The 63,200-nt window shown below is 41.2% G+C and overlaps 1 protein-coding gene across 1 annotated transcript; it reads right to left on the bottom strand.

Annotated features, from left to right (window-relative positions):
• Positions 1 to 16,250: 16,250 nt before the first annotated feature.
• Positions 16,251 to 26,453, bottom strand: tmem38b (transmembrane protein 38B). Its single transcript, XM_047570633.1, has 6 exons — positions 25,984 to 26,453; positions 21,155 to 21,311; positions 20,379 to 20,563; positions 20,168 to 20,255; positions 18,278 to 18,395; positions 16,251 to 17,216 (listed from the first exon to the last, which is right to left on the bottom strand). The coding sequence occupies exons 1-6, from the start codon at positions 26,105 to 26,107 to the stop codon at positions 16,929 to 16,931; spliced, it is 960 nt and encodes a 319-aa protein (XP_047426589.1). The 5' UTR covers positions 26,108 to 26,453; the 3' UTR covers positions 16,251 to 16,928.
• Between the last annotated feature and the right edge of the window lie 36,747 nt (positions 26,454 to 63,200).

Below are 63,200 nucleotides of genomic sequence, written 5' to 3' on the forward strand. Positions count from 1 at the left end.
CCTGTTCAGATGACAGCTGGGATAGGCTCCAGCAACCCCCGCCACCCTAGTGAGGACAAGCGGTAGTAGAAGATGAGATGAGTTTATTTTGTTATGTAGAATCCTTGTCTGCATTTCTCCACACAGTTAAACAACACTGGGTGTCAAAGCTATATGAGATTGATGCAGTTGTATTCTTGCAGGTAAATATTTTATTGGATTCAGTACGTGTGTGTGACCATCACCAGCCCTTTCTGGAAGCCAGTTTGTTATTGAGTGGAGTGACCTTGTGTGGCAGAGAGGACAGTGCAACACCTCAGTGAATAGAGGGGGAGGACAAAGAACAGAGAGGACGTGGAAGGATGGACAGAGGAAAGGGGGCATGTGGTGTTGGTAGGAACTGGTGAAGTGGAGAATCCTGTGCTTTCCAAGTCACTCAAGACTGAATGTGTCCAGAGGGTTTCTGTGTAGATCTCTGCAGAAAAGTGAGAGTCCATGAAGGTAAGGGTGTCCCACTAGAGGAGCTAAGTCACAAATGAGGCACATAGTGATAGAGTGAAAGAGCAGTCCAGTCCTTATCAGGCAGGACTCGTCAATTCTTCTTGATGTTACCCAACACCAGCTGGCAGATGACACCACACATGCATGTGGGCACTCCCTAAATATGAATGAGACCATCACCAAGGCCCATAGTCAGGTCTTGGCCCCAAAAACCACTACCCCAGTGCGGGAGCACAATACTCTGACCTACGGTAGACTGTTGTCAGAAATATAAAATATAAAATAAAAAAAGCATAATGGGAGAGGGGAATGTATACACAGTATATATACATTTTTCATAGGAAATATGGTCCAATGTGACAATGAAAAATTAGACTGGAATGTCCAATGAAAAATTGGACTGAAATGGATATACAAGGTTACTCATCAAATTCACAACATAATTTTCAAATGCACATGATATATAATATACACCCACCAGCCACTTTATTAGGTACACCTTGCTAGTAAAAGGTTGGACCCCCTTTTGCCTTCAGAACTGCCTTAATTCTTCTTGGCATACTTTGTGTTGGAAGCATTCCTCAGAGACATGACATAATATATCTAAATATCTAAAATATAGATAGCATGTGAAAATATCTATCTAATATCTAAAATCATCTATAATCTATAATAGCATCATGCAGTTGTTGCAGATTTGTCGGCTGCATCACCTCTACATGCCTTAATGCACTGAATTGCTGCCATGTGATTGGCTGATTAGCTATTTGTGTTAACAAGCAATTGAACAGGTGTACCTAATAAAGTGGCCAGTGAGTGTATAAACCTATATGTGTGCCTTGCATTTGAAAATATATTGCCAAAATGTCACAAAAAAGCTGCTAATCCAAACCTTCAGACCAAAGTCTTATGTCCCTACATATATAGCATATAGCAAAAAACCTTATTAGATTTGATAAATGTCAATTTGACCATGAAGGCCTGATTTCAAACAGTTCAGACGATGAGATGTTTCTCTGATACTTGAACTCTGGGAAGCAATCATGTGGGCTCTAATAGGACCTGCCATTAATTGGTTGTTTCTGAGGGCTGGTAAATCTAACGAACTCGTACTCTGCAGCAGTAACTCTTGGTCTCCGTTTCCTGGGGCAGGCCTCATTAGAGCCAGTTTCATCGCAGCATTTGATGGTTTTTGAGAGTGCACTGAAAATACCTTCGATATTTTTGACATTTTTTCCGGGAATGTCATCATGGGTTGCTGTTTTTCTTTACGTAGTGTCTTATAATACGGATTACTGACCATTCTTTAAGTTAGGAAACAGTCTTGTTTGTTGCCAGCAACAATTGTCAGCCTCTCAAACACATTACCTCCAGTATTTATGGGACTGATATACAGTGTATTAGTAGTCACAGGGGATTTACATTGACCAATCATGGATAATCATAGAGCTTAATTGTGGACTATGAGACTTTGAGAAGAAAACACATTTTCGAATTGTGATTTATGATTGAAATTAAGAGCAGCTGCATTTGCAGCCGTTTATAGGGCAAAGAATCATATATGTAAACTTTTATAGGGCAAAGAATCATATGTGTAAACTTCAGCACACATTTTAAATTGTGTCCCTGTGCCTCTCAGTTAAGTTTAGAAGCATGTGGTTTTCATTCAGCCAATCAGCGAAGATCAAGGCAACGCTCTCAGGTCAAATGAGAGTCAAATGTGGTTTGCAAGGCCCACCTCTGCATGAGGGCTGAGCATAACTCTTTTATTAGGTACCACAAAGAAGTGCCAGAGTGCCGTATAGCGGGTTAATGCAATAACTTAATGTCTTTTGGAATCAATTCCAAACATAGACCTCTGGTGATTTTGTGTACCAGCTGACCAAACAAGGTTTGAATCATACTTGAACGAAACCGGTTCTAGTTGGTTAAAAAAAAAAAAAAAAACCTGCCACCAAGCCGCATCCTGCAAACACCCACCAAAACCACATCCGTCTAAACAGGGGACAGTAGTTCTTCACTCTGTGGGGATTCTCACATGTAGAAAACTCACTAGAAATAGCAATGCTATTTGGCTCACCTTTAAAAACAGTGTGCTGCTGAGCTCTGGCAATTTCCTGATGAAATTGTGCACCTACATCACGCCAGCCCTTCTCCCAACACACACACATGCACACACTTCCCCAAGAAGAAATCGATGACCTTCTGTGGGAGGTGGAGAGATGCCACAATCCACTATACTGCCCACTAAATAAGCAGCCACTGGCAGATAATGTTAAATGAGGTAAGGAGGAGATAAACCATTTGGTTACAGCATTGTTCCTTTCCCACAGTAATGCAGGAAATGATTCAGACATGAAAGTGTTGCTAGTAGAAAAAATATAGTTCAAGACAACAGTGAGATTCGTAGATATTTCTAGCATCAAGACCACTCCCAAATCATCTTGGGAACGCAAACATTTGATCCTCTTTGCTACAACGTCTTTATACCATTTACAAAACTTTCAAACTAAATTTCTTCAGTTGCCAGATTTCCTCAGTCTTGCATGTGTTGGCTCTTCCTAATCCCCTCACATCTTTATTCATAGGGCTTTGATTAGGTGACTCCGCAACCTTCCATTCCTTCTTCTCTTTCCTTTCAGCCTTTCCTTTGTGGTGTGCTTCAGATCATCATTCTGTTGAAGGGTCCACTTCTGGTTCAACTTTCAGACAGATGGCCTCACATTCTGTTCAAGCAGTCTTTGATATGATGAAGAATTCATAGTTGGATCAATGACTGCAAGCTGCTCAGTCCCTAAGGCAGTGAAGATGCACCAAATCCTTGCATTTCCACCACGGTGCTTCACAGTTGGTTTAAGGTTCCTCCCCTGAAAAGCAGCCTTTAGGTCGTATCGAACATGTCAAACAACTCTATCTTTGACTGTTCACGGTCTGTTGTAAGGTGCAGTATTCGGCAAATTGGGTAATTTGACAGCTGTTTGAAATCTATACAAAATGTAAGTGATTTCCACTGGCATCCAACACCTTTACTCTCAGGCCTCAGGAAGCTCTTTAAATGTTGGTTTACGTGACACTACTCACTTCAAAGAGAAGAGCATAACGTAGATATCGGCTTCTGAGGTCCTAATCATTTGAAAATAATCTGGAGGCCTCCAATCCCTACTTAGGTGCTAAATGTAGGGATGTGCTACCCGTTTCCTTTTGTAATTTAGTCTAGTTTTAGTATCAACATGCTCACCTGTGCACAGTGACAATGTTGACAAACTGAAGTTTAAAAGACCTACAGCGCACCTTCCTCATCATAGTCACCGCGTTGACATGTGATAATTATCACTAAACACGTAAGCTGAGATTGAGGTTTTGCAAAAATTTTTTTAAACAACTATAGACCACTTCATGGCCTACGTCACTGTGGTGTCACAGCGTTAGCTGGAGGGAAACACTGTCAACCACTAAGTTGAAGTTTTATTGCATACCAGGCACTGCCAGCCACAGACAACCTAAAAGAAAGGAGACAATAATCAACCCTGGCGTTTGTAGGGCACACTTCATATCAAGCAAGATTAGTTTCAGCCTGGATAACATTATGGTTTAGACTAAATTGTTAAATTACGTTAAGGTAATCATTATTTGGAGGATTCTTGATACATGTTAATGCTAATGCTAACCGCTAGCTAACACAACGTTAGCAGAAGTTGCATACATATATTACCCTGCAGAGTGGTTCCTCTCACCTCCTGTAATATCTTTGTAGGAGAGGCTTCACTTGATAAAGACAGACCAGACTTTGTCCCCTCCGTGTCCTCCTACGGTCAAACTGTCCATCCAGTGAATGAGTGTGCAGGGATCAGTGAATGTAATCAAGTCAACTTTTTAAAATAAGACTCACAGTCTCGGGGGAATGGGTGTATCAGTACACACTCGTCCATTCTTGCCAAAACAGTCCGTTGAAATATTACAAGCTAGAGTGTTTGAGATGTTTTTCCTCCAGCTAAGTCCGCCCCTCAGAAGATGTCAATGTTTACAAGCTGTGAAGGGGTCTGTTGGACCAGTTAAAAGTTTGACGCCATAATGATTCTAGACAGGAAGTCAGGAAGGAAACACCAAAGGTCCACAGGGTGTGAACCTTAAATGTGGATGCAAGATCTGGTCACAATCCATACATTAAATATTGAGAGAGTCCATCTCCAGAGAGTCCATTATTGAGCTTTTGTACTGGATAAATAACACAATATCCCCATGCAGGCTGTACATGTTTACTGATGCCAGAAGAAACAGGATGACATTATATTTTTTTTTCTCCCAAAAATACTGTGATTTCACTTTTTACACCACAGAGATATTTTTGTAGCTCATTTTTTCCTTGCAGTACTCTTCCTATCTGCTCTACCCAGTAACACCATGTCTTGTGGTCTATGTCTGATAATGACACTGATGATGAAGTATTGAGGACCCTCAGTCTCCAGAGTTCTGAGCGGCTCACATCCTCTTTCCATCTCTCTCTGATATGATTGGTCGCTGAGTTAATTGTGGAGGTCACACATGGATGGGGAATTGAACTTCTTCCTTGGAGACCACAAAAACTAGATCAGTGAGAAGGAGACAGCATCATTAAAAGTAAACTGTGGCTACAATATTAAAGACTGATTGTGACCATTTCTTCGTACTTAGTGGGAGATCATAAAACGATGCAAAATGGATCATTAAATTAATGTACCAGTAATGTAAATATGGGACTTAAAACGCAGGTTGGAGTGGATTATAGATATTTATCATGGAAATCTGAAATCCAAACGAGCTGGGAACAATGATGTAAAACTATTGCTCTGATTTTATTTGATGAGGATATTTTGCCTGAAGTCAGTGAGATTTGCTATCTCAGCCTGATGGGAATTTGGCATTTGTTGATTATTCTTACAATATGTCCATCTAAATGAGAACAGCAAAAATAAATAAATAAATAAATAATGGTTCACATCTGCAAAGGACATGAAAACTCTACTTAAATAATTTTTTAAAATGTTACCTCATGAGCCGAGTTTTCTCTGTTGGAAAGTGATTCATGCTATATGTAAATATAATAATAAATAGTCTTACTTGGTTCTTTCTTAGTATAGAGGCATGAGGATTAAAGTAATTACATATTTAATCTTTAAAACTAGGGCTGCATGCAGGTGCCAAAACCTGCAGTTCCTCAAATGGCCACTAGAGGTGGAATTAGTCAGGAGGTGGAGTAAGACGGAGTCAAGACGGTGACGGCCTGTGCCACAACACCGAGCTTCAAAAACAGCTCTTTAGGAACATAATTAGACTCTTTCAGACTCAATTAAAGTTGCTGAGTTCAATTCTACTGGGTTCTGATGTTATGACAGATCTTATAGACAGACATCGAGGCATTTTACTGCATTGTACAATTCAGAAAGTCACAATTATAATGGTGTTTAAAACCAATTCTCAGTGAAATGTTCCCAGTTCCTTTGTGAATATTACTGTCATTGTCATTTTACAACACTGTTTAAGTATTCATTACGTGTCACTGTCTTCATTCTTATTTGATCATACCCAGAGTTACTGAGTTTAATCCATTTTTTTGCATGCATATCTGCCTCTATACTGATACCAGGGAGAGCAACAAGATGAAGAGACACAGGAGCAGAAATCTGTTCCCGAGATAGTCAAGATTAATGATTGAGTACAAGTGGGCGAAACTGAGAAATATACCACTGAGGAAAATACAACTATAAATACTGGCGCTTTAAAGATCTGGGATCAGGTCGGAGCCGTGCACATCCACATGAGGTTTTTCTCCTTTACCATAACCGCTCATTGTCTTTACAGTGGTTTTGTTTTGCTGCTTTAAGACTGTCTATGTAAGCCATTCTGAAGGTGAAACATAAAGGTTACGGCTCGTGACATTTGCCAAAGTGGTAATTATTCTATTCAAAGCACATTAGATATTTAATGAGCACTGGACAAGTGCTGTGTAAGTGCTGACCTTCATGGACATGGAAGGGAGTAGCTGTAAATCCGTTTTGCACTTCATGACATTGGTCTTAACCACCCGATCATTTTCTTGATTGTGAAAACGATGGAGGAGAAATGCTTCTCTGAGAGTGGCCTGATGATTCTATCTTTTCTACATTATTAGAGGACGCTACAGTTTAATCAAATCTACCATTTCTGTTTCTCTTCATGTAACTGTGAGAGTGAATAAATGTTTTAAGGAACTTGTAGAAACTGATTGGTGGTGCCTCATGCATTATACACTAGCCTGAGACAGAAGAATAGAAAGTTGGGGCCCACAAATTATAAGGACACACAGTGTACAAAAAAAATCAAAAATCCAGCCAAGACATTAAAGGCTTTTAACTTTGGTCTTTGGTATGTGTGTGTTATTGACAGTTTGAAGAAGCCCTTATGTTGTTAGAGAAGCCTTCACTCGTGCATAATGTAGGAGCCACAGATATAAGAAGGAAATATTTGGGCCCTTATAATATAAGTATACACAGTGTGTGAGCCTTTCTTTGGGTGATTAACGAACATCTCAGTACAGTTCCAGTTCCAGCTCAAGAGGTTAAAGCCGTTGGTCTTTGCTAGGTGTGCGCATCTGACTATTGGAAGAAGCTTTTCATGTTGTCTTCCCTCAAGAGTAAACACAAGCTGTGCAAGAGGACCAATTACAGTTCTTAAAGCCTCCGCATGGCATCTCCTGGCTGAGGAGCTTACTGAGCAGCCACTGCAGGTCATAAGCCCACAGTGCATGAGTATAAATGAGTGGGAGTTGTAATATGTGTTACTTTTCGTGTTGTTGCGAGGATGAAATGAGAAAATCCCTCATTGATTGCGCAGTAGGGAAATTTTGCAATGTTATGGCAGTAGAAGGGGGAAAACAGTAACACACAGGACTGGTACAACATAGAGAAGAATAAAAATATATTTAAGTAGGCGTAATACTGTAAGTAATAATAAGTTCAAAGACTAAGTAAAATTAGTATTGCGTATGTCTTCCTTGTGCTTCCAAATCAGGTTAAGACTCATCAGAGAATAGACTTCTGAGGACGTCTTAGCAACAGGATGTTGTTAGTGGGGGCCTTTGGGTCCTATGGGATGAGGGGAGGAGCCTCTGTGGATCATCCCACAGATACTTGATCAGTTTGGAATCTAGGGAATTTGGAGGCCAGGTCACCACCTTGTGCCTTTGGTCATGTTGTTCCTAAGCCGTTTTTTGTGTGTGTGTGTGCATGCGTCAGTCTCCATCCTACTGGTGATGGCTGCTGTCGTCAAGGAGTGTCATTACTATGGGGTAAAGGTGCCTGGTCAGGTCAAGGTGAGACGCCAAAAGTTCCCCAGCAGAACTTTGCGTTGTCAGAAGCTGGTCATAATGTTACGCATGATCAGTGTAAGTTCTCTGAGCAAACTCGAGTCAGAAAATGTTATAATGTTACTTTTGTGCCACATATCTTGACTATAAAGGCTACCAGGCCTCATCTGTGGGTGTTTTTGTTGGAGGTCTGAGGAGTGCAGATCTTTTAAAACCCATCTGACCAATAAAAACAATCACTTCCTTGTTACAGTATTTGTCTCTTCAGTTTGTTTCACTTGTACAGCACTTCTCTTCTGAAGATCAACGTCACTCGCTTGTAGGAAGGAAAACGTACGAAACCCCCCCAAAAAGAACGACACGTCACGGTTTGTTGTCTGTCTGTTTTGCCGCAGGCTTTCTCATGGTCAGACTCTTCCTTCTTGCATTCCTTTCCAGAGGCAGGTTGGTCTCATTGCCAGGGTAAGCTGGAGTAACAGATGGTTGCTGGAGCAAGTCTGGCCTTTCCCTCTCTCTCTTTCTCTCTCTCTTTCACTTCCTCCCTCTCTTTCTCTCTCCCTCTCTGTCTCTCTCCTCACAATAACCCCTCCGCTGTTCTCATGGTAACACTATCTGCCAAGTCTGAAGGATTGGATTTTTACAGGACACATGAGCTCAGCACTGTACCAGAGGTGGACACTGTGCTCCCACTATCGCTCTCCTTCCCTGCTGCACCTTCATCTTTCTCTCTGTCTGTCTTTTCTCAGCGCTTCCTCCTCCTTCGCAGGCCCAGGATCCCTTTGTCTCCTTTATCTGGCTCCTCCTCTCCTCGGCTCGTCTGTCGTCGCTGCCTGTTGAGTCAACGCTCCCTTCACTTCCTTCTCCTGGTTTTGTTTCATCATCTAGAAATCCCAACCATGACTGGGCTTTATCAGTTCGCATGTATGAATCTAGCTCCAATCTAATCTCCTGCATCTACTGGGCTTTTGTTCCTCTTGTCTTTGTTGCGCTGTATCTTTACTTCGGCTGTATCATGTTCTCCAGGGCTGTGCCGATAGTCTTATCACATGACTGATGGTTTCAACTGAAAAAAAGAAAAGAAAAAAGAAAAAAAAAGTGAGGACCATTGTGGTGTAACGTTCTTCCAGTGTGGCTTACTTTGCTCTTCGTAGGGGAGGAAGTCAAACACACACATACACGTGCGGAGACTCGTACTAACACACTTATTAAGGATGTTAGACTGAAATGGACACAGCATGGTGTGGGATAGACAGCCAGCTGTTCTTTGGGGGCAACTTAGATTTCTGAAACAGTGGCCATCTGTGGCACGCCGGTCGAGGGAGTGACCCAATCTGAATTCAAAACATCTTCAGAACAAATGCAAGGCCACACACACACACACACACACATAGACACTCACACACCAGCCCAACCCTTGCTCCATCAAAGGAGAAATTCAAATCACGAGACTTAAGAAGGGGAAGCGGGCTTTCTGTGCGTCTTGCCATGTTTCCACCCACAAGGTGAGCTTTCCTGGCTCTCTCTACCTCCTCTTTCTTCCTCTGACGGCATTGTAAATGGAATGAGTCTGGTTGCATTTCTGTATTACGGGGGGATAAAGTATCAGTCCTGGTAATCTTCCGTGGATTAATGGCTTCTTCTTTATCTGCTGCGGCTGCTCCGCTCAGATGTCTGGCCGGGCCAGGAGCCTCCTGCTGGAATACTAATGACAGACAGACAGACAGCTCCAGCTCTCCCTGTCCCCAGCCCCAACCCAGCCCACGAGAGATGTGTGTGTGTGTCTGGAAGTGTGAGTGAAAGGGAGCACATATGTGTGAAGTGCATATGCATGTAGATAGACAGCAGGGTATATGAGACTGCGGTTGTGTATACGTGTGTCTCCATGTGTGTGTGTGTGCATTTTTTGCCCCCCACCCCCCCTCCCTCCAGGACCCCGTCGCCTTCTTTGTGAGGTAGTCGCTGTCCTCCTTGTCCTGGCTGACACCTGCTTTGCATACAGGAGGGGCCAAGTGGAGAGCAGGGGAGGGGCAACGACGGTGAAATGAGGGTCCCCCAGGGTGTGCGAGACGGATATAGAGGGGGACAAGGGAGAGAGGGAAGAAGGGGAAGAGGGAGGAAGACAATAAACAGCAGATTAGGAGGAGAAAATGAAGCAAAAGTGATGAATTGACAGGAGAAGAGAGGAACAATGGGACCTATAAGCAGACCGCAGCAACTGGACCACACAGCGTCACCCTTTTCCTATGAGGTGGCACACTTATGGACAGCCGTGCGGTAGTAAATAAGCCGCTGTAGGGTGCAGTTATCCCATGGTAACTCCAATGCCATTCCCTCAACAAGGTCACATTTGCACCATACAGACCCTCGGCTAAGAATATCTAGTAGGTCCTTCTTGAAAGGGAAAATAACCAACAGTAAACGCCATCTGCTTCCTCGGTGAAAGAAGAAAAGAAGAGGAGGAGGAGGAGGAAAGAAAGAAAGAAAGAGGAGGGGGAGTGACTGAAGCACACCAGCTACACTGGCCATGCTCGTGTGGACAGAAATACAGTGGAGAACAAAAGAAGAATGTGCGCTCCAAGCTCTCCACTTTTTCCGTGGTGGAACAGGAACCAATGTGAGAGCAGAAGCACCAACAGAAAAAAAAATAAATCAAAATGGAAACTAAGAGGATATTCCAACCTCAGATACTCAAGAAACGTGGTTTTGCTACAACAAGTCTGCAAAATCAGCCAAATACCTGCAAAAAGAAAAGCATAAAACACAACTGTAAGGCACTACGAAAAATCTGAAAAGTGTCAGATTCATGGGCGTCTGTCGTTTCTCTGTTTCCCTTTGAAAACTGCATCTCGTTGTAAACGAACTTTCCGTCCACAAACTTGGATGGAACTTTGCATGTGTCCGTCCACAAAGCTGATTCCTTGATTTATTAGACCCCAGAGACCTCTCTTACAAAACACACGGACTAAGGTGTCATTCTCAGTGAAAAACAACTACGGTACCAGTGACAAGCCTTGGAATTTGATCCAAAACAATATGTATCATCTGATATTAGACTGAAGCTTAGGTATCGTGAAGAAACTTGATTAGAAGTGTCACGGAAAGGAATGCATCCAGAGAGGGAAACAGGCAGCATCGAATTGTTTTCAGCATTGTCAGACAAGGATGTGTCAGTATTATGAAAGACCGAATAACTCAGGTACCCCACACTAAAAAAAATGCTGTATATGTGAAGCATAATATTCCATGTACGTTTTTGATTATCTCTGTTGGCCTATTAGCTCTAGTTTTAAGGCTGTACCGAGTTTATGGTGCCATACTCATTTGTGCCAATGTGCCTTTTAATTTACTGTCTTTCAATTTAGTTGCTGCGCGATTTGCCAAGCATGATTTACCCCAAATCGATTGAGATTCTGTCTGAATCGGGCAGTAAATCAAACAAACAACACACACTGCTACACAAATGTTCTTTGGGGCCTCTTCACGCGGTACTCTATGCAAAAGTACGGTCAACTCTGAACAAATTTTCACAGTTGTTGAGTGTCTAAGTGAAACGAATCAACATAATAGGCTGACTTTTTTGGGGCGAAAGACTTTTGTTCTCCAATGTTTCTGGTTTTCATTCTCTAACACATGCACATGCAGCCGGCGTGCTAGTCACATTACAGCAGCTTCACTTTTTGGCATTCTCCTCGCAGCTGTTCTTTACAAGTCAGATCTTGAATAGTGGTCGACGTAGGCCGCTCTCGTTTGGGCGTTCAGCTCCATGAAGAGACCTCTCTGTTTGCTTGTGTGTGTGCGTCTTTGTGCGAGAACGCGAATCAGAGAAAAAGAGACATGTTATTCCTCCACGGTACCCCCAATTTTTGTGACGCTCCCTTCCCTTTTCTCTCCTCAAGTAAATGTTTTCCTCTTTATTTCTTTCTTGCCCTCTATCTGCCTTTTCCCTTCCTTCTTCCTATCAAAGCCTTTTCCTGTGTGGTCCCGAGCACTTCTCCCCTTACTTTCATCTCACTCGAACAGCTAATGAGTTTGATTGCATCACCCGCAGAGTCATTTGTCAGAACTTTGGATTAAGAAACACAGACTTTGATCATTAAAAAATAATAATAATAATAAAAAAATCCCAAAAGGAAGAAGTTGTCAGTGAAAAGTAATTAATGTCTTCTATGCTACCGTGCACTAGTTTTCATTTCATTATTTGATATGTCATGCGTGGCGAACATGAGCTCGGGAAGACAGTTGGCGCACGCGACCCCACTAGCGGTCATATGAGTATGTGGTAAGACGTTCAGCCTGTGACATTGTTTAGACAACACAGAGTCGGAGCAGGTGCACAGCCACAAGCCAGAGGACTGCAGCCAGTTTAACACTTTCACAGTCATTTTCATGGCGTCATAGGAGGTCTGGTATGGTACAGCGTCAATGAGGTTCACAGTTGTAAAACTGATTAAAAAATGTAGAAAAGAGGCAATAAATTTATTGAAATTATCAAAAAAAATGTGAGGAAATAACAACCACTATATTATGTCAAGTGTAGTTCAGTATAGTGTCTGGTCTGTCCAACAGTACAGTGATGCTCTTGGCATAGACTTAGAAGAGCAGGGTTTAGAGCTAGGATTTGTTTTTAGCCAGGCACAGTCCATACCTCCTCTACATGGAACAGGGTTAGGGTTAGGGTTAGGGTTACCCTCTGGCTACTGGTTCACTAGTTGGTTTAATCCATGCAGCAAGCCAAGATAGTATAGTTTACCCAACAGCTCATCAGGCAGGTTTGGTGTTCAAAGTTGTAGTAGTGTCTTTGGAATAAGAAATTCAGTGGTAGTCAATGGTAGTTTTTTGGCAACGGTCGTCAAAAACTGCAGCTCTGGGGGGCACTGATCCACGGAGGCCTCTCCCCTCAACTCATAGGACCTAAAGGCTTGCCAGACACCACAGGACACCATGTCCATTCTCTGATGAGTCAGAACAAGGCACAAGGAAGACCAACACAATAATAGGAAGTTGGTTTTAATATTGTGGCCAATTGGTGGATGTACATAAAAGCACAGGATGTCGTGACGAAAGCAGTATTCAGTATTTCATGGCTACTTAAGAGACAGGATTTTATCAGCTATTTTATATACTGCAGGAAAATAAACTTAACCCTTTGCAGTAGCATTTTTGTCTAATCAGATATACACTCGCATGTTTATTCCTTCAATTATCAGCAAAATCCAATGAAAAACAAAAGAAAATTGAAATTGAGCCCAGATGCCATTGAAGATGACAACACCTTGTTGATGACATTTCAACAGTTTGAATTTCACAGTAACTCAGATGACCGCTCATTTTCAACTGTGGTGAGAAGAAAATCAGTGCAGAATGCAACAACATATCCAGTCTGGAGGCAGCTAGGCGACAGTAGCAGAGCACACTGGGTTCCTTTCATTCCTGACAGCCAGGCGCATAATAAATCTGAGGCTGCAGTCCACCAAAAGTGGACAGTTGAAGATTGGATAAACATTGCCTGGTCTGAAGAATCCCAGTTTCTGCAGATGGTGGACGCAGAACCAACAGCATGAATGCCTGGACTTTGTGTCAACAACCTTGGCTGCAACTTTTTTTTGGCATACTTTGGGCACCTTAACACCAATCACTCATTTATTTTGAATGTCGCAGCCTGCAAGAACATCATTGCTGACCACATGGATCTCTTTATATCCACAGTTTAGTATTGTCTAATGTCTGCTCAGGACAGATTAAGGAAACATGAGATCAAATTTAATGTTCTTCTTGGCCACCCCAGTCAAATGAACTGAATCTACAGAACATCTTCATGAATGCGGTAAAACTTGTGTTTTGCAAACATACAACTGAGAAAATATGCAGAAACGATGTGATGCAGTCACGTCAAGGACTGGTTCCAACATCTTGTGGAGTCCCTGCCATGAAGAATTGAGGCAATACTGAAAGCAGAGTAAGGCCCCACCCAGCAATAGCATGGCAGTTGTAGTAAAGTCTTAATTTAAAATTTGGACCGTATATATAAATTGACAGCAGAGGTGTGAATGTGTGTGTGTGTGTGTGTCAAGAAAGAGAAGAAAACACAAAAACAAAGCCCCCTGGAGTCACTGCTGGTTGGAGGGTTGGAGTGTGAGTGCGTGTGGGTGCGTTTTTTTTTTTTTTTTTTTAGGTGTGCATGCATGTGTGTGCTTGTGACCCAAAGCTCTTTGTGCCTTTTTGATGGGCTCAGCCTTTGTTGCCACTCTGCATGTCACATGCACATGCACCGGCAAAAACACACACAAACACATGCCGCGCACACACATATAAATGCAAGTTGGATGGTTTTGTTACAATTGAAAGGGCATTTCTTTCATAATGTCTTTACTGTGAGGTGACCATTTACACCCATTTAAATTTAAAAATACACTCCACAATTCGAATCTGTACTAAAATCCCAGAAATCTCCACATTTTGTCGATTTAAGAAGACCCTCAGCTATGTTTTAAAACATACAGAAAGCAAATTTGAACTTGAACGGCAGCCCACTTTGGAGTTTTTAACCGCTAGCCATAATTTCAGCATTTTTTTCCTCAAAAATGTTCTCACAACGCAAGATGTCCCCACAAGACTAGCAACCTGTCTGCAGGGATGCCTCACAAATGCAGCTAAACCAGACCACACAACCTCACACATGCAGGCAGCCACCATTGGCTCTGCAGAGAGGGTCCCCTCCTGTCCCCATCCATTCTTGCCTGCAGCTGCTGGCCGCCCTGTCAGTTCCCAGGCATCAAGCCATCAGAGATGACGCCTCCTCACGCCACCAAGTGGTAATGACCTGTCCTGCAACCGTGTTTGCATTAACAGAAAACTGTTTATAGTTTCACCAATAAATTAAATAAATAAATAAATCCAGGCACACACACAAAAACAGTGAACAAATCAAAAAGGCACTCCAAATCCACTAGGTCCCAAACTGATCAAGTATCTGTGGGATATAAAGGAACAAGCCTGATCCACAGAGGCCCCTCCCATCAACCCATAGGGCCTGAAGGCCCCCACTCAGAATATTCTGTTACCAGACACCACAGGAAACCTATTCTCTGATGAGTCGCAACTGTTCTGGAGGCACAAGAGGAGACCTGCACGTTATTAGGCAGGTGGTCATAATGTTATGCCTGATCAGTGTGTAAGTGGTGATGGTAATAATAATAAAAAAATAAATAATGAATTAGTCACACACTCATGCTGTCTGTGTCAGACGTAGCCTGATGGCTTCCAAATATTTAGCCAAGCTGTCTTTCTGCTCTGTGTGTCTGTTGTGTGTTTGCTTGTGTGTCATGTGATATGATCCTGATATGTCCCTGATCTCTAAATAAAAGATATCCTGGAGGCTCAGGTTCAAGTGAAGTACAGGAGAGTTTGTGCTTACAGTATCCTTGCATTGTGTTCTGGTACATAAGCTGTGCAGTGCACCGAATCCTTTCTGCATCCGTAACCTTGTCACTCTGTGTCAGAGCTGAGTGGAAGAATGTGTGCATGTATTGTGCATGCAAGTGCATGTGCGAAGTTCGGCTCGTGTGCACGCATTTAAGGATTAATTTTGCAGGGCCCGGCACATGGAAAACAGGCCAGAAGTGAATGGGGATAAAAAAGGAGCTGAGGGGATGTGTAGGTGAAGAAGTGCACGGAGCAAAGGGGCCGGGGCGAAAGGAGCACGGGCTCGACGGTGGAGGGGCTGCTCAATTCAGCGGGTAATTGTGGTGGTGGTGGGGGTCACACAGGTCTGGACCTCATTAAGAGAATTGCCTGGGAACACTGAGGATCTGAGCTGTTGTCATGTCGCCTGCCTTCCTGTCATGAGAGGCGGCGTAAAGAAAACAGCAGCTCACCATTAGGAGTCAAACGGATCAACACGAGGCAGTTCCGGTGCAAACACTCGCCTGTACCTGACATGCATACGTCTGACATCTGTGGACTTGAGGCATTTCAAAGGCAGGTACATCATCTCGACCAGTATTGCTTTAGATCGTCTCCTTTTTTCCCCTCCTTGGCACCCAACCTCTGTTTTTAATTTGTATTCGCAGGGGAGTTCTTCGCCGTCTGAGGTTACATAGATGAGAATTGGTGGGGATTTGTGGGATCTCTCTCCAGCAGCTTTTTAAAGAGGGTGAGGTATCAATCAGGTGCTGATGTTACACTGATGCAATGTTTCAGCCTATAGAGGATGTTACTTCTGGATACAGAGCTGCTTTATATCAACTTAAAAGCAGTTAAAGCACTTATCAATAGTTCTTTGACACATGATACAGTGAATGAATAATGTTTGAGGCTGCAATTATGAGGAGGTTGCGTTCAGGAACATACTGTACAAACGTAAACTAATTATGTTTTACAATATGAAGTAGGGCAGCATAGATTTGTACCATTCCCTGAATTCTGTCTCATAAATTCAGAGGCTACTACATTTTTTTGAGTGCATTCAAACAGTTTTATTCTCATGCTTTCAAATGTCATTCAAAGCATTCAACAGAATATGACTATGTTCCATTTCAAAATATTTTACATTCAAGAGTGCAGGTATTCAGTATAAATAGAATAAAACATCTGAGTGTCGTAGAATATAGTTTTCTTTTTAAAAATGTATCTGTTTCAGAGTAAGAAATCAAGCATTTACACGAAGCAGAATATATACAGAAAGAATACATTCGCAGATCAGCAGGTGCACAGAACTGGTCCCAAAACCCAGGAATACAATTATGAATATCATTTTTTATAAATATATATTTATATCTATATATATTAAAAATTAAGCTACACTTTTGTACTGCTTGTTTGCAATCAACCCAAGGACGGTATGACGTTCAAATCCGACAGCAGAAATATTACAGTACTTTAAGGATGGGGGTGATTATCCCAGAATAATGTGCAGGCTTGTTTGGAGTCACCTATCGTTTTAGCTTCTTTTTCAGCAATCGGATTGACACTGCATTCTGTGAAATGCAAAAGTTTGATTAGAAGACACACGGGAATAAAAGAAAACGGAACAGAAAGACGTAGTAAACTCCTGACATGACTAATCTGAATCATAAGTGACTCCACAACCCTGCTTAGAGGTGAAAAGGCGCTGTGAGGCGGAGGCTGACTAGTCTGTCTTCTTGCACTGTGACGTCGCCGCGTCCTCCGACTCCTCTTTGGCTTTCAGCGAGCTGCTCTGTCCTTTGACGGGAGACGTCGGGGCGCGCTGCCGTGCTCCTCCGTTCTCACCAGACTCTTTGGTGGTGGTGGTGGTGGCGCCATTGTCGAAGCACGTCGTCTTCACCTCGCCAGTGAGCGCGGCGTAAGGAGAGTTGCCCGCGAAGAGGGTCTTGTAGATGGCTGACTCAACGGTGGCGAAGGGTGAGGTGGAGGAGCCCGTCAGCATCATCCTCGACTGAGGAAAGAGCATAGATGTGTCAAATGGTATATGTAAAGAGAATAAAAAGAGATTAAATTAGTCCATTTTAGCATCTTTCAGCTCATTGTTTTGTCTTTCTTTATCACTTTCCCCCCGTTCTGATTCCGCCACACCAAGCACCTGTTTTCACTAAATTAAATGCACCACACAGCAGACAGATAAAGTTAGCTACTAGCCAGTGAAAATAGTGGAGCATGTAGCGCTTTAGCAGTCAGTTATTTCCCTCAGGAGGACGGTGAGTATTGGATTTATATTAATCAGAATCACAAAACATCCAGCTAATGCTAACGTTTGCTCTGTATTTGTTGTGTGTGTAGTGTATGGAAGTAACTGTTTGTTTAGCGTGTTTGCCACCGCAGATTTAACATATCTCCACATGCTGAGGTCAACTCAGCACTGGAAACTAGAGTATGTGCTTAGTCTGCAGTCCTGCAGTCATTTTTCATAGAAAGCTGACCAGCCATGCGACGGTGGCCTAGTTTACATATAAAAGAACTTTATTTATCAGTGTTTACTGTTCATTAGGGGATGAGAGCTTAGCACGCACGGCATCAAGAAGGCGAAATAATAAACAGCAGGTCTGGACACAACTCTTCAATCTGACGAAATGGTTCGCCCTTAATTTGACGGATCAGAGTCGTAGGGAGCTAACAGAATGAGAGTTGAAAGGAGACGGGGGTAGATTTATCTGTGTCTCAGTCAAGAGCACAAGTTTCCCAGAGAAGAGAAAAGTGGATGATGCAAGCTGATGAAAATGATGCAAAAGCCTCAGCCCTACGGGTAATACCGAGCTAATGTGAGTCACCGCAGCTAAAACTTCAAAAAAAAAAAAAAAAAGCACAGGGAGAAAGGTCATTTAGAAGACAGGACGCCGTAGATGTGTAGGGAGCTGGGTGACACCAACTTATGATCCGATTCATAAATAAGAATAGTATTTAAAAAGCTGAAGTTGTTATTAAATTGATATGACGCGCCGTTTTTAATTGGGCATATATTCTGATCATAGTTTCAGGTTACACTCGGTAAGTCACACTGACCTTGTTGACAACGGTAAAGACGGTGTAGACGAGCATCAGGTGGTGCTTCTGGACGGGCAGGTAGTGAGTCTGCTGGAGAGCGAACAGCACCGCTCCGATCAGGGTGATCTTCGTGGGGCTGAACAGATACACAACGTTAAAAAAAAAAAAAGATCAATAATGAAAGTATTTGATTTTAAAAATCTATTAAAATGCCTCAAATTGTGAGGCTGATTACTTTATGCAGACATAAGAGAATGTCGTATTAAATGTACACAAAGAAAAAAGCAGGAGGCACATCATTATATGTAAGGTCATATCTAATGCAGTGTTAATAAAAGTAAATGTTTGACACCCAGACCTGTATATTAGAAAGAGTCTGGCCAACTAGGGAATGGATCGTCTGAGTTATCCCGCTATGCTGATTGGTTCTGAGCTGGTCACATGTTTCATGGGCGCCATGTTAGATACATCTAACCAACATTCACCCATAGAGAAGTGGCAATAACAGAGAATAAAGTTGAAGTTAAAATATGCTTCAATGCTCAGCCCTACGGCTCCAGCACAGGATCAAGAAGACACGGGGGAAACTTCACAGTGAACAAGAACGGAAAAAGTTATAGAAGCAGAAGATTAAAAGGAAGAACTGAATGTCAACTGATTTCTCCCTGTTATGTGAAGTAAAAGTCAATGTGTCTCTTTGACGTTTGTTAAGATTTTATATAACAAAAATAAAGTCACGCCATCATTATTGTGAACCTTGATCACAAAAACACTGTTTTACAAATGAACTAAGTTTAAAGTTAACCAGGCCTTATGCTAGCCTTATGCTAGATAGCTAGACAGCATTATGCTAGCTAGATATCTAGATTAAAGGTTTAGAAAAATAGCAGCTACCATCATATATACTGTGAAACCAATGTGTGCATGTAATTTATGTCCATGTAGACAGACAAATTTAATTGACACTTAACTTTGTTATTAAGTTATTATGGCTAGCATGCTAATGTTATGGTGCTAATGCTAATACTAAATAACAGTAAGACTAGTTTAATTTTCACTATTTCTGAGTAACTATGATTTGTCTGAGTAATTTCAAACTTTTAACAGCGATGGATGAACACGGGAGACTGAGGAGAAGATTAACACAGCTCCATGACTGATGAGGCGACTGGGCTACAAAACATTTTACAGGCTCATTTAAGATATTTAAAGTAAGTAGACTCTGGGATATTTAAGTGAGGGCCTTTAACATATTGACAGATGTTGGCAATAACATTTATAGGCCTGTTAATGGTGAAAATAAAAAATTTATTTCAACACAGCACATCCGCCCAGTGAGGTTACACTGTAGACTTTTCCCTCTGATGTATCTAAAATGGGGTCATGATTTGAGTTGACCAGACTCTCTCTAATATACGGCTCTGGTGACACCCATGTTGCCAGTGCATAATATCTAGTGTCTCCAGCGTTGGAATACTTTGGAAAATCTTTTCTTTTTTTCGTCAAGAGTGAAGTGAAATTACTGATACCACTTGTCTGTACTGAGTTAGCTTAGCTTAGCTTAGCTTAGCTTAGTTTAGCATAAAGGCCGAAGATAGGAGTTGACAACTTTTCAGGTCTGGTCCAAAATACAAATCTAGAGCTCAACAAACACAACACATATCATATTTCTGTAGCTGTTATTTTACATGGGGGTGACATGATGGTTTATTAGTTCTAGGGAGTGTGTACACCTGACTAAGCCATAGTCCAGCATGCCCTAAAACTGCAACTTAGCAACTAGCAATCCTGCAACAAGCAGGTTTTCCTCGGTACATAGCAACACCCTCATAACGGATAGAGATGTTGTGTTATGTGCAAAGAGGTGACACCAAAATCACTGAAATAATATTAACGAAGAAGTCTTACTAAGACATTCTGAGGAGCTCGTTGGTCTCTGGCTTCCAAACACCTCGAACAAGCTGCTCAAAATTACTTATCAGCCCACCTCCAGCACCTATAGAGGAAGAAAACACACACTCTAGTTAATATGCAGACAGTAACTAATACTACTTTATGGCTCTGGTTGCTTTAAAGTACAAAATCCATAAGCAATCCGTGCACATGATCACCTACTGACCTCTAGCCCAGCCAATGGCGATCATGACCAGCAGGCCGTCCTTGTATTTGGTTTGTGCCAGAGTGACCCCTCCGAGGACCTTCCACGTCCTGGTCACTTCCTTCATTCCTGACAGCACCAGCCTTAGGGGCAGCAGGGCAGCACAGCAGTACACCAGGTCCATGGGGCAATAAAACACAAGGTACCTGTAGACACATATGCCTCACGTGACTTGTGTGCACACATCAACATTTTCCACCTTTGTGTAAACTGCGTGGTCAGTGAACAAAGCCACTGATTATGGGGTATTACACCCTGCTTAGTACATGACTTCACCAGCAGAGGGCAGTGTTTCGTTTATATTTTATAATATGGGGTGTAATTATACTTGCCACCAGTAGATAGCACCAAAGGCTTCATACTTTGAGATGGGAATTCTACAACCTTTATTTCATTCACCACATTTCACGCTCCCTCTACAGCCAAGAAAGAAAGATAAAGGGTGCATTTATTTTCCTCTTAGCGAGCAACTTGCACTAATCCTAGCAATTGCTGCATGTCTTCTTCTCTTTTTCTTTACACTCTGTTGCCCATAAAGTTGGAATAAACTACTTTTTGACCTCTACTCATGAAATGATTGGGATTTATCCTTGAAGGATAAAGTGTATGTCTTTTCAAAACTTTATTGAGCCATCTCTTCCAAGCATATAACTGACTTGTATTAACAGGAATAAAAACAGGAATGTTATTTCAACTTTATGTGCATATTTACACTACGCATTCAGCGTCACATTTACCAGATGACTGAAGCAAGCAGAACACCGGTGCTGTTGGACAAAGGTGCTACTGGCGGCTCGGCGAGCATGATCCCTGACAGCACTGCTCCGCCGAAACAGAAGAGCATGGAGCTGAACCAACAGGCCAGGGGGCTGACTCTGGACACCTCGATAGCTCCTGCACAAGAACATAAGGATATGTATCAGCATGGTCCCTTGTATGCAGCACTTGTTCTATATTTTAACAATCTTGCATCATGTCTGCTCATGCGAGTCCGCAAAAGCCTGTGAACCCTCAGGCCTGGAAACTGCAATAAGTTACAACAAATAGACATGATTATTGTCGTAACTCTGTGGATGTGACTAAAGCGTAGTCTAGACTAGACTTGCAGAAACCAGTTCAACTTGAGCTGTTCAGCCGACCAGAGTGGAGATAGGGGAGTTTAATACTTTGGCCTCTCCCCTGCCTGCGGCATGTGCCTCCGAGCCTCTGTCTAAACATTAACTATCTTGAAGTTCATAAACAGACAGAAAGGTTTGTTAACGCCAATCAGAGCTGCAGTGTTTGCTGTTCAAAGTGCAGAGCAGAGCAAGAACATTTACAAGTAGAGTTGTCGAGATCAGTCCACTACAGATAATGATCAGAGGCTCTCTGTTTCCACGCCGTTTAAAACAAATACAGCATTCATTCTTCCATTTGAGCCACTTACACACTAACTACACAACATCAAGAGTCATGAGTTGTAAAGAAGTCAAGTAGCATGAGGGAGGCTCTGTATTCTTAGTTTTTGATGTCCTTGCTGTAGAATATATTCATCTAACGTACAACCTCAGACCGGTAGTTCTCACCACCTTGAGCCACTTGCCCCAAGTCACCGTGACTGCACACGGGACAAACTGGTAATCTGAGGATTACAGACAGATTATAGACTCCTGGAAAGAGATCGGTAAACCAGGTGGATTTATAGCTCTGTCTACCTCCTCTGAAGTCTCCCTTAAACTCAGTCCTCGTGGCTCAACTTTTAACATTCCTCCCACAATTCCCCTTTGCAGCCATTTGTGAGCTTTCCACATTAACATAAATTGCGGGGAAGAAAATGCTGAAGTCGAAGTAGGGCAGCAGTGCATTGCACTAGTTGCTAGCATGGCGATATGGTTATTTTGACAAGTGCTTTTCCTGCTTTGATATGTTAATGCACAGGACAAAGTGAATAAAGAAGATGTATGGAATAAATAAGTAAAAGAGCTGATCCATTCATATGTCTTCACTTAATATCTTACATTTTCACAGAAGATATTTAAGGGAGCATCATATATTATGTCAACCTTTAGTTAACGTGTTAAAGTCAAATATAATACATGCAATATTATAGGTAATCTATGGAAATAGAAGGCAGTGAGGAATATAATATCTTAATTAAAGCCATAGTCTGCTGGAAACTTTTCTTTGATGTTTCCTTGGTTCGACTTTAATTGCTCCTAATTGCACGGAACCCAGGTTACATCGATAACTTTAGTTATTTCCACCACACTTCCTGTACTCCTTCTGCTATCGCTACAGTTGCTATTTTCTCCAACTCTAACAAACAATCACTGATGGGTGACATAAACTGCATCGCTAATTGTGCACCAGAGCAGACGTACATTTATATTTAAAATGTCTGCACGATATTTTATGTCGTTGTAGCATCAAAATACACTTACAATTTCAAACTGAAAGTGTATAATGGCCAATTTCATAGCGTAATATAATCTATTCCCAGACTTTTATTTTACATGTGCAATATGAATCTGCAAAATAAGCTTCTAAAAAAAGAATTATAAAGGACTACTACACAGGAACTGTACTTCACTAAAGTACTAATAAATGTTCCACCTCTGAATGGTTTCAACTTGAAGTGAGACACACTGGAGATATGTGAAATATCTGTGTTAACACATTTCACACATTGGCAGTTTACCACGTGTCCTCGTGAAGTCTGGTGTAACCAACACCGAGTTAAAAAAAAAAGTGGTCGCAACAGTAACAGAGGAAGTTTGAAAAAGAGAATGGAAAGAAATATGTCAGATAAGGAAAAGAGGCTAAACTATGTTCCCAGTCTGGCACCACGACTGTCATTTGAATCCTCTTCCCTTGTTATATCCTCTGCGAGGCCTAAATGCTCAAGTGTTGCTGCTTTTGTTGTTCGCGTTGCTGCAGTTCACAAGTGCAGCACGTTGCTTACACAGTAAACACCGTCGCTCAGTCATCACCTTTAGTTCCAGGGCAAAACAAACTCCTGCAGTGAAAGCGTCTGATCCGGACACCGACCAGCGGAGAACACACCGGGGGTTTGGAGACGTACGTTTCAGGCTGATTAATTCTTTATACATGAATGATTATATCTGCAAACTAAAGACAAAAATACAAAAAACACACACACAAAAAAAGCTTGGACACGCTGGGCTACGCCTTTGGCTCATAAACATCCTGTCTCCTGGTTTTGCATTTGAATGAGACACATTTAAAATTCAAATTCACAGCTGTAACTTGTCATACTTTCATTTTCCCCCTCTTAAGCGGTCTGTCTACACTGGAGAGACAGTAATTTGTCTTTTCTCCTCATTTTCCCCAAGAATTAAAGCCAACAGAAATCAAAAACAGTAGTCATGAAGATTAGCTTTGAATGTGAAATGATTTAAAGTTACATCTGAGGCCAGCTGTGAATGATCTCAGATGATGCATACTGTATGTACTGTAGGTAAAAACTACTTGACAACACAGCACAAGTGTTAAAACTGTTTAACCAGTCCAACTTTGCAGGAGAAATAAACATATTTACAGGCTGACACAAAATCCTTTAGGTCTCTGTACCTCAACTCTTCTCACACTTCATCTTTTTTCCATTTTTCTATTAGTCGGGATCGGTTACGTTCAGCGAGGTGCTGCCAAGGATGGGTGTGGATCTGGATATTAGAAAGCGGACACTTTGCACGCCGATTATTCTATTCTTTCTTCCTCCTCTGCAGGAAGGGTAAATGCATATCGCCCACGGAGCACTAGATAACAATCATCTCTAGTTATTTTTAGTTTGAAGAAATGACAACTGACATATAACTGCTGCTCCTCGTCCTCCATGTCCCTGTCCTTCTGTCTCCTTTACAACCCATTAACAGCAGCATTTACAAATGCTCTTAAAATAACCCCACAATGTGATAAACACGTGGCGAGAGCCGACTGATGCTCTTTAAAGCGCTTGGCACAGAACTTGTTTGTGCGTCGAATGCATAATTAAACGAAATGCCGCATACGTCTTCCACCGTGGAAGTTCAGTCAAGATTTTCTCCTGCTGAAGTTTGTCAAAGCCGCCGAAGAGCAAGAGGGAAGGACTAAACACAGGAAAGAGGACGGAGAGGGAGGGTTGAATGGTTTACGACATTCCTTTCCTTTTTGGGGAAAAGACAAAGCGCACTTGACGTCTTCAGTGTTTTGTGTCTTTGACTGGTGGAAAGATTTAAACCTTAAACCTTTCATTCACGATTACCCCGAGCAACTTGCAGTTAAGCTGGTGTTCAAACTGTCTTTGATGAAAAACGCATGCTGATACAAACAAAACATCTTTTTCCTCTCGCTTGTTCTTGGTCTGTATTTGGACTCTCTGTCCGCTACTTCCACCTCTGACGGAAGGAAAGATACACAAAGGGTTAAAAGGTCAGAGCAGCTCGGATGCTTTGAAAGGCAAGTTTGAAAATAGATCGTAGGTTTACAGCAGCGGGACTACAATAGGCCGTGTGTGTGTGTGTTCCTTATGTTTGTACGTGTGTGGAAAGCCAAGTCCCTCTGCAGTTAAAGTCCACCTGTTCCTATAATCTGTGACATAACCTGGCTCAGGGCCCGACTCCGGTCTGAGCTGTTACAATGGGCTGTGGCCCAGTCCAACACTGTGCTGTGTGTTTCAAAGTTTCTTATATGTATGCAAGTCAAGTCAAGAGGACAAACCCACATTACAGCTAAAGTGTTATCAGCTAATGAGAACGATAAGGGCTGAACTAAAACTTTTAATCTGTGGGACACTGTACATTTCCTTTCCCTTAGTCTGGCTGCTGTAGGCCTAACCAACCTGCCTGGTGTTAATTGTTATTTATTCCGATCTGGATGTTGCATAATTCTCAGACCTCATATACCTACATACTGTGCCAGACTGCTGAGCTGTAACATGACTACTATTGTCACTGGCATAGTTTTATGCCCCGTTGCTCTTGTTTATTCTTAGAGCAACAATTTTGCAGGGCACGCTCTACAGCCAAGGAATACTTGAATACAATGCTGCTTCAAAAGTCAAAACCGTTTTCATTATTAACATGCAAATTATTTTTAAAGGAAATGATTGACATCCGAATTAATTAAATAAATTAATGATAACTACTTATTATAACTGCACAGAGACAATTGTGGTGTCTTTAAATCTTGAAAATGACAGAAAATAGACTAATAGACTAATAGTGATGGACTGACTAGTGTATTTTCTATGCAACGTGGAGGAAAAATTGGCAAAACAACAAAAAAATACTTATTAATAATAATACTTATTAAGCTAATTGTAGTGTTACAAGATAAATGGCTCTAGTTTAAATGGATATATGAGTACTGTAATTCTGAAACAGTGGTAAAAAAGATATTTTCTCTGTGTGCAACATCCATTGTGGCTGCGTGGCGTTCAGGACATGTAACACAACTGCAGGACATTTACCACAGGCCAAGTTTCATCAACTTAAAACTTCAGCAAAACTATCCAGCTAATCTAAAAAAAAAAACTGTCGCCTCTTCCCCTGCGACTAAACTCACGCTGCACTCGAACTTTCCGTCTTACCTGGCTGCTCCCTCAGAGCCATGACTGACACGATGTAGTGCGCCATGTCAAAATAAGGAAACATGGACAAGTTCGCCAGTCCGAGGGACAGCTCCTCCAGATGCAGCAACCCGAACAAATCCATTATTTTAGTTTCCGAAACAGTTCAGGGAAGAGTGGGCTCGTAGTTCATGTCACATAGGAGTCCTATGTGGAGTTGAGGGAAGAAAAAAAAAAGGCACAGGTCCAACTCAGAGCATCAGGGTTCCTCCACCTTCTGTCAAGTATCAAATGAGCCAGTCCTGACAGCTGTGTGTTTTGAGGAAATGCTGCTGCAGGGGTTGCTCTCAGTTGGACATTTGACACTTCAGGGTCGCCGGGCAACGGACCTGTGCGGTACAGAGGTTGGTCATCATCACCGCCGTTGGCGTTGCCCCATCAACGACGCTGTCAACGTCGCATAAGCGGAGTTCCTGGTCCGTGCTCCGCCATGCCAGTGATGTGGCGGGCGGAGCCAGAGCCGCCTCGCGATTGGAGGAAGGCGAGCACGGTCAGCCAATCACGAGGCGGAATGTGGCTGCGTGAGGTGATGGGGACGGGGTTTGTAAAAAGCAAACAGAACTCTCATAAACCAGGGGTGTCCAAGTCATTTTAGTTCAGGAGGGCCACACACACACAGCCCTGTTTCATCTTAAAAGGGGGGCAGTAACACAACAGCGTATTAACCAACCGCTCTTAACGTTTCCCTTTGTTTTAGCGTTAAGAAGGACATTATGAAAGCGTTTGCGTTTAACAGACTATTACAAATGATGTTAATGAACAACCAGACATTCATTAAGAAAAAGAATTCTTGCTAAAACAGTGTGCAACCTAGGAATAGCAGTTACTTTTATTGGAAAGACTGCCGTTAATGTATTCAGTGTAATTTTTGCTAATTCATCCCACGGGCCAGATTGGATTCAATGGTGGGCCGTATATTTAGGTGGTACAACCCACAGGGGAGACCTTGATCCCATTGGTCCCATAATTAGATTATAGCTAAAGCACAATAAAATAAGTTAATTAAATGTATCATATCTGGGTCATTCCTAAAATCCGGTGCTATTTAAGTGACATAGCATAACATGGCATGTTTTGGGTAAAAATGGGCTAATGCTTATTTCTAAAAGCTTGGCTTACGTGGTTAACTACCCTCTACCATAGAATACAATGATATGTATGCAGGACTAGTTCAATGTAATTTCATTAATGAAATGGGGTTTTCACTGATTTGAGGTCCACCCTGTTACGCCCTGTTTGCTTCCATTAATGAAATGTGTTTTTCACTGATATGAGATCCACCCTGTTACTCCCCTGTCCACCCTGTTACTTGTGTGTTTTTTTGTTTTGTTTTGTTTTTGTTTTTTGATAATAATTAAATAAAAAGTACATTTTTGATGAAGTAAACCAGGCTGAAATGACCCATATTACACCATGTTGTAAAATTATTGAAGCATATTGAACAAATGTGAATTAATTAATAACATATTTTTGGTTTTCTTTTAATAAGTAGGCTGTATATATCGATCAGCCACAACATAAAAACCACTGAGAAGTGAACTAACATTGACTATCTTGTGACAATACAGTGTTCTGCTGGGAAACATTTGGACCTGGTATTCTTGTGGATGTTACTTAGCCATGTAGCACCCACCTAGACCAGACCAGATATCCCCCACCCCACAGCACAGCAATGACACTCCTCTGTCTGCTGCCAGACTGCAGCGTGACACAGACACACATACAAAAACAGCACAAAGTGTTGACCTGGCCTCCAAATTCACTAGATACCAAACTGATCAAGTATCTGTGGGATGCACTGATACAGGCCTAATGCACAATATCATACAGCCTAATATGACTAGGCTATATGACAAATATCCTAATAAAATGCAAAATATGATCCAAACTCCATTTGTTTTCTGTTTCAGGATATTGTACCTACATATAAAGTGTGAACTACTGTAGATAGTAGTTTCATTTGATGATTTCCATAGTTTTTTTTTTCTTTTGTGTCTTTTGTCTTTTGTTTAATCCTTGTGTTCCTTACATATCTTTCTGAATTTAAACAGTCATATTTGGGATGTTTGCAGCCCTGCTAAAATCTAAGAAAACTGTAGATTTGCTCGTTTGTTTGTCTTGCGCTAAAAATTTCCATTCTTACATTGAAAATATTTAGAATATAGTACTATACTATATTTCCCATTCCATTTATTAGGTTTATAATGAGATGTTGTCTAAATATTTTAATCACTAGCTTGTTTATTTGTTTGCCAGTCAACATGTAGAGTTGACATAAGAATATGTCTGGACCAAAGTGGGCCAGTTGTCATATAGGGAAGAGTTTCAGACCACCAGCTCACAGAGAAGCACTATTCATGTCTTTGCAGTAACATGTGAAAGCACAGCACTTGAACAAATTCACATAGTGTGGCAGCTGGTTGAACTTGTGACATTTTTCTTTTCCTAAATGAAAGACACTATGGCAGTTTTACAGCAACATGATTCACTTTCAAATCAAATTCAGTGAAATGTGACAGGAGTTGCAAGTCTATTATGTGCACTTTGACCTTGAAATACAAAATTAAGAAACTGTGATTTCTTAAATTAGTCCCAACCTATTATAAAACTGAACATTAGAACTGTTTTTCAGTTCACGCTGTTTTGTCCAAGCTACATATGCCTTTATCCTGGCTTTGATGGCATGTTGTTGGCCCAAAGTGTGTGAACTCTGAACGCTGTATGGACACGACACCTAGTGGTGATAATAGCACTTTGCCTCTTAGGAAAATATATATATTTATTTTGTTAAGTTTACATTCAGCTGCTACTGTATCAAACCTAATAATAATTATTCTGTTGCATTAGAGCATTTTGACACAGTATAATAATAGTATATAGTATATAATAGTATCTGTATCACTAGACACAGACAGATTCATCCTTGTTGGGCCTTTACACGCTTTATCTTGGCAATTAAAAATTAAACTTACCCTGCTCTTTCTGTTTTATAAACTGTCACATGTATGCAGTTAATTAATAAATCTGTATATATTAAATTAATATAGAATATACTGCAGAACATCTCTTAAATATGCATTAAAACACTACGATTAAACTTATTTAAAGTGTCACAAAACAATGGTTCCGGCATATTTTAAGGTATATATAACATAAGATGAATCACTGATTTGTCTGTATTTTCATGTTATTGTGTGACAAATCAGAGCAGCGTTTGAACGGCTTTCAAAGATGTTGAGGAAAGCTGTAATATGACGCATTAACCACTAGATGGCAGCAGTTGAGCGTCTATTTCATAAAACACAAGAAATCCAACCAGGCCTCACCAGCAAGTGTTTCTAAGAGGTACATTTAATAATTCATGTCCTCTTATTAAAAAGATAAATCAGCAAGTGCATTGCCAGATTTCACACAGGATACCGTCAAAAGTCTTAACTTTGACAAAGTCCACCTCATTCTGACCTTCTGTCCTACACAGGTCATTGTGTTGCTTGGTCCAGTTGTGATGAAAAGGCCCATTAGAAGTGATGCGATCATGAAAACATCATGACCACGCACCGATAAACATCTCATTGGCATTACGTTGAAAGGAAAGTACCTAACATGGCTAGGTGATGATGTAATTACGTATTTGAAAGCCATCATTCACTGTGAAACTCCACCCAAGACCACTCCTGTGTTTGTGTTGGTAGCCAGCACAGCACCGAGATGTGTATCATCTTGTTGAGAGCAAAATGTCGTCAGTGAAAGCTGTAGATTATTTCTAGGGCCGGCCTTTTTAGATATGGCCAAGAGACGCCGAATGACACCTCCTATAAATATGTTATAGGACCACAGGCCTTTCAGGTTCAAGGCTCCGTGATTGTCAGTGCTTTCAACACACGCGCAGATATACTCCACCTCCCCTGCTGTCCGAGCAGTTCCTCATCAGTATTCTCCAAGTGGTGCAGGATTAAATTGTGTCCTCAGCTCTTACAGCTCAGGGACCGCCTCTCATTCCTCAGATTTCTGGGGCCCACCTCAAAGACCCAAAGCCTAAAGCTGGGGTTTTCAGAACAACTGGAATCTTTATTCAATTATGTCTGTGGCGGCCGAGCCTGTCACCAGCGGGTTACCCCCCGGTTCAAAGCCCTAATGCTTTGCTGGAAGTCAGGCAGGGGTGAAGCCACATGAGATTTGTGCTAGTGTTTCTATATGTACATGTGTTTCCTGGTCCCGGGAACCCCTCCCGTTACATTCCTGTCAAACAATTGAAGGTCAAGTAATGAAATGGAAAACAAGACTTTGAAGATGGTGGAAGGTGTGTTGTGTTTTTTCCTTCTTGTCTTCTGTCCATATTCCCAGGAATTCTTCAGCTCATGTGAGTAAACATCAAACAAGTGAAATAGCTGGATGCAAGGACATGTAATTCACCTCTCCTTATACGGACATTTTTTCCCCCCGATACTAGTAGAGCTCGAAGCAGAGCGTAGGTGGTTCGACATCTGGTGAGGATGCCTCTTTATTGCTTCCCATTGGAGGTTCACCAGGCAACCTGGGTTAAAATGCAATGAATGTAATCCCTACATAATTTGCTGGCGGGATTACATACTGTATGCGGTGTGGGAATGCCTCAGGATTATTAACAAAAAACGTTGCTAGGGAACAGTTGCCTCAACAACTCAACTCCGGATAACAATTGATGAAACTTTCTCAGATAAGTCAGGAAGACTCTTTTCTAATCCTGTAGAATAATGTGGTGGTAAATTAAATCTAGAGGGTGTGCACGTGACGTCACGGCAAGTCCGTGGTTACGGCCAGTTAGTGGCAAAAAGTGACAGTGGAACATGGAGATTAGCCGCATTGGTTTGAATCATAGGCTCTAAAAGTGTCTAAATTGTTAAATTCATTTTTTTTTTAAATGCAAAGAGCTGTTGTGCAATTGACTGAACCAACAGATGTGAAAAGCAGTAAGAGATAGAGTTTTACAGATATCTCCGACTGCCAAAGAAAGTAAATGGATGGCTGCATTAGAAGAAACAACTGGAATCCAGGCACAGAAGTCTGGTGTTGTGGTTCACATTTAGTGCCAGGTGATATTAATTTATGCCGTATCTTTTTTATGAAGTCATACCTTAAGTTACTTATTAAGTCATGTTGTCAAGGCTGTCAGATAAGTTTGGCGATGTTGTTGTTTTGGCGTAGTTATGGTCGGCGGTACTTCATTATTCCAGTTCCAACAATAAATGAACAATAAACAGAATATTTGTGATCACTCCTCGTCGTCCTTTAACGTCCAATTGGGCGCTACAGTATTTTATGGCTAACTTCTCAGTAAAGCTCTTAGTGTTAGCATCTTTTATTTAGCTACATTTATCATAACTGACATGACCTAAAACTAACTGAGGGTAATTCGCTTTTCCAAATCCATACTTGTTTGTATGAATAATTTTTGAGTCCAATTGTCCATAATTTGATCTGATAATCCCCATTTTTCCTGGTCTCGCTGTATTTACTGATACATTTCACTCGGTGACATGGCCCCAGGCGCTAGTGACGTCAATGATTTTCCCGAACCCATCTGGGCCAGGAAAATGTATGTTGTTTGAGCTGGTAGTCATGCTTATATTTTAACTTCTCACTTGCAAATTGCTAAACCTTTTATGTCATTTTTTAAATTTCTTAATATTGAAAGACCTGAAAACACAAATGTAAGTCGTCCTAAAGTAAAATCATTAAGCTTTAAGGAGCTAAAGTGCTCCATAAAACAGGAGTAATAGAGTGGCTACAAGTCTTCACATACACACACCATTGTTTTAATAAGAAACTATTGACTGTAGCAACATTAAAAGAGATATTTGGCATTTCAGGGAGTTATTATACCCTCCCACAACAGAAGACGTCTGTGTAAGGCATAAAGTAAACAGACAAGCAGACTGAGGAGTGTTATTTTTACAGCAGATGTGGGTTGGAGCAAATATTAACACAATTTGTAATTAGGCAACAAAATAAAGTGCAGGAATGTGAATGAAGCTATTCTGAAGAAGTCGCCTGATGACAGCTGGAATAGGCTCCAGCAACCCCCGCAACCCTAGTGAGGATTAAACGATGAGATGAGATATTCTGAAGAGGTCGTTTCAGAGAGGAAAAAGTAGGATGCAAGTAGCAAGTCACACCTTGTGAAAGATGACATCAAGACAACATGAGTAATCCTGCAGCTGTTCTTATTAAACTACTCACCAGGTCTCCAACATTCACAGGAAACGTGACTGATGGAGGAAAAAAAAAAACTCTTTTCCTGTAAACAATGTGACTGGTCAGCATGTTGTTGTGTACCATATGTAGCAAGCATACACATCCATTAATCAAACTGAACCACTGGGAGGCTCTATTGTGTGTGCGTGTGTGTGTGTGTGTTCTTGTTTTTATTAAGTTGTGAGGACCAAACTCTCATGGAATACTAATGTTGTGGGGCCATGTTGTGTTGTGGGGTCATGAGGATTAGACAGTTGTGAGGGCTGGGAATCCACTATATCAATAGAAGGTCACATGTATATATGTATGTTTGAGTTACTAATGTCCTGATGTCCTGGGGAGCTTTGTCACACTGTGGGAGACTGATCTTATTTATGGGGACCGAATGTTACGTATGTCTCCACGAGAATATCAATGTAAGTCATCGTATGGTCCCCTGAAGTTACGTGAACATGACTGTGAATGTGTGCCCGAGAGATGGAGTCTAAGTGCTCTGCAGAAAATTACTTTCAAAGTAATATTAACTTGCACAGACAGGGATTTTTATTTCCATCCCCACAGACAGAAAAGTCAAACAGAAGGTCATGGTCAGGAAATTATTTGAACAATGAAAGTAAATTTAACATAATACATTTGGGTTTTGGATGCAATTTCCCAAAGACAGCAAAGCATTATTAGGGCTAAAAATATCTCAAACTTTCAGACAAAAATTTGACTCGCAGTGTGGGCCAAGTCTTCATATTGTCTACATTTGTTTATTCAAAAACAAGCTGCCAGCTGATCCCTGGTCCAGAGATTGCTTCACAGCTGTGGCCCATTTCACCTCGCATTCTTGGACTCTGTGAATCAGTCATTCAGATGCCGTTTAATTATAGTTTGAAACCATAATCACCCTCAACTGCCGCCTTACGTTTCTGAAAACAATTATTCTTCAAAGCTGAACTGCATTGTCAGAGGTGGATGAGGTTTTTAAGAGAAAGACTTACAGAAAACACATTAACAGCGCATGGAAATGTGCAGTTTTGCCTCATGCTTTGAACATGTGAACTTTTCTATTGAATCTTAGAAAAAAGGGTTATTTTATAAAATATTGTTCCTCAGCTCATCATGATGATCACCAAGAAAGTAACTAGGTTGATTTCCTCAATAAATGTAAATGACATTATTTCTCTAGTAATAATAACAATAGTCCAATCAGAATAAAAATGTGTCTTTTGACCTTTTGATATTCTATTTAATGGGAAAGTGCACTAAACTTGAAACCTCACATTCTTTCTGTGCACGTTTGCTCAAAGTATTTCAAAAATGTATGAAGGTGGAATCGATGTAGGGAGAAGGCTGAAAAACAGCGAATCTGTCTTGGTTCGTCCTCGTCTGCTGAATGATTTCTCTGCTATCAATAAATTTTTGAACTGCTTCTCGTCTGGCAGATTGGATGGTTCGCAGCAGGCCGAACCAATTTTTTTGCAAATCAAAAAGTGCTATTCTCTTTGATTTTTGAGGCTAATTAATTACTCTTTAGTTTTGGGATGACATTATTTACACTCCATGTTGACAAGTTAAGTGTTGGTCTTTTTCAAACAATGATTTGCAGTGCAAGAACGAGTGTTGGTGTAAACATATAGTCTTGCCTTGTTGGGGCTCTGTGCCATGTTTTAGATGTTTTAGAGTTGTTGTGTCATATCCCAAAAGACTATTTTAGTCTTAAAGTAATCCCTCATTCTATATAAAGAACAAGAGAGAAATCATTTGAGAAATATTCCAAATATATATATATATATATCTCCCACCATTCACACGCTTATTTTGGGGTCATTCATCAATGACCCTTTTCATGAATAGAAAAATATATTAACCTCCTGAGACCCGAGCTTTTGTTTGATATGCATTTTTAATTTCTCCAAGGTATTTGGGATCAGTAGGACCTAAGATGCATAAAAATTAAGCACCATCTTTCAACAGGAATCAGTTTGTCCTCATATGTGGACACTGGGGTTCATTCATTTCATTATTTATATTATACTAAAATCACCAGTGTGTGACAAAATATAAATATATTAAAAATATATTTTAATACCTGAACATGGCTGAGAAAAAAACAGAATTGCAAGTTCCAACATCCTCAAACGAGTACTTGCTAATTAGCGAGGTTGTAGCTCATTTTTATCGATAATTTATTAATCCTGCATTATGTTAGTAACATTAATAAGCATAAATAAATAAGTTTTAACCGTAGAATTTGGTGGTATTTTATTCCTTGTCCACTTTTTTTACCGACTAGCGTATTGACCTTTCGCTACTACTCGATGGCAGACTAAAGTGTTAAAATGAAGTAGAATAACCTGCAGTAAAACTTAATGTCCCCCTATTAGGACACAGGGTCTCAGGAGGTTAAATTTGTGTGTTTGTAACATAACTATATCAGAAGCTGCACTTCAACCTGCCACCCGTATGATGTTATTTACACATTGTTGTGGCAGTATTAACAATGTCACAGAAATGTATTTACGTCAGCGTCTATGTCTAAATGGTGACTCAGACAATGTGACACGATACCTTCCCACGGTAATCCCCAGCAACACAGCTTAAAACGGAAACTAACTCCAAAATACCTCGGAATAACCACTGACATTTTGTGGTTAGCTAAATATGTCAAGCGATAGCAACATAAAACCAGGGATATAGGGTTACAGTGGTCTGGAAAAACACCAGTAGGGGCAGTTACAAAGGACATTTACCTGGTTGTGTTTGTTTACGCCATATTTATTTGATACAAACAAACAAGCCATTCGTGTTGGGATCAGCTTTCCAGAAGAAGAAGTAGAAGAAGAACAGATAACAGCATCAGCTCTAAGGCAAGCGCGATGACGCTTTACTCACTTCAAGCAGCGTGACAAACCGCTGAGGTTGCTCTCACTCCTGTGGGTCTCGTGATCAAGCCTTGTGCTTCAGACACAAAGAGGTTGGCTACACAAAGATTCACTTGTCTTCATCCTCAACGCTGTGTTTATATGAAAACAGAAGTGCTGCCTTCACATTGACTAAGAAGGTCAAAAGAGGTTCAGGATCGGTTCCTTCAAGTCATGCAAGCCCTCCCCGCTCTGAGAGGTCGAATAAAACCACTGAAATTAGTTTCAGTTGGACAGACAGAAGTATTTCTTTTCAAAACTAAATACCTTATAATGTTGAAAAGAAGAAAATTAACACAGAATGACATGCAATATTCTATATTTAAAGCGATGACGTAAGGCTGGCCCTCCTGTAGCTGTTTGCCACTAGGCCACATTAATAAACAGCATGTCACATAATTACTTTGAGGTAATATTTGTATCTTTATGCTTTAATGCTGCCTTTTATAGTTTCTAACCAGTGTGCAATTACCTTTACACAAGCTTTAAAAAATTAAAGATTGTATAAACAGAAGGCCTGACCATGTATTATTTATGCATGTGTGAAGATTTAGTGCAAAGTGAGCAGCCCACATATATATTTTTGGCTCAGGGCTCAGTAAAGGTAGGCCAGTCCTAGAGGTAGAGGACATCTTGAGGACGAATTAGATCTGGATGAACCAGAACTAATTCCTGGATGAAACAGAACAACACATGTGGTTTGTCGGTGCTGCTTCCACACAATAAGTTGCACATCCTTTATTAACCAATTTACAGACTAAATTGAGCTGGACTGAACTAGTAAGACCGCTTCTCAAAAAATATCCATTAGAAAAAAGAAATCTAGTAGCGTGGCCTTTAATGACTTGATTCTTATCTGAATTTGTATGTGATAACACAGCATTTGGATTTTATTAGGGGTGTATTTCAACTGATATAGAGAAAAAAAAACACTTCTACACACAATTGGATCGTCCTAGAAGAAATTAGAGCAATGTATTATGTGATCTATGCCTCTTGACAAATGCCTTAATCTCTGTTAACCGTTTAAAGTTATTCCACTGTCAACTAATGCAAATGCCACGTTTCTCTCTGCCGTTACTCTTGTGTTCATGGACCCACAGATCTTTGGAGGGCAATAATCAACAGAGCGAAAAAAAACATTTTCAGCCCAGGGGAAATTCGGTCTGGCCTTCTGGGTAATGTTTAGTGACCTACACAAAAAACCCTGTTATTATTCCCAATAGATATCAGTTTATGGGTTTTTTTGAGACTTTTCTTTGTTGTGCATCTGCTTCCACAGTCTTACAATGTGATCCTTAACTCTGGGCTACTGAAGAGAGCTATATTAGTTTGTTTTCTTGCTTCTGATGTTAATTAATATACTTATATTAACAATGGGTGAAATGACAGTGTAATAGGGGGTATGCATTGACGCCGCACACAGTGAAATGTATCAGTAGAAACAGCGAGAACGGGAAAAATGTGGATTATCAGATCAAATTAAGGGCAAATGGACTCAACAATGATTCATACAAACCAGTAGGGATTCGCAAAAGTAGACTAGCCTCAGTTTAAGTTAGTTTTAGGTCATTTTATTATGATAAGTGTAGTTAAATAGATGCTAACGCTAAGAGCTTTACTGAGAAGTAACGTTATCCATACAATACTGTAGCGCCCGACCAGACTTTAAAAGGATGAAGAGAGTGATAACAAATATTCAGTTTATTGTTTTATTGTCATTTATTGTTGGAACTGAAATAGTTACTGTCGGCCATAACTACGCCAAAACAACAACATCAAATTTATTTGACAGCCCTCCAGAACTTAACTTCAGAAGTAACTTAACGTATGACTTCATCAAAAAAAGTACTGCATAAATTAATATTACCTGACACTAAATGGGAACCACAACTCCAGGTTTCTGTGCCTGGATTCCAGCGATCCATTTACTTCTCTTTTCTTTGGCAGTCAGAGATATCTGTGAAAAATATATCTCTGACTGCTTCTCAGTTCTGTTGGTTCAGTTGATCGCACGACAGCTCTTCCCCATTTTTTAAATTACTTTTACAATTTAGACGCTATTAGAGCCTATGATTCAAACTAATGCTGCTAATCTCCGTGCTCAACTGTCACTTTTTGTCACTCAGTGGCGGTAACCATGGAGACTGTGCTTGCTGTGATGTCACGTGCATACCCTCAGTAGTGGCACTCTCTATACTACATCCTTACACCAAACACCCACCAAACAATAAACAGAAAAAACTCATAACTAGTAAGTAATCAAGTATTTAGCAGAAAGTGTCTGATATTTTACTCAGGAGTCGGTGGAGGCCAAAATGAACGGAAAAAGAAAATGAATTTTGGAATTACATTCTTCAATCTGATGAACAGAAAACAATACTCCAAATGAAGTTGTCTTTGCTTCCTCTTCCCTCTTTCATCACCAGAGGAAATGGAAATGGAGCTTCCTGAGACATTTTGAGTCTCGCTCCCTGGATTCATACCATTAAAAGAACTTCCGTTAAGTTGATGATTGTTTTAACAGTTAACAATCAAATCAACAATTTGATATTGCTTTAAATGTGTATGGATGTGTTTCATCTGACAGTGTCCAGGCACTTTATATTATTGTCAGCTGCAATGTCTTTCTGCAGGGTTCTGCATCACTAGTTGTCATCACAACCATTCTCATGACAACAAGTTATCATCATTCATGGCTATGATTTCTTACTGGGCAGTGCTTTAAAATAATCAGCTGAAACCATTTATCACATTAACACGTGATGGCGTTTGGAACATATTCCATGTTTATACGAGGTCCGAGGTCAGGCAGTGAGTCAGCCACCTCGGGAACTAGATGAATTTGGGACATCAGCTGCCTCTGGGTCTGGATGGAAAATCCTCTCACCCTTGAGACCATCGGACAGTTACACACACACACACACACACACACACACACGTGATCTAGACACATAAATGCACTGAATTCTATCTCCGGCATCCTGAACCTCGACTGAATGCGTGCTGGTGCATATGCATCTGTGTCAGCCCCGACCACACGGAGATGCAGGGAGCCGTGTGGCTGGCGTCACTCTGTGGTAAATTAGTAGTCATGTTATAAACAGATTATTTTAGTCTCTGATTACGTGCTCACCAAATGAAGGCTTAGCCTAAACGCCAGTGACTCTGCCCAAGTGCACCCTTTCTGATTACACAGAGGAGGTTTTGATGATAATTATTATACTAAAGAATGCTGCACAGAAACAGGATAGGTATTCCTAACACTGAAACTAAATGTTTGTTACATGCCCAGAAGAGGGTTGTTTCTGTTATAATTATTGGGAAGACATATATAAGGTATCTAAGTACATTTAGTTTGCAATTTCTGCATTCTTTTTACGTTTCAGATGTGACCGGGTAGCACGAAAAAGACACTGGTCCTCTCAACCTTTACCACAATGTCATTTAATTAACAGTTTAAAGGCCAAAAAAAATAATTAACTTTTATCACAAAAAAGCAAAACTACTTGACTCCAGATGAAGTGACAACCAGTTAACGCAGTAAAATTGCTTCTCATGGTTTGATCCATCAGTATGAACAACCCAATAACCTTTTTTCATCATTAGAGAGGTATTTCTCTGGCTAATAGATATTTTTATATTATTTATTTCAAACACTCGTTGCAGATAAAGTTAGTGTACTTTCCATGAATGCTTGCACTGTGATTTTTCTGGTGTCCATCCAGCACAAGGCTTTAAAGTGTCCACAACGCTATGTCACATTTTCTTAAAGTTTCCCTTTCCACTTCCTTCTGTGTTTTTCTGCGGATGCAGCTGCTGGTTCTCCATACAACCAGGAAGCGAGAGAGGGTTGAACGCTCCTGTGTGGCCGTCCATGCGACACTGAGGATACGACTTCGTTTTTCTGTTGGAATCCATTCCCCAGTACGTACAACTAATGCTGCCGCAGGCATCGTACTCCAAGGAAAAAGGGCGGAGGGGGAACTACTTCCTCTCCACGAATCTTACTCAACCACCTCCCTCTCATAAAGACATGCACGTTGTTACCAAATCAAACCATATCATTTCAGGAAAACCAAATGAGGGTGTTGCCTTTTTTTTTGGGTGAAGCCACGTCACTTTCCTAGTAAGAGAAATGGCTGCGGGGAGACCATGACAGAAACTAAGGCACTCGGCCAAAGAGTGGAAAGAGAAGTGGTGACTAGCAAAAAAAAAAAAAAAAAAAAAAACTGCTTCACCCATGTCTGGTATCACCAAAATAGTATGTCATTGGTTTGTGTGTGTGTGTGTGTGTGTGTACCTCCATTCTCCGGAAATGGAGGACTTGTTGATGGCAGGGTAGAAAATAACCTGTTTAACAAAAGGACACAGCAACCCCTACAATGTTAGGATGGAGACATTGCAAGTAGAATACAAACTACTGCCCCCTGTTGCCGTGTAGAGTTATTCCTCCTCGTGCAAAAATCTAGGTCCCAGATGTTTGCTGGTTGTAGTCTTTGTGTGTTCAAGTGCAACGCTTTGGCAGGTGAGTCAGCCTCAACCTTTGATGCCAGTTCAGTTTGTCTGGGTCTTTACAAAGATCAGACCACGCGCGTTGACCTTTAACTCGTTCCACCACCAGTGAGAGAAGACGTTGCACCATAGGAATGTAGGTCATGTTGTTCCCAAGACAGGACCTATAACAAAACCCAATTTTCATACTATGGCAGGACTGTAGATTTTTTTTTAACTCAAGCATAGACAGAGAGTCTGCCCACATTAGGTCACTTTAAGTTAAGAGCAGCCTCAGTTGGTGGGAGATTTCCCAAACCGAATGATAACAGGAGTTTGGAGTTCCATTGTCCACAGGGTAAACTGAGCTCCGGGACAATGATAAAGTAGCTTGCCAGATGAGGCTCAGAGGTTTTCACTTTTATTAAATGTGGTTAACAGCTTTTATTCACGAGAGATGAGAGTGAAATCACTTTTCCATTCCATTTTTTTGAAAGCTAGGTAACAAATTAAGCACTAAATTATGAATTTGGTAAATAACAGAGTATCTTTGTTGTGCTAGGCCTTCTTCTCAACAGTTGCTGCACAGTTTTGTGACTGAGAAACTCAAGCTAGTACGAACACATGTTGTTTTCACATGAGAGAGATCAACTTTTCATTTATCCCACAGTGATGAGTCTCAAACTTTCTTAGTTTTTCAGTTTTATTCAAATTTTATTCAAAGCATCGAGCAACGTGATGTGGAAAGTTTATTCTGTGTAACGCGTCCAGACAAGCAAATTAACGCTTCAGCACAGAAATGCACTTTACTCAGGACTTACCTCTCAGTTTTATTTGACGCTTCTCTTCTCTTTTTTTTATCTCTTATTACCCGTTTTCATTCAGACTCTCTAGGGTGTCAGGCTGCAGATCAGCGAAAACATGTAAACCCACTCAAACTGACAAAGTTTGCTTTTAACTCTGTGTGCTTTTAACAGGTGACAAAAACGAAGCACGCAGTGTTTGTGTGTCGGCGTGATTAAGGCTCCGCGCTGGGAGTACTGAAAAAGATGCAGACCCCCCTTCCCAAGCCAAAGCGCACTAAGGCTCGTCGTCACTAGCACTCTGAATTAATTACATCTTCTCGGTCTTGAGTGACACAAACATTTTCATGTTGAAACCGTGACTGCGCCGCTGCACTAATGAACACGTTCCGTTCTTTCTTGAATGTAACATCGCCATTATGTAATCAGCCCGCATGTCAAGTCATGCCTTTTTAAAGTAACTTAATTCCCTGTTTTTGCATCCACGCCAGTTTCCCGTGCTGCTTCAGACAGACATTCATATTAATCAGGCCTGACTTGAGCGGCTGTCGTGCTGAGGAGGAATGCTCCTCTTGACTCTCTTCGTGTTTGAGGATAATTGGGACTGATTACCGCCTCTTACTGTGTGTACTCGCTGCTCACTGATGAGGAAATGCTTAAACACAAAGATGCTCACAAACACACTTTGTGAATTCTATATACGGATGAAGTCTTAATCCTGCAAACAAATTTTCCTCTTTATCTGCTGCAGTACATACCTGTAAGGGGGGGGGGGCTTGTTTATTTGAGCTGTCGTGTCTCTTAAAGACATTCCAGAGTGTGTTTTCCCACGCCGAGGGTGGTGCTTGGCAGCCAGGGTAGAGCTGGATGCGCTGGATGCGCTGGAGGCCACGCACCCTTTGGACTTTGCGTCGGTAGCTGGTACGCAAGCTAACAAAAATGCCTTGTGTGTCCACTGGAATACATAACACAACATTCCTCAGACACATGCCCGGACATGTTGGAGAAGACCAGACCACTTTCTCACAATTTCCGTTGTTTGGTGAAGGGGATGTGGGTTTTACGCATGCATGTACTTGTGGCTCTTCGGATGAGGGGATTTAAATGCTTCGGGATTGTTGTCGTGTTTTCCCCTTCTTGTGTCTCAAATCAACACGCCGCTGCGAAATGCAAACGTTAAATTCGGCGCTTCCAGGCTTATAAAAAGGGCAGTAGCAGTCGGGCTTTTTTTTCTTTTTTCTTTTTTTAAGTGTGGGATAATCCGGCAATCATTAGAGACACGGTTGAGTTGAAAACACAAGCATGGAGTTGCCCTGAACTGTGAGGCTCCAAAATAGATCTTATCAATGTGGGTCCTGTTGCCAGACGAGAAGTGACGAAAGACAACGGGTTGCTCTGTCTACTTAAGCGTAGACACACAAGTGCGTAACACACACACACACACACAGACACTGTTCACTATTATATTCCCCTGCAGCATCCCTAAAGCTCTCACTGTCAACGTACATCAGCAGCTTTTTAAGTGAAACCAGACCCCCCCCTCCCACTCCCCGGACATCAGAGGGCCAAAGCAGCAGAGCTTTAGGACCCCCCCCCCCTTTCATTCTCACCACCACCACCACCTGCCAGAGAGGGGCAGCTCCGCGCCCCCAGTAGCTGATTTATACCCTGCAGGTGTCTGGCATGTTCATGCGCATGCATGCGTAAGTCCACGCACGTGTAATGTCAGAACAAATCGGCCCCCTCAGTGTATTTTACCATTTAGTTAAGGTCATGAAGCGGAACACTGAGATGAATGGCGCACACTTCGAGTCTACTCCATTAATCTGCGCTGTGAAGCTCTGCCTCCGTTGTGCAGTGCCATTCAGTTTGTGTTCGACGCATCTCCGTAAAACGGGCACACGATACGCTGCCTTTGCTCTGTTCCAGCTTTTATGGTATTTTCTGGTAAAAACTTAAGAAAATGGGAGCACCATCAAGTTTATGCTTGTGTGAGATCACTATCAGAATTAGAATTACTTTATTGATCCCAGGGGGAAATTGCTTCTCCTTACAGCAGCTCCTACCCAAAGTGTACCAGTGTTAAGAACAAAATGTGTGTTAATCCCGCAGCTAAATAAAATGATGCGTATTTACTGGCATTTTTGCATCTCCAGACAGGTTGAATTCACCATTCACCAAGCGCATTACTGGGAACATACTTTCTACAGAATATTGGTCCTAGTTACTGCAATTACAAAATGACCTAAACCTAAAAATAAAATTATTTTCCTCGTGTGCGTCACAGTCAAAACAAAATTGCTTCATAGTGTCTTCAGTTCCTGTCTGCTGAAACCCCACAGACGCCGAGGCTGTACCTGCTTGCCTGCATCTCTGTGACTTTCACAGGATGCAGATTGTGCGCTGTGGGTCTGTTGACACATGCCAGGGCAGATAAATGCTCGTAGAAATGTAAACAAGCCGTGTATGTATTTTCTTTGCAAGGTATTTACAAGATCATCATTATGTTTGGAAGCTATGCAATCATTTTTACTTTTGTAAATATAATAAGGACTTTATAGATTGCATAATCTTTATTTCTCATTTGCAATCCACCTGTTTGTTTTTTTTTCCCCTACAGAGCTTTCCTTGTCTCTTTCTCTATCTTCTTTCCTGATTAAACCGCCCTCTCTTCCTCTCAAACACCACCTCAGAGTGCTTCTCTTGTTCCATGTTCCCAGACTGATGGGCCCGATAAAGGGTGCACTATTAGAAAAGATCGTAAGGAAAAGGAGGAGATGATAAGAAAGAAAGAGGAGTTGGGGGGTTGCTGAGGGGTGGGGTGGGGGGTCAGGTCGTCGCAGACTGCTGAATCAGCTCTACGAAACACCCATCGCACGATCTATTCCCGAGTTTCCCCAGGGAGCAGTTATGTTCTCACGGCTACACTCTCTATATAACGGGAACATTCATAGGACAGACAGCACTTAGTGACAGGGATCACGTTACTGGGAAGGCTCAACGTAACAGCTCAAATAGCCAAGAATGAGTCAAAGCAGAAAAAAGATAAAATAGTTTTAAACATGGCGGCGATGAAGGCTGGGACATTAGCTGGGACATTAGCTGGGTCACCACGCGGTGTCTTTTCTGCAGGCCTCAGAGGAAATGTATGAAGTCAGACGCACTTAAATGCAGCGTCTTTACACATCTGTCAAAACAATACGGTTTGTCCTCGGCTCTGCCTTCCTCACGATGCCCCCGCATCCAGCCCCCTCGGTGCATCGCGGCGTCGAAAACAATAGAGAGAAACCCGAGTAGGTCAAGGCTGTCACAGATATCACTTAAAAGCCAGCTGAGCTGACCGAACGGCTCCGACAAACCGAACGCTTCTAATTGGCCGACGGGAAGGAAGCAGATGAATACCAGGAAGTGAGGTTCACTGAAAGAGATCCGACGGCTGCCGTGGCCTCGCTCGCTTTGTGGCATGAAAAATTTCCTCAGTGTGCCTAAGACCGGCCGCTGTTGCCTAGCAACGCTGATTATCTTTAATCACTGAAAGACGTTTATCTGCTCGTGACTGGAAAGTATGACCTGCCCTTCAGAGAGGTCACAAAGATACGTGTGGAGCCGTGATGTCCTGCGGCGTATCTGAACATCATCAATTAGCCGCTCTGCTCTATCAGCCCTAAGCTGTTATGTGGATAAGTAATATGGAGAAAACCCGCCACGGGGTAATTTATAATATGTTGTACGGAAATTCAATTGTGACACCGTTCACATTTAAATAATTATGAGTGACAGGAAAGTACTTTATCGTGTGAAAGCACATATTTAAAAAGTATTTTACCATGAAGCGGCCATTGATTTCCAATTACCTGATGGTCTCAGCTACTTTAATGAACTGTTACTGGCAGACTGCATTAGTGGCTAATTAAAGACAACTTAAAATGCTAGCGTTTCAGCGTTGTCCACCTGTGAAAGATGACTGCATACCAGGCATTGCTTCCCTCATTAATTTCAGAATAAAAGCGGTTGAAGTCAGTTGATTTTAAGGAGGAAAAATACCTAAACAACAATTTTAAAATACTTGGTTGCAAGTAAAAATCAAATAAGTAGATGAAAATCTAATTGTGATGTATTTACTACTCATCAAAATGACCTCTGTCAGTGTTTTATATTTATATTATATACTATAGATTATTGTAACTGATACATTGACATGAAATCAGCAAAACTGTGGCGGATTTTAGCCATTTTTAAATGCTGTCAAGGGGAATTGTAATTTATTGTATTTTATGTCATTCATGATGTCTTTACAGATTTTTTTTTTTAACGTCTATGAAAGTATAATATTTGCCTCCGAGATATAATAGAAGCAGAAACTGTCACAAAGTTAAAATGCTCAAATAAATTACAGCTACTTTGGAACCGTGCTGAAGTTCAGTACTTGAATAAATTTACATTTCAGACTCGCAATCAGCACTCCATCTCTGTTTTCTTTTTCTTTCCTGCTCCCCTTTTATCTCATATCTCCTGCTGAATCTCCTTTCTCTTCCTCTGCCTCTCATTGTGTGCGACTGTCTCAACTTTCCTTCCCCCGGTCCGTCCACGCAAACAGCAGGTAAAGACTTTTCTTTTGAGGCTCACTGGCACTTCAAGGGTGGAGAAATAGCAACCATGCTACCCCTTACGGAGACTATAAATTATTTATTATAGGTCTGAGGCGTGTTCTTTTAAAATTCACCCTGCATTGGGGGGGAGGCGGGCGTACATCTAACACATGTGAAAGTGGAGGAACAAAGGAAATGAAGGGAAGGGACGACGAAGCAGCAGGAGAGTACGAAAGACATTCAAAATGTTGAGCCTGGTGTAAGCCCTCTTCCATCAGCTACAACAGCATCATTTATCCTTTAAAAGAATTGTTGATTCTCTAACGCCACCTGAAAGCTCATAGACTACCAAAGCCAGCCGTGAGTGCTGCGGCGTTAAAAGACAACACTCTGGGGCATATATAAACGTTTTGTGCCACAGGACAAAAAGAGACAGCTAACAAAACCGCAGCAGATATTAATCAACCTACTGATGGGATGAGACAGGTGTGAGGATGTACGTCTGCGTGTCCATGACAGCCGTGGTTGTCATACTCGTTTGACGCAGGCCTTCCCAGGTGTTGCCTCCTGGGCTTCACAGTGGCCACTTGCATTTTTCTGCGTGTGTCGGTGTGCGTGTGTGCGTGTGCGCGGCTATCTGAGGGCAAGCGAACACTTTCATGAGTGTAAATGAGTTTTTCTTTTCTTTTTCTTTTTTAACTCGGGTTTCAATGCCGGTGTAGCACTCAAGTGTACGTGTCGTGTCACGCCTTTGTTAAATCGATTGTTGGCAGTAAATCTCGTGCCTTGCCTCAAAGCTGTTGGCATGGAGAGACACAAAGAGAATTTTCTTTAAGCTGAGTCAGCTCTCGCTCTTGCGTCCTTCCCGTGCCAAGAGCCCAGTCGACGCCTAGATTAAACAAAGGAAAAAAGATACCTTTTACACATTGTGTGCTTGTTCCGCACCCCATTGTGCGACGGGCAGACTAATAACAGAGACTCCTATTAAGATATTTTAAACACGATTATTTAGTGATAATGCAGTTTACACTGAGCTGCTTCCTTTTCATGATGTGCCTCTAAAACACATCAAGCCTCTAAAGGGGTACTGGAGGGGGGGGGGGGGGTCGCAATTTCTTTGGTTGATTAGACATTTTATATATATATATATATACATATATATATTTTAATTTTAGCCCACAAACTTACATTTCTTTAAATAAACATTAACATGAATCCAACATATTTTAGTAAAATGATAGCTTAATATTGAATGCAAAATAATATATTTATAAATACCACTAGTTTAATATAGAACACATATAGTAGGTAGGGTGGTCCCTACTTAATCTCGCCACCAGTTTGGGGGTTGTTGGCCTGAAAAACGTTGAAGACCCATGCTCTAAAACATTGTCTGCATCTACAGCATTTGGGTGATTCTGACACTCTGCAGCTAATCAGTAGAAATTAATTCATGCTTAAGTTTAATATTAATGGATTTGATAACATGCAGCCAAATGTGGTCAGAGATCTGATCTCAAAACACCCTGGTGGTGTTCACACCCGCCTTTTACAGTAGCCACTTGTAATCGGAAAGCCTATGATTAGTCCTATATACGGTATAACCAGCCCACAAGTACATTTGAACACCTGTGACTCACTGTAATTGTGGGATATTTTAGTCAGAACCAGCCCACAAAGATAAAAAGATGCGCTGTGGCTATCTGGCCTTGTTGGTGAGTACAAAAATACCATTTACTGTCATCATCCCATTCTGGTAAAGAGCTGATCATGGCCAAACTAGAACAATGAGAGAAGTGTGTGAAGAAGTGGCCGTCACCTGCTGGCATCACACAGACAGGAAGCATGTCACTGACAAATCTAGTTTCACTTCCCCTTGCCAGCTCACAAGGCAGGAAGTCCGACTGATAAGCAAGAGTCGCCACGGACTGTGCATATTCACAGACTTATACTCAAGCCTGGGACTGTGCGCCCAATTATGAAACCTGATTCATGACCAGAGAAATGCTTGCAAGCACTGTTTTCTTTTGTGTCCTAAATGAGCTTATTGTTTCAGTATCTGCAGGGGGAGAAAAAAAAAAAGGACACTCGGCAGATTCCCCCGCTAGGAATTTATCACATTTCCCACAAAATGTTTTCTCATCAAAAAAAAAAAAAAAAGTCTTGAAGGAAACAAAAGACTGTATTCTGTACTTGCAATTGTACTGAACTGCAACATTGCAGCGTGGAAATAATACAGACACTGGCACACAATGGGATACTTTCAGGAATAATCAAAAGCTCAGGAAGCACTACTCTGCCGGAAAGCTTTTGTGGCCTAGTGTAATTTCCAAGTGTGAAAATGAAATAAATAAATAAATAAATAAAAAAAACACAAAACAAGTAAACTGCTGTGATCACATTCAGCAGCATTTCTTGTTTTTGCTCTTTGCACAGTAAAGGATGTCCTGCTGGTAGAGATGCTTCCTTAAGGAAACTAGATGAAAGGTCAGAATGTGATGTTATTTATTTATTTTTTTTCCTCTGAATGAAAGTAAGCGAACATAAACTAAGTCCACCACTGTATAACAGTTGTCTGAAGCACTTTGGTGTCCTTCAAACATCATGCAGAAAAATGTTTTGCCAAATTTGCAGAAAGGTTCATAATGTAAAGACAGTGAGAGATGTAGCAAAAGTGAGTTTTGAGGATCTTTTAAAAGCAAAATACACGAGTCAAATATAATGAACAGATTAAGCTATTTATCTAATCTGTTCGTGAGCGTTACATCCCAATGTGGATCTAGTAATTTAGGGATTGACACAACCAAGGAAACTGATGGATCATCGAACAAAAGGTCTAACTATAACTTCTATAAAAAGGAGGCATAGTCAAAAATACAAGGGTTGCAACGTCTGCCATCCTAGCGCGTTTAACAAAAAGCATCTAACAACAGCTCACAAGGCAGGAGAAACAGTGACCAAAGCACGAAGAGCACAAAAGAAGAGCAGAAAGAGAGGATCCTCCGGTTAGGTCCTTTTTCATGTCGGTCCTGGGCCATGATTGGATAATCTGAGGTTGAACCGACCAACCAGCAGTCACCACCAGACCCCACAGGTGGAAACCAATTACACAATCATGACCCACAAAACAAACAGAGGAAAGGGAGAAAGTGAGAGACACGGACAGGAACACGTTGCCCCTCGTCTGGGTTGTAACAGTGACCTGAACATCCGCTTTGCAGTTCTGTCTTGCTCCATATTGGATTTGAAGGGTTTAAACCATTGACTGTATATAACATGGACCTGAACCCAGGAAATGAAGCCTCAAATACTCCAAATATGGACATAGGGGGGTTGTGTTGGGCGGAGCTAAAGCATCCTGTCACTCAAAGCGGGTACGCCCTTAATTAGGTAGAATTTTAACTTGGTTTAAACCAAGCAGCAAACCTCCAAGGCTGCGAACTTAGCTTAATGTGAAGTACAAATCAATCCTCCATGTTAAAATGCTCAACTTTACAAGAGAAATAAACATGTTAACAGCCTAGTGGGAAAACATTTTTTTTGGTCTCTGTAGCTAATTTATCCATTCATGAAATAAACCATACAGAGTTGAATATTTAGGTCTGCTTTAAGTGACAGGCCTCGCAGGTTTTCCACATAGGCGTCGCCCACCCATTTTGGCTCATTTTTGGATTAGCTGGAAGCTAGGTGGAGTCAGATAAGGCCAAGACTTGTTACACTGAACTTCAAAACTGCTCTTCAGACCTAAGAGCCTATTTACAGAATTCTGCTTTTATAGATGAGCCTTTTGTCTTCCTCTGTCTGAAATCAAGGCCACACTTTTGTCAAATATTAGAGAATATACTCATTTGTATGTAAAATGAATTCCCAGTGCATAAGTAGGTCAACATAGCGATTCTGCATCCTGCATTGTGCAATGATCTGATGTCCATCCTTACCCCGAAAAAACTCTCTCCAGCGGCTCTCTCTCTCTCTCACACACACACACACACACACACACACACACACACACACACACACACACACACACACACACACACATCTCCCTCAATACTGCAAACAGAGCATAGCCAATTAAGCGAGTTGACCAGCAACGCTTGGGGTTACTGGAAGCACACAAAAGGCTTTTGTATGGAGGCCCCAAACTGACACACACTGGCCGAATGTATGGGAAAAGATTAATTGTGCATACATTACTCGTGGTGAGTCATAGTCGCTCGCTGCGCCTCATTTCTCCATCTCCACTATGCCCACAATGCCGTTAAGTCTCTGGGATCAATTAATTTTAGTGGTGTGAAATAATGTGCTTTGTGTTACTGGTCAATGAGTATATATGTATATATATATAATTATGTTTTTGACCTTTCATTTAAAAGGCAGACAACAGCCAAAAAAAAAATAAAAATAATAATAATTACAAACTTTTAAATAACTGTGGAGAGAATACAGCTGTGTTTTGGAAATGAGGAGAGCACAAACTGTGACAGAGACGGGAAATTAAGCAGCGTGGAAGGAGACGGGACAGACAAAGACCGACCCGTCGAAAAAAAAAAAACATTGTTCGTCAGAAAAGAATCATTATGAAATGGGACAAAGAAGAGGAAAAGAAAAGGAAAACAGTCAGAAAGAAGAGGCAGGACGGAGGAGTGGGCATGTCTTGGCTCATCCCGACAGACAATAGTTGAAGGATACAGTGTGATAATAATTCATTGTGTTGTGTACGGCTGGTAAAGAAACCCACAAAAGACTAGAGACACGTTTTTTTTTTTACTGTATTTGTGAGAAATTTAGCATATGAGATACGTCATTTGTAATTTCAGTATAGCTATTGTCATTATAGCAGAATATTGTGGTCATTTTGACAGGTCATTTCACACTTCATATTTCATTTAGCAGACAACTTTTCCTTTTTTCCATCTTTTGACCTTTTTGTATGTATTGCAAATATTCACATTGCGCCTGTAAGAATGCATAGAAATAGATAAAACACATAGAAATCCAAGGAAACCTCTTCAACAAATTGACTAGAATTTCTGCAACTGCTAAAGTTGCTTGAGATTTGTCTGTGTGGAACTGCTAGTTGCAGTGAGCAGAGCTCTCAAGGCCACGGGATCAAATACCTCACAATATGTATCTACCATGTATCCAAGCATTGCTGCACACCGCAAACAAATATTGGCACGCATACAAATGAAGACAGTTGTTTTGATACACTCACACACTCACATACTCACACACTCACACACACAGCAAATATCGTGCTCCTGCCTGCGCAGGGGCTATATGAAATTTAATAATTCATCAGCTGGGAGAGTTGCTTTTCCCCATCTTTTCACACACAAACACAGTATAGGCCACGGTGCTTTATCTTTCTACATTTTCCAAGGTCAAACCTACAGTGTTTCAGAAGAAGCACATCAGCAGGTTTAAAATCCAAAGGCTGAGCTGTGTAAGAGCTGCAAGATGACTGAAAAACCCTTTAAAGCAGCATAGAGAGAATAATCATATTCATAATAAAATGTGTTTTAATTGACTTGATACCAGCTGAAGAGAATGTTACTCAAACAATTTTTTTTTTTTTTACATATAACTTATATAGCATACATCGATCAATAAAATATTTACATATAACTTAATATAGCATACACTGATCAGGCGTAACATTATGGCCACCTTCCTAACATTGCATATAGGAATCCCTTGTGTCTGCAGTGAAGTTGTGACTCATCAGAGAATGAGGTTTGAGGGGAGGGGCCTCTGTGGGTCAGCCTTGTTCCAGTGCATCCCACATTCTGGTCTGGTCTGGTCTGGTCTGGTCTAGGTGCATGGTGCATGTCTAAGTAACACCCGCACTAATGCCAGGTCTTATGCCTGATCGGTGTACATAACATAGCTGTTTCCCACAATTTCCACTTTCTGCGCTAAGCTAAGCCATTATATTACAGTCAACAGAGCGCTACTGATCTTCTCAACCAACTCAGAAAATAAACTTTTTTTTCTAAAACTATTGCTTCAGACAATCGCATGATCAGAAAAAACGACGGATATAAAGTTTAAAGAACAAAAACAGGATTCTTCAGGTTCACTTCTTTGGCATGCTGTATTTACATGTGGATGACTGGTCCACTCTATAAAATAATCATGCATTCAAGAGTCCATAGCTTTTTCTCCATCACACACAAACATCAAATGCATTTCTAATATGTCAAAGGTTGGGCATTTATTTATTTATTTTTTGAGTGTACGTATTCTGCTTCACGACACCACAAATCCGACTCAAAAGTTCAAGTGTACAAGGGAGACGTGTTCATATCCTCTCTTTGATTTACGTGACATTTAACGGGGAGATGTTTCCAGTCGGGTGAGTGCCACCAGATTCTTTCCCTCCCTGTTCAGAGGAGAGTAAAGGGGGAAAAAAAGGGTTATAACCTTGAGGATTGCTGGGTGCTTCTCGTCTTTTGATGGAATGTCGATCTAATCATCACCGCTGGGAGAAACTGTTCAGGACAAAGCAGTCATTAGACTTTCCCTTGCTGGAGATAGTTTCCATAATGAGTGTGCGGCAGGTGTTTCGTTTCTCTCCTGAGCCAAGGGCTTAAAACTGAAAGAGTTTGTACCTCTGGACGGTTTGGGCAAATTAAGGTCGAGGTGTGGCTGAATATTTAGTCTTTTCCTTTTAATATATTACTCATTAGTAAATTGCTCCAAAGCGGATCAAAGGCTTTTCACATAATATTTATTTAAGCGTGCCAATCCCCTGCGCCTGTCAGGAGATGATATACAGGTGGTACTCCTACACCTTTAGTTCACTTGAATGAGGATTATATATATTATACACCTTAACATGTTGATCACAGTCTCACTAAGGTTTGAGCAGTAGCTGAGTTATTCAACAACAATTATTCAATCAAGCATAATTTTATGACCACCTTCCTAATATTGTGTAGGTCTCCCTTGTGCCTCCTTTTCTTTTTTTTTCTTTTTTTTTTGAGTTCCTGAACCATTTCTTTTATGTTTGTGCATGTGTCAGGCTGCATCCTGCTGCGTCATGGGGTGGGGATGCCTGGTCTGGCCTAGGTGGGTGGTGCATGTCTAAGTAACGTCCACGCAAATGAATGCTAGGTCCAAACATTTCCCCGGCAGAGCATTGCACCATCACAAGATAGTCAGTGGTCATAATGTTTTGCCTGGTGTATGATGCAAAGCTCAGGGAGCCTCAGAAGCACGTGCAAGATTTAACATCTAAGCAATGAAAATACACTCACCCACATTTGCGTCACACTCTATTTGACTGCATGGTTCTTAGAGAATTAAATGGACGACACTGTTTACAACATTTCATTATGGAAAAAACAAGATTATGTCGGGTTCCAGTTTGTTTGCTGGCAGCACAAACCTACTTTTTGTTTTAGCAGAAAATTCACTTGGAATGAAATGCTGAAGTTCAAAGACACACATAATGCAATCCCAAAGCACAATTTTTAATATAAAATTATTGCATAGATGGGAGTACAGCTTCCTTTTACACGATGGAGGCAACTAACGTCTATTTAGAGGGTCACGGACAGCTACTAAATAAAGTGCAGCCTTGCTTCTCATTTCCTCGTCCACGAGTTGTTAAAACGATTAAGGAGAGAGTTTCCTTCCCCGTCCCACATGGCGGAGAGTCAGTCTCTTTGTTTTTTTCGAACCATCTGTTATTGCTGGAGGCTAGTGTAATTGCACGGAGCCCACTTTCTGATTCAGCATTTCCGACGTGTTAGAAAAGCAATCGCAGTCGTCCCACGGCGGTCCGGGTTTATTGCTCCACGCGCTCCGTCTCATTTCAGATAACGTGGGGGTTATACTCTAAGGCCAAATCAAGGAGAGCTTTTTAAGCATCGTGCTGAATCACCGCGTCTGCGGGGGACATCCTCGCTGCTGAGGTTTGCACATTAGGAAGGTCTTGTCTATTGTCTCATCACTCTTTTCTTCCCTTCAACTTCCACTCCGCTCCTTCTAACCTTGTTATTTTAGCCACGTTATCCTTTGCTTGTTCATTACAGTTGTACCCCACAGACGCACACTTTCATTCATTTTGCACTTAAACTTGCCAAATTAAATTATGAAGAAGTCATAAACCCGCCTCAGTTTGTGAGTTTAATTTCATTAAATCGCTGTTAGAAGTGCATTCCATCATCTCTGAGAGGTTTATTGGTGCGGTACAGTCGGCCTATTTTATTGATTAGGTCTGGTGCATTAGAGCACATTCAGGGACTGACCCATTTATCTATTTTAACTCCCAACCAAAAAAAAAAGAATAAAAATGATTGCAAGAGTTTATGTTTATAGCTCTTGTCTACATACGTATCAGCCATATCCATGTTTCTTGCTGACATCGAAAAACATTTACATAACACTTCCAGGAACAATCACAGAATTAAAATGTGTCATGTAACCACCAACAGTTATACAGACTCATCTGATCTGAGACAGTCAGACCCGTTGACGATTCATTGAATAGTGAAACATTAACTCCTTATAAACATGTCTGCTAGAGGTAATCATGTCTGTCTAGGTGCAATAAATACATTCTTTGCCCTACATGAGGTGACTTGATGGGTAAGCGGGACGAACAGAAAAGTGGAACATATCAATACAATAAGTTGTTCAAACAAGTGTTTGAAAAGAGGAATGAGAGAGATTTGAAAAGCAGTCAGTGTTACGTATATTTTTGCCACACCAGGCACTGAAACCTGGTGTTGCGATTCTGATTAAGTTATTTCTTAAGTTACGTTCTGGAGGGCTGATAGATTTGATACATCAGATACATTTGTGTATGTTTTAGCGTATTTACAGCCAACAGTAACTATTTTAGTTCCAACAATAAATAATAATAAACGGAATATTTGTGATCACTCCTCATCATCCCTTTAACATCCAGTCAGACGCTACAGTTTTGTATGGCTAACGTTACTTCTCAGTAAAGCTCTTAGCGTTAGCATCTTTTACTTAGCTACATTTATCATAATGAAATGAGCTAAAACTTAAACTAGCTGAAACTGAGGCTAATCCATTTTTCCTAATCCATACTAGTTCGTATGGATCATTGTCGAGTCCAATTGTCCTTAATTTGATCTGATAGTCCACATTTTTGCCGGTCTTGCTGTATTAACTGACACATTTCACTGTGGTTTTGTCACTCAGGGGGGCGTGGTCAACACATAAACCATTCATAATCGCCAGATTAGGAGAAAATAGAACTAAAAAATAAATGAGGAGCCATAAGAGCTGAGCCAAAGGAGTTGAATCCTTGAAAAGAGTTGGACTTCCCGTCACTAGCAGGTAGAGCCACTTTGTACATGTCAAAGAAGTTCTGTTCTATCTGATTGACTTATTTGATGGATCTTACCAAATCGTTTTATTTAAAGTACATGGCAACAGTGTACTTGACTATCTAATCAGAAAGATTTGAGATACTGACAGGTGCACCAGGTGATCTAACTTCCCATCAGTCAGATTGAGGAGGGTGAAAACAGAGATAACAATGTCACTCATGTTTCAACTTTCCCCCAATTTGTGGAGCAGGTTAAACAAGACATATTAGACTCTACAGCTCTCCCTCAGCATGCATGACTGTCAGGGAGGATTGAGGTTTGTCAGTATTCTCATGTAACCAAAGTTTGAAGACTGACTCTAGGCATGCTTTTATTGCAGCAGCTCCATTTCAGCAAATCGATTTTTAAAGTTCCGTTTGAAAAAGCGTGGCGCAACTGGGCCGTGGTCATTTTATAGACTTGGCCTGTGGACAGCGACGTAAAGTAGAGAGCAGACACCAGGGTTTACAAAACAGTGAGGTTTTACTTCTGTGACCAGGAAAATAAGGGTGTACTTTAGCAGCTAACAAGTTCAAATGACTCTCCAGGAAGGCATTTTGTATCTTCATGTCCACACCTTCTTATGTGCGGATAATTAAGAAAATCCAAAGACAGACACATGCAATTTGTTATTTTTTTTATCATCCATACAATCACACTAAATGCTGTTTTATTTTATTTTCTATTCATGCAGACGAACAGCACAAACCAAGACCACCATGCCTCTAATGTTCTTTCAACACCATCTCATTTACTCATGTTTTAGGACTCCTCTAGTTCATCCAGAAAACGAAAACATAAGATTATTGACTCCTTGTGTTCAACTTATTCATCTCATTCCTCCGTTTGTCTGTGTGTTGAACTCTTGAACGACTCCTCGACTGAGCGTGAGAGGAGAAGAGGAAGATTGAAGACATCCAGAGGTGACACAAAGATGTGACTGAGGCCAAATATTTGCCTCTGGTGAAACCCGGGCCGAAATACCCCAACTGAGCACGCTCGGAAAAACAGTAATGGAGCAGGAAAAACCTGCACCTGTGGCACTTCCATCAACAAATGACAAGCAATCAACGATGTCTGTTGTGATGGGGCTTACCCGACACACACAAACACACACACAGAAACCAGACAGGAATTTCAGGTCTCCCCCTCCAGACAGGTGCTTATTAAGACAGGAAAGCTCCTCTTTCGTCTTCTTTTCGTGCCCTACTTTGCCGAGGTCAAGACACTGAATATGAGAAGAACGAAAAAAAGAGATTTTAGATTTTATTCAGACCACCCACCGTTCTCAGGAAGTCTTCCTCTTATTTTTGTTTTTTTGTTCCTCACAGCAATCAAGTCAACAAAAAAGTGCAACATGCTGCCAAATCTCCCCCCTTTTGTCTGCCAGCTGTTTGTACCGCAAACCCTGCACGACTCCGTTTAGGATAAATAAGCAGTGAATTTAGTGCTATTTACAAGCCGAATGCAGTAAAACTAGAGCTTTGTCACGTCTCAAAGATTTCTGGAAAGCTGATTTGAAATAACAACCCTAACAGATAAAGAAAAAAAAAGGAAATCTTTAACATCCATAAAGCCTTGGAAACCACATTAGATGATGTTAAACTGTTTTGTTAGTTTCTGTCCTGTGTCTTTAGAGGCATTATAAATTCTAAAGTTTTGTTTTCCACCACTATTATATTTCATCACCAAGCGATTTGCCTCCTATTCTGGGTGATAATAATTCCGGACAATCCTCGGTTCTGCTGAGCTGAGCAGTTTAAAAAAAAGCGTATACTCTGCTTTTAATATTCCTCCCATTGTTGTGGCTTTCCTCGCCCTGCGGTTAATCTGGAAGTTGTTTGATATGTGAAGCCAGAGCGCTGTGGGGTTTCTTGTGGTGGGTACTGATGGAGAATGGTATTTTCTTTATGAATCAAGGATCGGGGAGATTGTGTGGGAGGAAGGACAGCATTTCCTCAGTGGGTATCTGGGAAGTTTGCGGTCATCATTTATCCTCGGTTTGTTTTTTCTCTCTCTTTCTCTCTCTGCAATGATGGATTAAATGTTGCGAAACTCAACTACGTGCCGGTTTTCGCCCACTTCATCTGTTTGTTATATTTTGTGTGTGTGTGTGTGTGTGGGCGTTATGATTCGCATTTATACCATAACGCGCTTCCATTTACAGCGCTCATTAAGCTTGGTTGGATGGTTACGGTAACTCATTAATTCCTAGTTTGGCATGGCCCAGTGCGTGCGTTTGTGTGGAAATTAGTCTGGAAGCTATGCTGGGATTAGACATCAAGAAAGGGGGATGGGCAGTGCACAGAAGATAGATCATACTATACTTTGCACAATAAAAGATGTTCTTCCTTTGTGGAGAGTTTGATGAAAATATTGTGTAGTTCAAGGATCAGGCTGTAGCTAGCAACCAATTAGCCTGGAACCCACTGGCTAACGTCTGATGGCAGAATCCAGTTTTTCCAGTGCAGACAGTGCATACCATGGCCAATATATAATGATAACACGGGACAACGATGAGATGTTTTAAGATGTATTTCCTTTTACTGTGCATCTGGAAGACACACATAACACGCACTACATTGTGGGAGAAAAACATCCTGGGACCAGGAGTCCTACTACTACTACTACTACAGTCAAGACTTCGTCATCCGTGAGCAGAAATGAGTGTTTATGGGTTGTGTTTTCTGATTTGTTCATAAATGGTGAAGCTAAGCAAGGAGCAGCGGCTTCTAGATGCAACAACAGTTGCCTGATCTTCTGACAGGATTTTACACACTTAAGGTTTTTTTTTTTTTTTTTTTTTGCTTTACGGGCGTGACCTGCATATAGAAACAGTCCTTCTCAAACACAGTTGGTCAATGGCTAACAAACACAAACCAGAAATATTTCAGTACCAAAATCTTGTCCCTTACCTAGAAACTATTTACATGCCATTATCTGCTAAGAGCAGATTAGCTTAGCGTAGCCAAGATCTGTATGATGAAAAATTAACATAGTAATAATAATTTATGTGTTGCATCTGCTTTATCTAATTTATGCAATCTGTAGAAATGCTTAAAGACAATAAGCATGTTGGCATGTTTATGTTGCAGGTGTGGTCTAATGTTTTGGTTTGCATGCCAACAAGACTCAAACGTACTAATCACACAGTACAGCTGCAGCTAGTGGAAGTTATTTCTGTTACTTAGAAATGATAATTAAAAATTCTACATTCTCATCCATTGGTGGGCCCCAAAAGAAATGTCAGAAGTTCATCAGAGTTTTAACAACTCATCCTCGGGGCAGCATGAAGATTTCTACCAAATGTTATGGTAGACCATCCAGTTGTTGCTAAGTTACTTCAGACTAACATGGTAGACAGCTAAATATACCGTAGCGTCAGAGCGCAGCATGCACACATGAGAATGTTATTGATACATCCGGCTAAAACCATTATTTTCATACCACGGAGGACTATAAATAATTGTTTTTCTAAGGGGTAAAAATAATTGCAGTTGCTGTGTTAGTCGCAGGCATTACTCACAGCATACGAAGCCGTAATGATTTGTGTGCTCGGGTCTGAGCTCCCTGCCATTAAAACTTAATCTCATTCCTCATCTCTTCCTCCCTCAACACATGTAATTATTAATCACCACGTTTTAATTTTGCGCCGTAAACCTGCATTCGGTGTCTGATTGTAGCCGCCAAGAGTGAGCAGGTGCTCTCATCATCCTAATGCGGCGGCTGGTAATGCGATCTCCCGGGTGGACGGGTTGTGAGCGAGGGGTTTCTCCTGTCATCTCTTAAGATCCCAAGAAAAATATGCTCGAGTGAATTATTAAAATATATACACGTCTAAATGATTAATCATCAGGAGAAATGTTTTTTTTGTTAGATTTGTTACCTTACATTCTTTCTATTCCTGGTATTTTTGTTCCACCTCCTGATCTCAGCCTCCAATAGCAAAGACGAAACATGGCAGTGCAGACAAAAATGTGTCTTATCTAACTGGGAAACAGCACCCGAGTCTCTAAGTGTGCAATATTATCTGAGCACATGTGTGGTCAACCATCAGCGGTATGATGGCATTGAGTGCCAGATGTGCCCCCGATACATTATAGATGATGGCAGCAAACATAAGGTCTGCATGTGGTATCCACATCACTGTTCCTTCGTTGTTTGTCTCTGAGATAATGTAGGATCTCTGTGGCAACTTAATGTTATAATTTATTGATTATTCATACATTCTGTTGACTCCTTCTGAAAGCTAGAATAGAAGGCACCCAAAACAAACATCTCTGCAAAAACAAACATTCAAGTCAGACATGAAATAGTTTGTGAAAACGGCAGCATTGCCTCAAAGGTGTGCGTCGTAGACTCTAGAGACTCCGCTGAAATGATAGTCCCCTCGCTCTCCCCCCACCCACCTTCAACTGTTTTTAAATTGGTGGGCAGGTGTTTGGGTGCAGCAGAGGTTAATGTGCCTTTCTTCCATCTCCTCTGAGACCTGTGTCTAGTGCCCTGTTTCACGCCATTAAAAAGTAATTGTGATTAATGCACACACGCAGACGCACGCACGCCCATATGCCTAACGTTTCCATTTAATTAGAGTGAGGGCGCGTGTCTGCAGCTTAGGATATACGATCTGAACATATTCGGTTTTACTGTAATCGAGGTCCTGTGCGTCTGCATTTGAAATCGGTATATTAGAAAATAAAAAAAGCTATCCTTCACATCCTCAGGTCTCACAGGCTTATTTAACTGGCGTAATGCTGACGTCAACAATTTCCCTTTCGGCTGATAAAAGTCATTCAATAAGAAGTCTAATCCTATAAAAATCGTCCCATGGGTGATTAGTATGAGCTGCTTAGTGGTATGATATTTTTAGAGAGATGGATATTCAGTTTTGCTGCCAAACCCTAGTGGTCACTCTTGGTATTGCAAATGTATTTAGTTTATTTTTTCTTGCTAACAGCTTTGGGGTTAGCCTTGCTATTATGAATGTTTAATGCATTTATAAAACTCCCCACTGCCTGGAATAGTTAAAGACACATCCACTTTGCAGAATGACAATAACCAAAACATACATTGGCTAAATTATGCATGACTTTAACGTTAAATATTAATGCATAATGATTGAATTACTTTTTTTTTTTTTGCACAAGGTTGTAAACAAGTCGAGGGGGTTTCCACTTGCTAAACATCAACGCACCATGATCTTAAATAAAACTCTTCACCATGAACCTTTTTACACCATAGGCCTTCAACAGGGGGTCTGCGACTCCTAGGGGGAGGCGCTGCAAGGGGGGTCGCAAAGTCTTTGGTTGATTAGAGATTTTTATATACATTTTTTTTCTTCCTACAAATTTAAATTTCTGTAAATACAAATTCTCATGAATTCAACATGTTTTATTAAAGGGATGAGGGATAGTTTAAAACTGAATGCCAAATGATAATAATTCAAGTGACATGGCATGTGGTGCCCAGTCCTCCTTCACACATTGTTTCTTTCAGAGCCACAGGATCTGCCTAGGCAGGAGGACGGGGAGGATGGCTGGGTTAGCAAAACTGTCAAATGTTAACCATGACGTTAATTGAGTTAAGCTCATCCATGAGGATTTTTTTTTTTGAAACCTTTCCCTACACTTTCCTTTTGTGCCTGAACCCAGCCCAATCTTTGCTCTGTCACATCATGAAATGGTAAGCAAATTATCTCCTTCTACAGTCACACTGCTACGGTTGATAGATCAGAGGGCGATTTTTTGATATTTTAGAATTATTGTGTTATGTAAAGAACTAACTAAATAAGCAGTGGATTTTTTTTCTTTTTAGGATGCAGCATAAAAACATTACATCTAGGTTTATATAACTATATATATAGCGCACTTAACTGTGTTACAATGGTGATTATGGCTGTTATTGTAGTGGTGATAATTATCATGATGGCCACGATACAACAGCTGCAGAAAAGCGCTCTGCAAGACCAGGCGATGCCTGATTTGAATGCAGATGAGACAACCTACCGAGGAGAGGAAAGGGCTCGTAGACGCTCCTCTCTGTGTGAAACTTGGAAATGCAAAGCAGGTTTATCAATCATGACAGCGATAGCAGAGCGGAACACAACAAATTCCTTCCCTCTGACACATCATTAAGAATGCAGCTCACCCTGCGAATATGTGTGTTTTGATTCGGGCCTGCTCAAAAAACTTCAACACGCTCCTCCGCTGCGATAACACTTCCGCGTTGATTTCCTTTGAATTTAGTTAATGTGAATGTCCCCAGGGCCGCGTTCCTCTCTCATATCAACCCATGTGGTTTGGCAATTAGGCAAGACGTCCTGCTTTTCTGTCGATGCCACAGTTTTGCATTGCAGTGTAGTTTTCTGTTTAGTAAATTTGACTCTGAAGAGCTTGGAAAATGTTTCCCGTCTAAAGAAACCCCACCTGGTTACCTTTTGTTTTAATTTTATTTTTATTTTTTAACACTTCCGTCACCGTTCTTCAGGAAAGGCATGTAAATAAAGGCTTGTGGTGAGTAGGCTCTTGAAGGGGTAAACTGGAGCCCTTTGTCTCTGGTTTTGGTTCAACACACAAATGTCAGCGAGTTCCCTGCAACCCGACCTGACTTTGGCTAACCTGTGTGGAATTTCAAGATTTAGCGATCGGGTTGCATTTGACAAGATATGAAATGTTGCACGCCGCTCAAGCTGATCTCAAAAGTATAGAGGGTATATGCTGAACCACAAATCTTAAATTTCGCATGCATATTTCACAAAAATCCATCATTTGGAAATAAATGCTTGGTGTTTTGAAACCCTTCTGAAGTTTAAAATGGCAGCAGATACCTTTTTGGTGATCGCACCCTGGTTTCCTTCCACGCTGCACCACTGACCACATTCGCTCTGACGTGGAAGTCAGCTCAGCGTGGCTGCCGAGAAAAACAGGCCATCTGCACTCAGTGCAAAGTCAGCACGCTCTAATACAGATATGAGGTTTCGATACAAGTGCGGGACGAAAACCACAACCTCTAATTAAAACGAGAAGCTTTTCAGATCGCCTCTGCTACCCTGAAAGACAAAAAGTTATTTCCGGACCGGCTATTTTTACACGCTGAACGTGTCACCTACTTGTTTACTGTTTCTCTGTCCCACTTCACCGCACTGCCGCCTCTCTTGTACCAGTTCTCCGCTCCGCTCACTCTGTCTGCTTCCAACCACAGATTTAACAAGCGAAGATTAAGACAGAAGTGAATCACACCCAGAGTCTGACTTTATAAGAAGTGTATTTTCAACATCTGTTCTCGTAATTAAACAGCAGTCTGCTTTTTTCTTTCTGCTGTTTGCATTGGCCTCATTTTTTTTCTTCTTCTTTGTGTTAATCACGCTTTTTGTAAATGTTACCCCGTTGTGTTTACCCTCCCGTAAACTTAAAATCCACTAAGCCGTAAATGTGTTTACGCATAAAGTTTTGTTTCGACACCACACAGCTTAAACTGTGTCTCTCAGCTCGTTTATTTGTATTCCCAAATGTTAACATATAGAAGAGCTCAAATGTTTACTACAGTTAGTCAGAGCAACAGGAACCCCGTGTAAAAAAAAAAAAAAAAAGATGCATTTAAAAGGAGCAGCAGAGGCGCCGATGCGTGGGTGGAATGACTCGGGGTTGTTCAGCAAAAGAAAAGTCGAGCAAGGCGTCATCGTGCACGGTGCTTCAGCACAATCAAATATATTCAGGTGAATACCCTATTTCCACCTACGATCTCGGTGATGAAAGGTGGAACGGCAGCCCCCACGTTAACTTCACAAATCCAGTCTGTGCATGTTTCGAACCCTTTTGAAGTGACTTCCTGGAATTACTGTTAATACCACACACCCGCACCAATAGAGTCATTTTTTTCTTTTTTCTTTTTGTTAAATGGAGGACTGTTTTTGCTGTCGGATCCCTGTAACGCTCATGATATCTTTAATCAGGGGAAGCCGTAGTCATGGCACAGGCCGTTTGGGTCTCATCAGACAAAAAGAAGAAATACCTCTGCATGCAATTAGCAGTGATTAAGGCACTGACAAATGCCTTAATTGCTTAAACAGCAGATGTTTAGCTGTAAACTAATTCAACCCAACGGCGCTCAGATGATGAGGATGACTACGATTTTTTTTTCATTTGATAGGCCAAGCAGATCTTAGCCTGAACCGGTGGAGGAGTTCCAGACCGACTTTCCACCACAGTAGATCTGTAAGCAGGGAAGCTGATCTTGCTTCCATGCTGGAGAAGGGACGTCTCTTGGGGCTATGACACCCCAACCAATGGCCCGTTAATGTCGGATAATGTCAGTTAGAATCCTTAGTTTTCGAGTGTATCGTACCGTTAACGCTCGCTGAATATGCCGGAACTCATGACGGTCAGTGACAGAGATCGTGCTGATTGGCTGCTCGCTATGCGCATCTTCGTCATACACTGAATCTGTTTAGCTAATAAATATTTAACATAGTCTCTTGCTAACCACAGCGCCTGATTTTATCCTGCACATTTTAAATATATTAAGCTAAAGCACTAATTGGCACTAATTTCCTTGTGGAGAAATGTGGAGATACTTATTAGTAAAAAAAAAAAAAAAAAAAAATATCCCACAAGAATACTCAGTGATAGTGAGAGATAATGGAGAAATTGATACACATGCACAGACGTGTCCACAAGTGAGCACTAAACAAACACACAAAACAAATCAAAACCCATTCACCGCTCGCGACTCTTTTCATGTGCAGCTCTTCCAAGTCCCTGGCGTTTGACAGGATATAAAGACACGCTGACCTCC

Source organism: Mugil cephalus, chromosome 19 (assembly GCF_022458985.1).
Source record: "Mugil cephalus isolate CIBA_MC_2020 chromosome 19, CIBA_Mcephalus_1.1, whole genome shotgun sequence".
Taxonomy (NCBI): domain Eukaryota; kingdom Metazoa; phylum Chordata; class Actinopteri; order Mugiliformes; family Mugilidae; genus Mugil; species Mugil cephalus.

What these genes read in the sequence shown, in the direction of transcription:
- tmem38b (XM_047570633.1), bottom strand. Translation starts at nt 26,107, where the DNA reads ATGGATTTGTTCGGGTTGCTGCATCTGGAGGAGCTGTCCCTCGGACTG. An exon ending in GGCTCTGAGGGAGCAGCCAG is followed by an intron (nt 21,312 to 25,983) that starts GTAAGACGGAAA and finishes GTTCTTGTGCAG; the next exon opens with GAGCTATCGAGGTGTCCAGA. An exon ending in CGCCATTGGCTGGGCTAGAG is followed by an intron (nt 20,256 to 20,378) that starts GTCAGTAGGTGA and finishes CTTCCTCTATAG; the next exon opens with GTGCTGGAGGTGGGCTGATA.